Consider the following 67,892-nt stretch of genomic DNA (forward strand, 5'->3'; position numbering starts at 1 on the left):
AGCCTTCACCAAAGGTGATATTGATCCATGTTCAATTCGATCAAGGGTGTCAAAGTGTGTAAAGATGGGTATATAGAGTTTTTTTTTATATATTTTATTTTATTATTTTATTTTTTTTGAGAATAGAAAGCGAATGAGGTAGAGAAATGTACACTGGGATCGGAGGTGATTGCAGGACTAGGTTTTTGGGTTGACAACTTTTTTTATTAACTATTAAATTACTAAGCCTATTTGTAACTTTTTAAATTTAATTAGACTTGTATGACCCATTTATGTGTCCCATTAAACACATACAGAATTTTTGACAAAAGTGTGGCGGAATGACTACATTGATCAATTTTCAATTTTAAGAACTATTTTGATGTCGTGGGTCAATTTCATAAACCATTTTGATGTCTCGAGTCAATTTCAGGAACCCTTTGTAAGAAAAAATGACTTATGGGGCCCATTTATATGCCACATCAGTACCTAACAGAATTTTTAACAAAATTGTGACAAAAGGATCACATTAATTTGCAACATCTATTTTCAGGAACTACATTGATTGATTTTCAATTTTAAGGACCGTTTTGATTGTGAAGGTCAATTTTAGAGATCCATAAAAATCCAAAAAAAAAAAAAGTAAAAAAATAATAACAAATAAGATTAGGAAAGTTAAATAAAAACGAAGAGTCTTTTTGATAACCAATTTATTTTTTGTTTTTATTTTTGTATCTGTGATATGAGAAAAGTGTGAAGAAGGGGTAGCGAGAATGTTATGGTGCGCGAGGTACAGAGGGAAATAGGCAAAAAACTATTACGATGATCCTAAATACAACTGAAAGTTATGGTGCGCGAGTGCAATTCCCTAGTAACTGTATTTCCCTACTTCTATAAACGTTTTGTATCACAAAGTCCCTGCTTTCTCCAATCCTACCCGTACCAAAGAACTTCAATATCTTTGAGAAGAATTATCTGTACCGAGATTCGACCCCCACGCAAAACGGTTTCCTGTTCCATCGAGAAATCGATCGGTATGCCACCCCTTGGCCTGCAGTTCCAATACAAATGGACCAAATACGTCATTCATCTTCTCGTAAGCCTCTTCCAGTGCACTCGGACTCGGCACATGAAAAGACTTCTCTATATCTGCAGTGTATCCAGCAACAAGCCACCCTCTCAATGCGTCTTCGCCGGTAGCATTTTGCTCCAACATCATGTCAACCCCTTTGTTTCCACGATTTAAAAGAAACTTCTCTTCAGGGAACATTTCTTTCAATTCACCAAGTTTTGAAGGCTTAATGACCTTGTGGAATGACCTTCCCACTCTTACATTTCCGGCATCCTTTATGAGTCGCCCAGGGAATAGGAGGTCTTCCCGATACCTCAGGTCAGCCGGGCTTGATACTTTTCCTGTCTTCAGAAAATCAGCCACAATCATTGCAGTCCTCTGTGGATTCAATGTGTTGATAGGAGTTGCCCGCATTTCTTCAATGACACAGTATACATGTACCATTGAAAGAAGAGGCCCAACAACCATCTGCAACAAGTTAAAGATCATTCGAATCTATTTCCTTCAAAAGGAATATCAGAAATTCACAACCACCATACGAAATGAATTCAGAATAACAAACTATGCAATATTGACTGCAGTCATAGCACACGAGTGATGCAAACCTGTTTTTAACTCAGTTTGAAAATGGACGTTTCGTGCAATTACGAACAAAATAGAAATAATAGATGAGGCTGAATGGTATAATTGAGAGTTAGACAGTGAATCATATCCACTACCTTTCCTTGCATAGACGAACAGACAGTAGATGCTAATTGGATCCCGGCTCCCATTCCAATGACATTGAACACAGTTGATATTGCCTCCCCTTTGGCAAACAGATCACTAAGATTGCCCTCTTTTGCAAAGGCCGAATAAATTGGTAACCTTGTTGCTCTCGCAGCAACAACTGCCATCCCCTGTTAACTTCAAAGGTAAAAATCTTAAGGAACAATCAACAAAATTATATTTTAGGATTGGAGAAGGGACTCAAAACTTTACACGGACATGGTATTAAATACAAGACAATAAAATAAATTTCAACGACAAGTTTACCTATTACTTTAAATAAAACATTAAATCAGAAAAAGGACAAAAAAAAACCTAATGTTTACCAGCAATAAATAAATTATAATAAAAATGAAAAAAGTGAGGAGGACTTGAGAAGAAATTAATATGCACATGTATGCATCTCTATGAAAACTATACCTTTGCAAAATTGCCTAAACCTGCAACTTGAAGAAAAAGCTGTGGACACAAAGGAGAAAGAACTTCCAAGCCAGTGCCAAAGTCATAGAGCACATCAGCTGCAAGGCAAAAAGCTTAATCTAATTAAAAATCTTCTAAAAGCATTAAAGTCACTTCCTACCAAAAACATATAGTTAGATAAGAATTAAAGCTACCAAACAGACCCAAAATTCTCCAACATTTAGGCTCGGAATCCATTCTTGCGCCCAGATTGCTACATATAAGCTTTCCCATGTGCTGCATCCCATCCTTTAGAACCTGCATGTCAACAATATGGAATTGATAATATTTGAAATGAAAGTGATCAGAGTCGTGATTTGGTCGCAAGTCATCTTATACTCTTCAAAAATTGAGAACTTACCCAACTTACAACAGTTGCTTGTGCAGGGGTTGGTCGCAAGCCTGCAGCAAATAGGAGTGACTGTAAAGGAGTAAGAATGCAGCCAATGACCCAAATCATAGTTGTCTTGAAGATTTCTTATTTTAGGGTGGGGGTGTGGGGAAGAGAGAGAATAAGAGAATCTGTAGCTTATATGATGAATTGTCACTCAAGAATTGTAGCAAATAAATAGATAGTATATACTAAATAAGCATACGTATAAATGTGAGCACAAAAAGCAACATATAAAAGGTCCAAGGTGCAATATCGACCAGAATTCATAGGGTTAAATTTCCACGCAAGAAATATAAATGACGATTTTAAATGCATTGAAGGCATCGGAAAAAAGACCTGACTTGAAAGCACTGACAGGGCTGCACTGGTTAAGTGCTGCAGTGCCCGGAATTGTGTGTATCTGAGATATCCTTCATTTACACTGCACAAGTAAAAGGTACATGAGTAATTGAACCAGTCTATGGGTTCTCAAAAGGAATAAACCAATACTTTACCTATATGGATATCCCGAGGGGAAAAATTTGTTGACGAATGAGTCAGCGACCTTAAGGAACACTGGCCTCGAGTCATCAAGAATCTTCACCTGCAGAAAACTCAATGCAGTTAAAGTAGTTCAACAAAAGCAAGAACAAAATCAACCTGGCACGCAAAAAACACACCGGACCGCAGCCACTTCAACTAATCCTCTTTCCATTCCCCAAAACCCGAATTCCCACGGGGTCCCCAGTTCCCATTTTTGCAATGGCTATGTATTTTATTTTGCCGAAAATTCTAAGACATTGTTGGACCAAAAGCATCCTCATTTCATTTCCCACAAAAAAACTACACCTTCGAGTACAATTAACCATTTCAAATCCCCTTCTTTCATTTCCACACCATGTTTATTTCAAAACAACTCTCTCTCTCTCTACCCATACATTAAAATCAAACCCAGCAACCCGACACTCAGTGACCGACTTGCATTGCCATTTGACCACAAAGTCCCCAACTTTTCACCAAATCAACAAGAACCCATAGCTCAAATCAGACCCAAATTGGGAATGGGTGCATCAGCAGCTAAAACTACCGCTTACCCAGCAGAACCCAGAAGTGAATACGCAATTTAAACATGGGGAAGTAGATGAAGAACTTACAGAGAGTTGACCGCTGGGGTCAAACTCGTAGCGGTAGGAGACCGACTCGGAGGTTTCGATCCAGTACGCCGGCACCTCAGGAGGGGCTGGAGCTTTATCTGGCTCCTTCTTCTGCATCATTATCTTCTCCTATTGAATCACGAATGAAAACAAATGTATGATAAAATATATACATGTATATGTGTATGTACAGGTGTAGGTGTAGGGACATACCAACAATTTCATGGGAGGGGGAAGGAGGTGGAGTGAAATGGGCGACACTACTAAGGGAAAGGGGATAAGAATTTCGGCGGCAGAATAGGGTGGGCCAAACCGCCCGGAAATAAATTCAAGGATAATGCGGCACTAGCTTAACGGTTTTGGTATTTGGATTCCGAGTCCAAGAAACAAGTGAAACGACATCGTGCTATGCAATGACAATTTGAGTCCCACAAGCAAAAGGACGTCATTCAATTACTCAACTCTAAGTCTATCGTGTGGCACCACGTGTTTTAACTTGAAAATATATCAGCATTAATTGTGTGTCATTACATGTTTTAACTCGAAAATACACCAGCATTAATCACAAGTTAACGATACCATACTTGACGTTCATTTGCATGTACGTTCGTTTGCTCAACTTCATTTAATTATTTTGTCAATTCACTTCACTGAGATGTTAGTTCGTACTGAGAAAATGACGCATTAAGGTAAGAAGCCAAATTTTATGTGGAAACGAGTATTTACAAATGCACTTAGCCGACTCTGTGCTTAATGAATCACAATCCTCTCGTATCTTTAACCGCTTGAGCTACAAGCCTTTTATTATCGCTTTCTCGAGTCCAATATTTATTTTAACGAATTTGATAGCAACCCAATTTCACAAGTAAATACTTGATGGCACGATGCAACCTTGTGAGATGGAAAACAAGTCAAACAACGTTGCAAGATTGACAACTACATTTCTCATGAAAGTTGTTTCCCAATTGAAGTTTCACATTTGGTCGAGTAACAAGATCCATGCAGAAATAACCAAATCTTAAATACTATCAGGACTCGGGAGTAATACTTACAGCCTGAGATAAGATTAATTACACAAGTGAAAAAGGGGGCTTTGCTCGCCTGAGGGGCATGTGGCTTTTGACAGTCGAAAGATTTCTTAAACGAAAGCTCTCGGTCCCAGCTCTTGCTTGCGCATGGAAAGGTAAAACCATAATTTCCCCATTTCACTATGACATCTCGGCATCATCTTCATAGTCGTAATCTTGTTCGCTTGGCCTGATTCTCTTCACGTCCCTCGGTGCAGGTCTTCCCTTCTTCGGTTTTCCTCTGTGACATAAATTATATATTTCAGACAGTGATGCCAGGAGATAGAGCCTCAAAGATAAATGGCGGCAATTGATACAAACTGTTTTCCATCAAAGATAGATAGTGGAGTGCTTACTGCCCATTTGCATATATACCGCCTTTGGACCGACCTGGACCAAAGTCTGATCTCCCATCTACAATAAACACAAGGGGACAAAACAATGAATAAGAATTGCGCAGGCTGTTGTTGTATATTTGGCAACATAAGCTTTACCATCTCGTGCAGCCGCAAGTTCCTCAGCCTGAGAAAAGAGAAGAGAACCTATGAACATCGGTTTCATGTTTCAAACAATTATTTATCAATGTAAACCTATACATGCAAATAAAAGTGGTTTGAAATTTTAAGTCCACATTCACTTGCATGAATGTACTGATAATGCGAAAATGACATTAAATTAGAACAATAAAAGATGAGGACAACCGGTACAGCCACCATAACGGGACTTTTAATGTTTAGAATACTTACTGCTGGTGATGTAACAGAAGATAATGAAAACATTCTATCTTCAGGCTGAAATTTCCTAGATCGCTTCAAGCTGCAGCCAAAAGGTATGAAGAATTCCATTCCATTAATCCGTATACAGCAGACTCCAAAATCCAAACATGAAAGTTTCGTGCATATAATGCAGAAAATATCAGTGCTACGTGTTTGATTTAATATAATTTGCATGTGCCATGTGGAATCTTTTGTATGGAAAAATAGATTATTCAGGGGAAATGTGCTGTAAGAACATTCAATTCAGATGCCATCAGAGCAATGAGTAACGGCCAATCATCTCCCAGCTAAAGCACGTCTCCGACATAAAAAAGGCTTGCCCGAGTAATAATTCAAGAATATAATTTATTCAAAACTGCCAAATATCATATATAGAGATAATCATTCCATGAATTTAGACTCAACCTGCGAAACCAAAGGTCATTTCGTGAGTTTTTGTCTATAGTTAATGGGGATCACTAGATGAGCTAATACTACCAGTTTTAGTTAGCTGCAAAAGTGGTCAGTGAAAGAACCCTGCTAGCAAAGAAAAAGACTGCTTGGAGAAATAACACAACAGGTTAGATCAAAAAGGAAGAGAACCAGAGGGAAAATTGAATAATCAGAGCATTCAATCTAACTAGCCAGAATACTAAAGAACCAGTTCTTCATGGGAAAAAGAGTAGTTTGTTTAAGACTATCGCGCAAACACAGAAGCCTCATGGGCAAGAGTTAACTAAGGAGGATAACCCTACATAGGAGTACAAAGAAAAAAAGTGAAGCCAAAGGATATCTTAGCTAGTTCTCACAGGTTAGTGTTCTTGGATGACGATAGAAACCCTTCAAAACCTTTTAGTACATTTCCACATTGAGTTGGATCCTGCAGATAACTAGTCTCCAAATCATAGACCTGCATTATAAGAAGACATTAGTTCCAGTAAAGAGGCGTATCAAATACGCAGCTCAGCTGCAACTACAACAAGACATAAAAAAACTTTTCAATCCCATAGCATTGCTGCATTTCAATTCTAAACGGTGGACCAAACCAAAACGACAAAGAAAACAATTACAACCAAATATCCGTGGCAACATAACCAAGAAAAACTTACCTATCACGGGCGTATACACTCTCTCTCTATCTCTCTCATTGAGTGCTTATATACTCATTTCATGTAAGTTTGCCTCCATTAAGACACGAAAGAAAAATGCTTTATTCTTTAAACATACTATACAAAACCAAGTAATTTTTTCTCCACTAACTTGCATACATTTCTATTCATATCTTCTGCTACATGTCGGTTCTAAACTGTGGACCAAACCAAAACGAGAAAGAACAAATTTCCATAGAAAGATCATTAAGACGAGAAACGCTTACCTATCGCGGGCTAACTTACATGTTATGTGATAAGGGAGATGGACACAAAAAAGGGTTAACACCCATTTCATGGAAGTTTAGAACATGTAAGTTTAGAACAAAAAAGGGTTAACACCCATTTCATGTAAGTTTAATAACACGACAAAGAAAAAAACTCAATTTTTTTTACATACATTTCTGATTTTCTATACATGACCAATTAAAATCATTTGTGTAACCAAAAAAAAAAGGCACAAAAGAAAAAGGTCTTCCATTTCAGCTATATCCCCAGAAATGAACTCTAACTAATAAACCCAGTAGCCAAAAAAACTCATTCTCCAACCCTAAGTGAAAGAACAACGAAAAATGTAATTAAATTATTTAAGAAATAAATAAAAATTGAACCTGTTTTTCAATGCCTCGGAGTTCATCTTGAAGCTTGGCTCTCCTACTCAGAAGAGAAGCGAGCATTACCGACGGATTATTGCTCGACGCCTTTTGCGCTGCTAAATATTTAACACAAATAAAAAATAATCAATTTTTCATTGATAATAAAATTAAGATCGATTTTTTTCAATTATTTTGTGAAAGAACACAATCCCGACGCGTACCTTCTGAATCCATTTTCATCAGGGAATCGTTTAGCAGCTGCCCAGGAACCAAATTTCGAAAAACCCAAAAACCCCGAATTTTAGGGCACAAAATTTCGATCCAGGAAAGCAGTCGATGTTTCGGGTTTGGGTTGCGGATGCTCCGGCTCTTTGTTGGTGGAGAGCTCGTGACAATCACGTGACCTTTTCACTTTTTTTATTTTTATTATTTTATAACAAAAATTGTTATCTACATAGAAAGAGGGGTGGAAGAGTAAGTTAAGTCTCATAATAGACTAGCAATAATGTGGTTCAAATTAGTCTTTTGTGAAAATCAAACTTAAGGCCTTAAGAAAAATACTACTAGACCGTAATACTAAGTGGCGTAACATTTTCACATTTGAGTGCAATAGAAACATAGTCAAAATAGGGTTTTTTTTTATTTTTATTTTTTTATTCTTTAACCATTTTTCGACATTAAATTGGATCAACAAGGAAATGAATAAGAATACTAGCTGAACCAAATTTCATCAGTCAAAACATCTCTAATTGTAAGTAAGCACTCATAGTTTTTCTAGGAAACACAATCAGAAATGTATTAGTGCGTCAAAAAATGATTTTTGCCATTCAAGAAACACTTGGAAGTATTTCATACATACTCTACGTTTAAATGTTTTTTTGGATCAGATCATTGTTTGAATTACTCTTATTTTTTTTGGACAGGGTAATTATCTAAATTGCTTAAATATGTGACCCCGATTGCAAATAGTTATATGAAATTAATTTTTATTAACGTAAGTTTGGTTTCTCCTATACAATGAAACATTACTATAACTAATTGACCCAACTTACATCTTCTTACTTTAATCAAAAGATTGATCGTTAGTTGCATGATAACACCCAACAAGATCATCTCCAGATATTTTTTGTGAAGATCCTGAAAATTCGTGAATTATGTTCGTTTATCGTATATTGTGTGGTTATTTTTTGTTAACTGTTTGTGTTTAATGTTAAATAAAAATATTTAAGATAATTTCTAACCACATAATAATGTACGATGAACAAATAAAATTGGAAGATAATCCGGCAAGGATCTGGATTCTGATAACATATTTGTCTTGGCAGTAGCAAAAGTAGAGTCTGTCTTCTGTACGTGGCGAGTGGATAAAAATTAATATATAGCGCGTCAGCGCGGACGGTGGTGGAGAGTGGTCCCTCCCCGAAACTCTGGTCCCCAAAGTCAACGTCGGCCATTGCAATTTGCTTGCAAGCAAAGCGTTAGTCCCACGCAGCATCATCGCCATGTGTACGTATCTTTCGTCACCAGAGAGCCTCACAGCAAAAAGGGTAATACCAGAAAGCATAGGCGCACTGCAGACTGCACCGCTCTCCTTTAGAATCCGAATCTTTCCACCTTTCTATTTTTCTTTCCATTTCCTTATCTTTTTCTAAACCTTTTAGTTTGATAAGTTGATTTTCTTTTTTTGTGGTTTTGATTGGTATAGTTCGATTCGTTTCAGATTTCCCATTTCTTTATCTTTTCTTCTGCATGCGTCATTTGTTCAAATCTCTCTTTAGCTGCTAGCCTTCGCTGAAAAATCTGTTCTTTCTGGTTCTTGATCAAGCTTTCTCTTGGGATATTTGGGATTTTTACGGCTGCAATGTCTTTCAGAGGGCTCGGTCGGGTACTCTTTCTCTCTCTGTCTCTCTATATATATATATATATGTGTGTGTGTGTGTGTGTGTGTGTGTGTGTGTGTGGGTTTTTGAAGCTTCTATATGGTTTGGTTTAACTGTGGGTTTTGTTTAGTGACTTAATTTTATTTAAGAGCTCATGATTTTGTATTAAATCCCATGTTTCCGTAAAGATAATTCAGTCTGATGTAGCTTTGGATGAACGCAATAAATTGTATTTAGTATCCACTCGGTTCTCGAGGAATTTTTTGCATACGTGAGTTGAGCTAGTTAATCAGTGCGGTGTTTCCCGCACCATATTCGGAATCCTTCCTTATATTATATTAGAGTAGTTTGAAATATTGCTGTGTGATCGTTGTATTAGACTTCCAAATTTTTCGTGGTCCTGATGGCCAAACAGAGGATAGATGTCTAAGCAAAGTTGTTACTAAGTTTTCCTTAGTATTGGGTTAAATTATATAACAGCATTGGATGTTTTTTTTGATTTTCCAGCCAAATGCTTCATGTGCCATGGGGGTTTCTGATGAGAGCAAGAACACTTTCATGGAGCTGCAGAGGAAGAAGGTTCACCGCTATGTGATATTCAAGGTTGATGAGAAGAAGAGGGAGGTTGTAGTTGAAAAGATTGGTGGTCCGGCCGAGAGCTATGATGATTTTGTGGCAGCTTTGCCTGATAATGATTGTCGATATGCCGTATATGACTTTGATTTCGTAACTTCTGAGAACTGTCAAAAGTGCAAGATCTTCTTCATCGCATGGTTAGTTTTTCCCTTTAATCTCTTCACCATATGATTTATCACTATGAACTCACTATTAGTCCTGTTAAACTATCATTATCAAATCCAGACGCAGATTAGGCTAGTTGGCCAGATCATTATGTCTCCTCCTTGCACTCAAGTTCGGAATCCTGCTCCCCATAGATTAGTCACATTGTCGAAAAAAGAAAAACTATCACTACCAGGATGTTTTCTTTTGGTGATCCACACATGTATGAATTGAAAGGTCTGAATGATCAACTCTACAATCAGTTGTTAGAACCAAGAGGTCTTCAAATCGTTCATTTGAAAAAATTGAAACTCTTCTTTGTTAGATGTTCATTATACTTATCAAAAATATAAATTCTTGATCAATGAAGGAACAATCACAAATTTTGATCCCAATTCCGAAGTCGCAATATTTCAATCCCGTGCAGTTATTTGCAAATACAAACCTCCTTTTTTTTTTTACAATAAATCATCCATAAAGTTGCACTTGCTCCCTTGATTTGGTATCCAGTGTTATGATCCTTTCATATAAACTCAGTGGTGCAGAATACTATTGATGCAAGTTTTGGTCTTAATAAACCAGAACATTGTGTGCGTTTGCAAATTCAAATACTTGTTCTATCTTGTGCTAATTCATGATTATTTACATAATAATGCTCAGGTCCCCTTCGACCGCTCGAATCCGTGCAAAGATGCTCTACGCCACATCTAAAGACAGGTTTAGGAGGGAGCTAGACGGTATCCACTACGAGATTCAGGCTACTGACCCGACAGAGATGGATCTTGAGGTGCTCAGAGACCGTGCCCATTGAACTCTCTGCAGTACTAAAACACATCTTCCTTGGTCAATCAAAATCTCTAGGGTTCTGTAAGTTTGTTCTGCTGGCTTCACTATGTTAGAACCCATCACCGGCACAAAACTGCATTACTGTTGCTTGAATAAACTGGCAGATCGGTTAGCTGGTACAAAAAGTATGGTTTGATGTTATCTTCTTGTTTCAGGATTTAATTACCTTTAGGTGATTAAAACCCGAAAATTGTTGCTATATACATTTGCTCACTTATGGATTTATGTTTGCGGAGCAAGAAATGCACCACGTCATTGATCTTTTGTTCTTGAGCAAATTGATAACCCGAAATATATGCTGAATAGGCAATGTAGATGGAAAGATCACCGAAGATCAACCAGGTACTTTAATACAAGGATAAACAACATAAAAATACAGAGATGAGTATCCGGTTTCTACTTTAATGTATTAAATAGTTATATAAAGACCGAAACAGAGAAAAATGAAAACACATCCTAAAATATTGCTCCACTTGATGAACAGAATGCACCCACCATTGCCTCTAACTTTCCGGCTGCAGCAGATATGCCATGGCAAGTAGACCGCAGTCTAGCTGGGAAAATTCCAGGCGGCACCAGAAATGTAGTAGGCATTAGGTCCGAAATTTGCAAAGAAGAAAGTGAGTAGAATACCACAAACCCTATCAAGTGATCCTGGTGTGTCCAATATTTGTAGAGAAATGCCAATATAAACATGAACACTGTCATGAAGAAGAATCCCATCACTTGAATTGTGAATCTTCCGATTTTTTCGATTAAGGCTGCAGTGAACAAGTATCCGGGTACCATACTGCATAGGGCGATAAGCGTTTGTGCCCCAGCAATCCTATAAACCTCTGAAACGGCATTCAAAATTTTCGCATTAGGAATCCATCCGATGGTGCTGACAATGTCTTTCTGAAACAGATTTTGGCTATAAAATGCAATGTCAGGCAAGAACCATGTGCTTGCGGTTCCAAGCAAGTGGAGTGCATGACGGTGTATAACTTCCTTAGAGAATAAACCGAAAGATTTCACAGTCTCCTTAGGCAGCCTGACGGGTTCAGCTTCGATATCAACCTGCAAAACTTTTGCCATATCAGCATTAGCCTGGTTGACATTTTTCGCAACAAGCGCCGTGTAACGAACAGTTTCTGGCATCTTCGAGCGTCAGTAGTAAGTTAGAGCGGCCGGAAGTGCTCCAACCATTAGAATGATTCTCCAAGGGTTGTCTGCTTCTGGGACAGTTGAACCAACTGGATCAACTTCATAAGCTGGAGCGTTGAACTTGGCCTCGAAAATTGCAGAGATGAGCATTGCAAACTACCCCCCTGCTAGAATTCCAAACCCCTGCATGGCAAACACCGCGGCAACCAAGGCACCACGAGTCTTTTTATTTGCGTATTCAGACATTATGGTGGCGGAAAGAGGGTAGTCATCACCAATGCCAAACCCTAGCCAGAAATGGAAGAAACAAACCCTGGTCATTGCCGCCTTCGCGTTGGTCATTGCAGCCTTCGCGTTGTGCCCAAAGGAGAGCGCAGAACCAATGGAGCATATGATCATGAGCATAAGAGTCATGCCATACACTTTTTTTCTCCCATTTTGTCACCAAGCCAGCCGAAGACCACTTGCCCTGCCAATTTGCCAACAAGCGCCACGCCATTGACAGCCGCTGTCACATTTGGAGGCAATGTGCCCGGTTTTGGTGAGCCTTCAACGTGGTAGTATGTGCTGCCAAGCAATTTGGTGACGAGGGATATGCAGAAGAGGTCGTATGCGTCGGTGAAGAATCCCATTCCGGCGATTACAATTGCGGTGAAATGGTTCCATTGTGTTTTTTGCAGTGTCAAGTGCATTGAGCACATGCAGTTGTTCTTTGGCCATGGATTTGCTTTGCTTGGTTTGATCTCTCTCTTGCAAACTCTATTTCTCTGGTTCTCAATATGCAAGAACACAAACGGTAAGATTACATTTACATAACAATGTATGAATAAAAAATGATTTAAATGTGAAGTTGATTGATATAAACACAGAAAATTAAACCACAAGAGTTTCACATTTCTTGAAGAAACTTATAAGAAGTCGGTAAAATTCACAGAGGATATAACTAATAGTTCCCTGAAACTATATGTGCAATACGTTGGTTCTTATTAAACAACGGATGTGCATCGATAATGTTGAAAATACATGCTAATAACACATTTGTACATTTTATTACGGACAATGATATTGACATATTATCGATGACATAACGACATTTTGTTGATTAATAAAGAACGGGCATCAGCTCCATAGCCGGACAAATCATGTTTCATATATAATTTGAAAGATCGCATGTTGTAATATATAGGATGGGATTAAAATAATGCCTAGAATTAATTTATAAAAATTAAAAAAAGGTAAATAAAATATGAAAAACATGCAGCTTCATCAAGAAGAAACAAGAACATGCATGCATAGAGCTGTAGCTTTTTTTCTAACCTGGATCTTCTCTCTCAACCTACAGAGACTCCCACTCCGCGAGAGATCTAGAGGGGGGGGGGGGGTTAGGTAATGGTGTAGGGCAAGCCGGGCATGAGAATTTATAAGGGAAGGGCGTTTCGCCGAGCAACCGGAATATTACAGTGGTGCATTCTTCCCCTCCATTTTAGCTAGCTGTTGTTTCTCTGTAGACCCTTCTGTTCAACGAACTTAAGACATCCTTCAGTGGTATGTTCCAAATGTCAGGGAGTTTCTAGTAGTAAATAAAAAGTAGCCAAAACCGAAAACAGAAGCAGGTGAAGAGAGTTTCAGTGGTATATTCCAAATATCAGTGGTATATTCCCGTCCATTTATGCAGTTCAAATTTACGTCTTTAAATTGGATCGGTCCATTGGGGTAAGAGGTGAGAAATACTGAACGAGGTAGGGAGCCTTGAGGAGATGGCTACCATGGTTGAAGAGGCTAGGCTTGCAGGGGTTTGAGAAATAGTAGAAGCAGATGAAGAGAGGGAAGAAGATTGGGTGTTTGCCATTGGGTTGTGTTCGGGCGAAGATTTTTCCGGAGAGGGCTCCTCGGCTCTCAGCACAGCTCCCCAAGGGATTGGCACTTTGGATGTATAGTCGGTCTCTTGCTTGCTGATGTGCTACAAGAAGATGACATAGTTAGTTCTGAAAGGTGCCTTTGTGAGGCCTTAGGTGTAGGCCTTGAGGCTCGCAATCAAACTAACTAAGTGCTAGGCGTGCCACTGCTATCTCAGTATGGCAGATGTAGAACAAGATTGTGTTCAGTTGATTACTTGCGCCCCAAGATACTCAGACTTCTTGTTATCAAAGGATTGTCGTGGATGGATTAAGTCCACATTAAGTTCTTTTTCTTACCTTGTGACCAAGGACTTTCAGTTCATAGTCTTGTATATAGTAGATGTAGGACAAGATTGTGTTTAGTCGATTACTTGCGCCCCAAGTTACTCGGACTTCTTGTTATCAAAGGATTGTCATGGATGGGTTAAATCCATATTAAGTTCTTTTTCTTGCCTTGTGACCAAGGACTTTCAATTTATAATCTTGTTTATTCGAATAAGGGGAGTCTAGATCCCTTAAGTCATCTATTTGGTTCTTGATTGGTTTTAAATGAAAGCATATCCGTTAAGCTGACCAGATCCAGATACAAATAAGACTTTTAAAGTAGGAAAACATGCGGAAATGACTTGAATACATGCTAGACAATGCAGTAGATCTATTATCTTAGAAAACACACAAAGAACTTTAAGCAAGATTTCAGGTAAGGTTGAACTTCTTGCAATCACTTCTCTTTGAGTTTAAAGAGGTTTCTATGCTAAAAAGGGATGGATGGTAAACCAGTATACATAAAGGAATCGATACCACGCCACTAGGGGTGATAGCAGAGCATTTAAACAAGACCAAAAAAAAAAAAAACCTTTTGTAAGGGAGATATCCTAAAAAGGATTGAGATCTGGGCTAATTACAGCTTTTAGATGCAAATCTGGCTTGAGAGCAGAGTTTGTATGTTTGTTTGTTTAATTGGTTGAGTGTCCTTGTCTCTGGGGCCTCTTCCTCCTTTTATAGGCAAATTAGCTTGATTGCAGTGACTTTGCTCTTGCCCGAAAGCATTTGGAGGGTAGTGAGTCATCAGCTTTTTACTTGTATTGCCACTGAAATGTGCTTTTTGGCTGATTGTGAGTTAGTTCCCATCACTTGACATTTAAATCATAGGCACATGGCCTATGCATTAAAGAAAGGCGCCAATTTGCCTCTGGGCTTGATGCTTGGGCTTTGGCTAAGTCTCCTTTTAGTTGGTATTTCTAGGCTTCCACACACTTGCAGCCCAATGTTCAAATATTAACCCAAACAGGTTGAGTTTAGGACATTAGCTGTTTAAACTCTCGATAATCGAGACCATATAAGAAAAATAGACAGAAGAAGAATATGACTGAAGGACAAGATTACTCGATGGTCTTGCCTGTTGATATTGATACGTACATGTTATACATGAAAAACGTACCCTTTGTCTGGCTTTGTAAAAGCCAGGACCTAGACTCAAGTGAATACAACAAAGTAGGAAATCGAAAAGTAGGCTTTCTCCCTCCCCAAAATTAACAACAGGCTTACATTACAACATTATTTCCTGCACACTGCTAACAGATCCAACCTACACAACTGGAACTGTCCTGTTGTTATAGCCTGAGTGCTCCAACTCCACTGCCACGCTTTCGCTTTCTTCTTCGTTCTCACCCGACATCTCCTCCAACGACCTCCCATTCGATTCGGGCACCAAGAAAGTGAACAATATCCCCAAGAAGTTGACCACACCCAACACGATGAGCGAGTTTTTAATCCCGATGCCTGCAGGGTACCCTGCATCTGCCTTGGCCTTATCTTTGTTCTGAGCCAAGTACAAGAAACCGAATGCACCAACTATGGCGCCAAGCTTCCCGGATGCAGCTGAGATTCCATGACAAGTAGACCGGAACCTAGCTGGGAAGATCTCAGCCGGCACAACAAATGTTGTTGCATTAGGACCAAAGTTTGCAAAAAAGAAGGTCAATGAGTAGATCGCCACGAACCCAATTCGGTTGTCCTTGTGAGTCCAGTGATCATAGGGAATAGCCAGTGCAAACATGAACACTGTCATGAAGAAGAATCCCATCAACTGAATTGCAAATCTTCCAATCCTGTCAATAAGAGCTACCGTAAACCAGTAGCCCGGGACGGTACTGCACAATGCAATAAGAGTTTGCGCCCTTGCGATTCTGTAAACTTCTTCAATAGCATTCATAGTCTTTGCAGGAGGAATCCATCCGATCGCACTGAAAATATCCTTTTGGAACAGATTTTGGCTGTAGAATGCAATGTCAAGCAAGAACCAAGTGCTTGTTGTTCCAAGCAAGTGAAGTCCATGGCGGCGCATAAACTCCTTGGAGAACAAAGCAAATGTATTAGCAGTCGGCTCAGCCTTCTGCGGCTCTGCTTCAATTTCAACCTGCAGAACCTTTGACATGTCGGATGCAGCCTGTTGCGCATTCTTTGCAACCAGGGCGGTGTAACGGGCAGTTTCAGGCATCTTCATGCGCCAGTAGTAAGTCATTGCGGCTGGAATTGCTCCTACCATCACAATAATCCTCCACAGATAGTCCGCTTGTGGAACGGTTGAGGCAAGTGCATTGACCTCATATGTTGGAGCATCAAACAACGCTTTAAATGCGGCCGCAGAGATGATAGCAAATATTCCACCAGCTAAAATTCCAAACCCCTGCATGGCAAAGACAGCGGCAATGAAAGCGCCTCGAGTCTTCTTGTTAGCATACTCAGACATGATTGTGGCAGAGAGAGGGTAGTCACCGCCAATACCAAACCCTAGCCAGAACCGGAAGAAACAAAGCGTTGACATAACCGATTTTGGGGTATGCCCAAATGAGAGACCTGAAGCAACAGAACATATGACCATAAGCATAAGAGTCATTCCATAAACTTTCTTCCTTCCCATCTTGTCACCAAGCCAGCCAAAGAAGAGCTGGCCTGCCAGGGTTCCACAAAATGCCACACCATTTACGGCAGCTGACACATTCGGAGGCAATATCCCAGGCTTCGCTGCGCCTTCAACGTGGTAGTATATGCGGCCGAGCAACTTGGTCACCAAAGATATGCAGAAGAGATCATATGCATCTGTGAAGAATCCCATTCCAGCAATGATAATTGCAGTGAAATGGTACCATTGTGTTTTTGCTACATCAAGCGCATTAAGCACCTGTAATTGCTCTCTAGCCATGGCTAAGCTAGCTTTTACAAATTCTCCTTCTCTTCTCTTTCTTTCTCACCAGCTTTTTTTATCTGCACAAATTGAATAAGAGTGAGAAAATGAAAAAAATACTTCTTCTGCGGAAACGGCAAGTATAATGTAAAATATTCGAACAATAATTTGAAGAGAATAATACAACAATTTATACTGGTTTGGCTTTCGTTACATCTAATTTGAAGACAGAAAAAAGTTTTACTAATAACAAAATTAGTATTTAAACTCTCACAAACCTCAAATCGCAAATACATCTAAATCATGATTAACACAGATTTGCTATGAGTGATAATTAATCTGTCAATCTTCAACAAAGGCGGAAAATCTAACAATTGTTCAACATCAACAAGGGAGTTTGAAAATTGGACTCTCAACTCTGACGGGTCACAAGTAAGACTACAAGACCCGTTGGTTTTGGTCGTATGTTGAAAATATATTCAACCACTTCACTTTATGATTTTTGACTTTCAAATATTCTTATTGTTGCTAATTTATGTTGCTAATTCATCACGTGTCAAGATGCTAGTGAAAATTAACAAAAGAATAATAAAAGATATTATAATAACTAATCACACACACTGAAGAAATTTTATTTGCCACCCAAAACAAAAAGTGGACCTTTTTATTTGAGCATGAAAAGTGAAATGATCTTCCGGAAACTAAAAAGGCATAAACCTCGATGACTACCGGGAAAGTAGAAGAAAAGGCAAAAACAACAATGAACTCTGCCTCATTCTGTCGCTGAAGAAATATTTGTCTTTTATTCAGATTTTTCTCAAGTGAAAAAAAACTCTTGTAGGGGAAAACCCTCTCAAAACACGGGATCCGTGATATTTTGTTTCACACGATGCCATACTAATTTTTCTTTTGTTTTGTTTTTATTTTTGGGAGAACGATGTCAAACTAATTTAAAAGAAAACTAATAAAAATGTCTTGAAAAATTTAAGTTTTAACGATAAAGACAAAATAAAGGGTAAAATGAATAGTATCAGGATTGACATTTTAATGTAAAAATATGATTTTTGTTAAAGTGATTAACAGTACCGTGAACTTTTCATTAAAACTCCCTATTTTAAATCGACGTAAGAGTTGTCGAACACAAATCCTTGAGGAACTACCTACACAAGCAGACAAACAGATGCCAATTTTTTATCTCTAAAAATAATTCAAAAACATAAATTATATTAAAATTTTCAACCTTTGTCTCTCCAACAATATCGAACCACAGAATTAAATTAAGTTTTTTAATCTTTGCTCTCCAAAGACACTGACTCGTTGACCTGTAAACCTTAAGCACTTTACATTACCCTTCAAACAGAGTGGCCACTATTTTTCCAGGGATGTTGAACCAGATTTCTTGGGATTAAAATTATCAAAATAGTAATTTAATTGGCTTAAACTAATATTTACAGCTATTTACAGATGTAGATTATGAATGTGATTAATTAGTTTGGACGGCTACAAATCTTTGATAGTCTAAATTCAGAAGAAGATAATGGTAAATCCAAAACTCAGATTTAATACTACTTTTAACTTATTTTTCTAACTTAGTTGCATCTGATGCACAATGGGTTTCTAAAAATTCTCTCTTTCCTACATCTCTGCTAAGACCCCAAAAAAGAAAGAAAATTACAATGAAAGGGGGAGTTTTTAGAGTGAAACACAGAAAACTAAACTCTGATCTGGTACCTGGCAAGGCTGTAAAAAAGAGGGGATTTTGAACTTAGACACAAGGGGCGGGCAAACCGTCTTGATTAACTAACTGATCAAACTCACGTTTCTAAGGTTTTTAAATCAGAAGTGGGACAACCCATGTGGAAATTACAGAAGGGAAGAGAACCCATGAATGATATGTATGAAAAAGCTATAAATTGTATTTATTCCCAATGACAGAGAAAACCGTACTTTGCACTTTGCACTTTGCACTTTGCACTTTGCACTTTGCACTGAGCTTGCAATTTGCATGCGTGATAGAGAATTATGCATGGAGAGATTAATGGGCTAATTACAAGAGCAACAACAATGGAAGAAAATATTAAGCACAAACGAAGAAGTTTAATCTCTAATTAGCTAAATTACTTCATTTAATTTGCAGACTAACCTGTTGGGATTTTTGTTTGTTGAGAGAGAGAGAGAGAGAGAGAGAGAGAGAGATGAAGAGATTTGGTGGTGACAAAAGGAAAAGGTCGAATGTGAATATTTATAGGCAACGGCAGCAGCCAATGCGTTCACACAAAGAGTAAAGTATGAACTTCTACAGGCATATTAGTGGTGTTATTCACACAGTCATTCCGATCTGTCATACATTTATATGAATTTTTAATCGTCGGATTAAATGAATGAAATAAGATCAAACGACAAAAATTAACAAGAAATGTAAAAATAAAAATAAGTGTTTAGATAGCTATCTTTCTTTCAAGATTCTCCCCCTGTCCAGTTTTATTTATTAAGTCAACCGTCTCACCCTGTCTAAAGTCTCACCTTCTACGTCGTTATTACGACTATTGGTTTGGCACTTGTCATTTGGTTTCACACAGACCCATTGTTTTGCTTATTCCTTTTTTTATTTTATTTTTATTTTATTTTTATTTTTATAGTAATGCTTGCGAATTGGAAAATGCTAGAATCAACCGCCAAACGTTTAATAATATCTAGCCATTAATGCAAGTAAATTCTGTTAATAATTTTTAGCCATTGATGCATTTTTTCTCATAAAAACGATGGGTCATATTCGGATTTTTCATTTATATTGGTTCGTGTTCGGTAATTAATTGTAGTGAGTCCTATTGTTTCATTATGTAGCATATGGACCTAAGCCAAGGGAATGTTTTGGTTGTGTTGTATCTTATGCGAAACTGTAAATTAGTCGAGTCAGAATAAATATCACTCAACTCAAGTTTGGATTGTTTAACTGTTTTTAAGTTGGGTTTAAGCTTGGTTTGCTTCTAATACAAATCGAGCTTGAGCCAGCTTAAAATTTTCAAGCTTGATACCGAACACAAATTGTTTCAAGCTATTTACTACAAAAAGTTGATCTGTTTTTATAACAAAAATTTGCAATTTACAATTTCAAACATGATCTTCCATTGCAAGCCAATTAACTTCTTGAACATAATCTAGTTTGAATTCTCCCTAAAAAGTATGAGTTACTCAAGTTTTACGGGCAGAACATATCAATGTATAAGCTTGACTTGTTTTTTATCGAATCAAAGATAAATTTGACTAATCTCTTTCACGAGCAGAACACAAATCTCTATATGTGTACAAGTTCAAATTGTTTTTAAATCGATTTACAGTCTTACATGAAGGTATCATAACATATCTCAATTGCATGCTAATTGCTCCTCAGAAAATTGTTTCTTATTATATATATATCCAACAACGAGTCACATTCCGTGGATTATAATAAAGCAGTCGACGACTCAACGCGTATGGAATGAATCAGTTGTTACTTAAGACTTCTGAACACCATGTCATTTTCATGAGTCCCGCCGTAATAGGGAATAGATTTGAAAGCTCTCTTTTTAATACTTTTTCCACACTTTTAATATTATAGTATCTATTCCATCAAAAATAAAAAATATTCATAGTATTTTTTTATTTGTGTCTGTATAATCTGGCATAGCTTGTATTGGTTGAAAGAACAGAGATAAATATTATAAAGGTCAGAGACATTTTGTTAGTAGTAGATTGTCATGATGATTAATGTTATTATTTTTCATTTGCTATATCACAATTCATATTTTTTCCGTTTTTCAACTCACAGTTTGGTAGTATTCATTAGGTGTTTGATTTGAATATCATGAATAATTGTTAGATACCAATTGATTCTCTTTAATTAATGAAAATATATCAGTGTACAAAAATAAAATGGTAAAACTATTTGTAATAAATAAAAATTAAAATACAAATGAATTAGTGAGAGGGGAAGTTTCTGGTCACATGCTAGGAGTCAAATATTGGTTCCAATTATTGTGAAATCTTTGTATTTTCTAAAGATATTCAACTTCTAGATTAGAGAAAATAAGAGGTCTACGTTTCCTATAAAAACCACTAGCATTTGTCTCCTTCCAATACTTCAGTCCAAATTTCAACTTCTCCATGTTGGATAGAAAACGGCAAATTTCAACATCTCCAATCGTCAATCATAGTCCTCATCCTGGATATTAACAACAAGATATTTGTGTTCATGGAAACCCTCAAGTATAGTTTTCTTTAATTTGTTTTTCGTTCCGTAGATTGTTGAAAACTGATTGCAATAAACAAACCATATATAATCAATATTTTACTTAGGTGTTCTTTTATTTTTAGTACTTTGTTTTTGTACTTTGTAATAGATTGAATTCTAAGAAGTAAATCTATTATTCGGTCAAATCATTTTGGAGTTTAATAATTTAAGGATCCAATCTATTCTGTTAAATTATCAAAATCAATGAGAATTGGACTTGATTTGTCTTCTTAGATGCACTAGATTAAATTTTAAACAGAATTTTTTTTAAACAAATTATATTATCTGCATTAAGAATTGAATTTCTATTTAATTTTTTAATGAATATGGTTCATTATTTTCTCTACCATAACCATAGTTGTTGAAAAGTGTGAGCTGCCTAAATTGTTGCTTGTTTATATCACATGGAAAATAGAGTGAATCATTTTTGCAAACTACAACTTTTTGGTTGCCCATTGTGTAATATGTCATGCTTTGAAAATTGCCTTTAGACTTTTGAGTCCCTTATTGTGGCTGTCCTCTATTGCCGAAAATGAGTAGCTTAATTCGCTAAAGTTTATTTTTGCGATCAATGCGATTCATTGCGTTTGATGTTGTCCATTGACTTCCCAAGTCTCCAATATCCTGATGGTCCTTGTTAGTGTTAGCTGGCTTTACTGCATTGACTTCAACGCTTATCCGCAAACATAATGCTCTCGTGATCGCACCATCATGCATGATGGAACAATTATTATTTTTTTCTTTTCGTTTCTTATAGGGCCGCTCAAGGAACTATATAAACCCAAGGTTCTAAAAAAAAAAGTTAGGCGCTAGTCGGGCGGTGGGCTGACGTCTAAGCGGATTTAGGTAAATTTCTTGTATATCTTGTAAATAAGTGCATATTGACACTTACAAAAAATTATACTTGTATGAAATCTATAGATAAGATAATAAAAAAATGATAAAATGCAAAAAGAGTATCCAATAAGTCCATAATTTAAAAACACATAAAGCATATATGCCATACAACCATGGTGATGAGTATTGTAAGATGACACATGTACAACAAGTTCACAATTTTAAACCACTTAGACTTAGATATGATATTTTTTTTTTTTTTTTTGAGATTTCATTTAAAAAAAAAAAAAAAGGCCTAGCTCCGTCTAGCATCATAAAACCAATTAGCAATATAAAAAATAGCCCAACTTATTTATAAGACTATGCAAAATCTCTTTTCCCACCAATATGAGATTCAACACTTTTCCTCTTCTACTCTTACACTTCTTCTCGGAAGCGCACAACACCCTTTGTACAAGAGTGTAGGAATGGTTACAGAGCATAAACAACTCACACTCCTAGTATTCTTTTTTCTTTTCCTATATTTTGTTGGTTTGAACCATAAATAATTCCTCACTCGATTACCTGACTCCAAAGTTATTTTATATGTGTATTTTTAACCGTTGATTATTCTTTTGCTCCAAATAAATTAAAAAGAGCTTGGCCTTCTTTTGTGAGTATTTTTCTCCCTTCGATAGCGGGTGGGTGACTATTTTATCGAAATTCCGAGCACATAGCTGTGGAGGAAACACGTTTGATCCTAGGAAGTAGTTTTTGCTTTTGAAGGTTCAAAGGTCAAGGGATTTAGGGTTTTTTAGCCAGATTATTGAGATTAGCATAACTATTCACTTTGATCATCATTGACGATGAAAATTAATAAAAGTGATCTCTGAGTTTGTCTATCGTAAATTATTTTGATTCTTCCATAAAAAATCTGTCGGTATCCTCATTAAATTGTTTTGTGAACGGCAACGTGACCACTTTTAAAGGGTATTTTTGTCAAACCAACTCCTTCACTTAGTGAGTATATTGACAGATTTGTCACGAAATGATCAAAATGATTTATAGTGAACAAACTCAAGAACCATTTCTATAGATTTTCATTGTTAGAAACCAAAATAAAGAGTAATTATGCTAATTTCAGGAATTATTTTGATTAAAAAGTCAAAAATTTGACAGTAGATTGCTCTAATCAATTTAGCTAAATTAATGTTTGCTTAAGAGTTTGCTTACTTAGAAACTTTGTGCAGGAAGAACATGATGAATTCATAACGCTTTCTGAGTTGACGTGAGCACTAATGTGTGCGTAACTCTCATTGTGATACATGCTCGATCTACGTGATTGAAGACCTCTAGGGTTGTGATCAGTTTGGCAATTCGCATTTTACTAATTAGTGAGGTAGGTAGGTCAACCCAAAAAAAAAAAACCGAAAAACACCTGCCAACCCCAAGTGACCACTCTAATCGGAGACGAAATCTTCTGGCTCAAAGTTTTATGTGTCCTCTGTGTTATCTATCTCATTTATTGATATTTGGCTATTTATTTAAGTTTCACTTAATAATGTTAACTCTTCAATTTATATTTTTAATTAAAAAAAAATAAAAACTAAAGATAAATTAAGTTAAAAAGACAAGTGTCACTCAAGTACATAGGTCACAAAAAAGCCACAACGGGTTTTAGCCTTTAGGTGCATAAGATTTGAACTCCTCTGGAGCTAGTCTTAAAAGCCAACCGGCTAGTTCATCCTTATTGGTTGTTAATGGTTAGATTTATTAATTGTTTGATGATTTGAAAAAAAAAAAAAAAAAAAACTATTAAACACACAAAATATGTTTCAAATAAATAATCTCATGTCATCTTTTATGTTAAATCTATGTATTTGAATCAACCCTAATCCGTGGGGCTTTGTTCGTCACTTTCAAATCTTGTATTTGTCCACTAATCCTCAAACAAAAAAAAAAAAAAAAAAAAAAAAAAAAAAAAAAAAAGAAGGAAAAAAAGAAAAAAAATATAAAAAAAAGAAAAGTAGGAAAATAGACCCTACCAGTCACTAATCACGCAACCATACATACATGCTTTCACATGCACTACATGATATGAGTGGAGAATACACATTAAATAAAGAGTCATAAACTTTAGAGGGCAATAATAGAGGAGGTTTTCGTCACAAAAATTAATACAAAAAGATAAGTCAGGGTTAGGCTAATATTTTATGTACATAACTATATATTACAGGATATGACGCTTTAATCTAAAGTCAAAGCACATATTAAATTGCTCATCTAAAGATAACACTTCATTATCTATAAGGCTGTAATATAAAGTCAAAGCACATATTAAATTGCTCATCTAAAGATAACACTTAATTATCACATGGGCTCAGTGTTTATTTACGGATGAAACATGAAATCAAATAAATCTTAAAAAAAAAAAAAAAAAAAAAAAAAAAAAAGATAATATTTCAAGAGGCATGTAAAGTTTGGAGCAAATCTGCTAACGCAAAGCGTGCATAAAACTGTTATCAACTTATCTCATAACATGAGAGAGTCAATGAACTCATTTGCCCTTTCATTAAACCTAAGAGTGTAACAATAAAATAGAATAGAATTAAAGTCTAACAATCAGCCTACAAAGTCTACGCATGATAACTTTGGTTTTGAAAGTGAAAACAAATTTAAAATAATTTTCAGTTTTGAGGTCTAATTTTTATTGTATGTTTCTTTATATATTTTTTTCGTAATCTGTTTTCCACGTATCTCTCTTTTTTTTTAAAAAAAATTTAATATCTATCTAATACAAACGTGATTTTTTTTTTTTTTAAACAAACAATATATATATATATATATATATATACATGCATGTATGAGCATTGGAGCCCTCAATTTTGAGACTTAATTTACAAACTAATAATTATAAGCCAATAAGAAATGTATACATCGACATAATGGACCTATTCATTACGCAAAGTGTGCAAATTGCATAGTGATAAGCAGCTTCAAAGAATGAGAACATTTCTTTTGCTCTTGCTTTCTTCTGTTTATGAACCACTAGTTTTGATTCTTTTGATGATCGAATTACAACGTCTCTTGAAATGAAAATTAAAAGGTCTTTACTCTTTACGAAAAGAATACTTTATTTTAACGATTCATTTAAGTTACTTGAACATAATCTTTATTTTTGTTCTCCTTTTGCTTATAAAAAGATAAATTTGCGATTGCAAATTGTTTGGGATGTCTAGAGACTTCAAAAGGATTACGCAGTGGCAAGGATCCATCCTGCTTCGCAATCAGTAGCATCTAAACCTAATTTTGCCCTTGCTGGTAAGTTGTGATCATGATGATAAAAAAAGTTGTTGATCATGATGATCGTACTCCCAACTTTGGACACTACTTGGTACTTGATGTGGTCATATACAATAACAGATTTATATAATTTTCCTTCGCATATTTAGTTAATAACTGACCAGTGGAAAGTTTGAATGACAATTTGACGAATTATCCTTTTAACCTATTATGTCTGAACCACTTTCAGGCATTTGTCAAACATCTTGTCTCCCCAATAACTATGCTTAAGAAGAGGATATCCAAAAAGCATTGCAAAATCTTAATTAGCAAAATGGGTAACGACAGAAAAATTAAATTTGTAAATAAAATTTTAAAAATTAAATAATATGAAAGTTGATAATTAAATTCTTACTTAAGTTTTGAGAAATGTGCGCATTTCTATTAATGATACATTATTTAGTTTGTAAACTTTGTTTTCTTAGCATTAACATTTGAAAAATAATTGGAGGCCGGGGCCATGGGCAGAGGCATCATATGTCTATTAGTGTCCTTCACTTAACTCCTTATGTGATGGAAAATTGATCTAATTATAAATAAAAATTCTCCATTTTTTCTATCATCTCACAGTTTCTAGTCATGTAACTTTTTTCATTAGCTAATGGTTTACAATTTTAACGTTCTAAATATCAATTACTAAAAATTATGTTGTTGGACAATAAATGGATAACATTGTATATTATACTAGACGAGTTGTTAATTGTATTTTTTTAATACATGGGAATATCTTTTATATATAAAGCCAAATGCCAATTTTGGTGTCACTGGTTTCGACAAATTTTTTTGAACACAAATGCCCTCAAGACTAAAAACTTAGTAAGAAGTTCAAAATAATACATCAAATAATTCAGACATATTTTGGTCATATAAACAGTATTTTTAAATAATTATTATTTTGTCATAGAAAAATACCAAACAAGTCACCTTCCTTCCTGCGTGCAGATCAGCAGCTGCACTGCTGTTCTTATCCTCCTCCCTCCTGCATTCTTCCACTCCAAAACTTAATTTCATCGTAACTTTTTCATACGGTAACGAAATCACGCAAGGTTGGAGCCTATAGATTCGTATCAGAACTCTCTTCCATCTGATGTGATACCCACACCTCATAATCAACAGTGTTCAAAAATTGGAGCCTAGAACAGTGACTGGCGGAGTTTTGCTGATTCCGGCCAATCCCACCGAAATTTGGACTCGGCCCAAGAGAGAAAGTTGATCCTCTCCTGACAATCTTTCTACCTATCTCTTCAATTTTCTCTCCAGTTTTCTCTGTCATTAATCAAACATTCAAACCGCGTAAAGATTTCCGAAAAATAAAAGTTATTTCCCACCAAGAATAAAAAACCCAGAAAAACCCATTTGCCCAAAATCCAGAAAAACTGGGAACAATCACTGATTTGATGAAATCCCAATGAAGCAAATGAAGAATCCACCTCGATCTGGCCGTTAGCGGCGGCGATATGAAGAGCAGAGTGGCGGTCGTAGACGGTGGAGTGGCCGAGGAGAGTTGTGTCACTCTCTAACACAGCTTCCACAGTGTCCAGCTCCCCAAAGTGTACGGCTCGGAACAGCTTCGTCACTCTCTCTGCAACTCAACCCCTGACCAATCTCTCTCTCTCTCTCCCCTCCTCCTCTCTGTTTCTCTCTTATCAATGGAGTCAATGGGAACACTTCATTCAGCAATATCTTTGAGCCACCTTCACCTGAAGGCAGAAGGTGGCGGCCTCCATTGCTCGCCGAAGGAAAGGTTTCACATTTATGTATTTCCAAGTGTAGGGAGAGAAAGAGAAGAGGGAGGAGAGAGAGAGAGAGCTTTGGAGTTTGGAGCTGCCCGGAGCGAGACTGGGTGCTGACGAGTCAGTGTTCGGGCAGTCACTGGGACTGACTACGGGCAGCAGTCAGATATTTCTGGGGAAGTTGGATTAGATTCCGAAACAGTCCGATGGGCCAACCAGCCACACCCCAGTTGACTAAATCAATCGCAGCCGTTGGGATTTTAACTCGATTCTTTGGCCGTTGGATTGGTAATAATTAGGCTGCTAATTTTGAAATTATGGATGGTAATTTGATGTTAATTGTGTTTTACTAGGACAATGATTTGCCGTGTTTGAAGTTTGACTGTAGGCTTCGACAAAAATATTAGGAAAAAAATTGCCCCTCAATCAAAAAAATCCAAAACCAGTCCAATATAATATATCAAATAATATAAGGGTAATTTGGTAATTTAATCATCATAAAATATAATATAAATATAAGTGGGAAAAGAGAAAAGGATAAAAAATAGAAGGATGAGTGAAAGTTGATGATGCTCACGTAAAGGGAAAAGAAAAATATAATAAAGAATAAGAAAAATTATGAATATTATGTTCAAAACATCTTAAGAGGCGTGTAATGTTGTTTATAATAAATGTCTTTCACACTTAAATAATAATGTAATTAAATAAGTTGTCAGATAATTGTTTTTTTTTTTTTTAACAAACAATATTATCTACACTAAGGAAAAATGATGGGCTTAGCCTCACAATGTGCTAACAATAATGTGATTCAATCAGTTGTTTATTAAATATTATTTTCTTTATAAAAAAAGGCCTTAGACATGTGAATAATAATGTGATTAAATTAATTATCAAATGATTGTTTTTTTTTTTTTTTTTTTTTTAAATAAACGATGTTATCTACACTAAGGGAGAGGGGATGTGCTTAGTTCCACAATGAGCTAGCAATAATGTGATTCAATCAATTATTTATTAAATATTATTTTCTCTATTCTTAATGTAAATTCAATAGAAACCGATTTTATTATATAAATTTAGCTGCTTTAATTGGTTTATGAGGGGTTTCTTCTAGCATGATCTAAAATTATTCATTTACTTCAAATATTTGACTTTTCTTTTGTCAATTTACGCATATAAATATATTTAAAACGTGCAAATCGTGCGCAGTACGTTGTAATTTAAAAAATGTCTTTTGCACGCGCTCATTTTTTGTCAATTTACACATATAAATATATTTAAAACGTGCAAATCGCGCGCAATACGTTGTAATTTAAAAAATGAGCGTGTGCATGAAGGCTAGTGGGATATTAAGGGAAGAAAAATCAAGGCTAAAACTTTAGGTGTGGAGATAAATATCTTAACCACTATACCTGAAATCCTTGTAATTATGAAATGATTACTAGTACAAAAAGAAAATCAAGGGAAGGCTGCAATAAAGCAGATGAATTATGTGATAGTTGTGAGTGCCACATTCATTTCATATGATCCTCACCTTCCCCACTAACATATTTTTCATCCTTGTGCTATAGACTTCTTAAACAAATTTGGTATCCATGCATAAAAGTCATCCTTGAGGGCTATAGTTTAAAGTTGAGCCTCCTTCCTAAATCTTTCTTATCATCATTCTTCACCTTGAATCAAAACCCTACACGGTGAAAAAGTTTCCCACTTTCGCCTTAAAAATTCCATTTCTCCAATTTGGAGTTGTCATTTCTTCTTTGAAAGTCTAATTTCTTTCAGTGTGTTGAGTGCCCACGCCCAGAGGATTTAGTGGGGAACATAATGAAAAGTGGTGAACCCAACACTGTCACGCCCAACACTGCCAATATTGCTATGATGCTTAGATCCATTCATCCTTATCGTTCGTTAATTTTGCCCTTTTAATCAACCCTAGCCAGTCGGCACTTGATATCGCTTGTGGTTCCTGGAAAGTGCCAGACCTGACTTATGTTTGGTAATATTAGGAATTTATATTAGTGATGCAATGGATTTTGCTCCTTGATTTATGTTTATTCCACCTGGGTTGGCTGATGCACATTCTTCTGGCTTGAGAAAGGCAAATGCACTGAATTATGATCTTAAAAGAGATGAAATTGAGGTTCCACCATAAAACCAATTGGCAATATGAGGAGTAGCCCAAGACCATATAAGCACATAACAAACCTTGTCCCTCGCCAATGTGGGACAATTCTCAACACGCCCCTGCACGTATGACGGATTTTCAAGCTTACACGTGGACAACAACTGGGTGACGCGGCGCGCGTGTGGCCGTTGGGCTTCACACGTGGACAACCTTACTCTGATACTATGATGAAATTGAGGTTCCACCATAAAACCAATTGGCAATATGAGGAGTAGCCCAAGACCATATAAGCACATAGCAAACCTTGTCCCTCACCGATGTGGGACAACACTCAACATGCCCCCGCACGTGTGGTGGATTTTCAAGCCTACACATGGACAACAACTGGGTGACGTGGCGCGCTGATAGGAGCATATTTATGCGACTTAAATGGCTTGTTCTCGTACATTTACGTTATGTTTCTTTAGTTATTTTAGTACTTTAAGCTATTTTCGTGTGTTTGTAGTTCCAAAGGGCTAAAGGAGCAAAAAGATGCATTTTGGAGACTTTTGGAGCACTTTTGGGCTAAGGACGGATAGCTTATGCTTGAAGCCAAAGTGTTGGACGAAATTGAAGACCTAATTGGAGCCAAAGTGTTGGAACCTTGTTCTCTTTAGTTTTAGGACATTTAAACCTTTCCTAATCCCAATCATGCCATGCATAACACACATCCATTCTAACACATTGTCATTGCACATGCATTTCCTTCATTAGTTAACCCACATGCACTTATCACTTATCATCACCACATATCATATCACTTAATCACTTATCACTTATCATCACCACTTAACCACTTATCATATCATAACCACATATCATATCACTTATCACTTATCACTTAACATAACATCCACCTACTTCACCTACAACATCCACTTCACCTACAACATCCACCTACTTCACCTACAACATCCACCCACTTCACCTACAACATCCTTTTTTTGAAACGATGTGTCGAAACTAGCCTTGTCTTGAATTGGGAGAAATGTCACTTTATGGTGAAACAAGGTATAGTTTTAGGACATATTGTTTCAGAAAAAGGAATTGAAGTAGATAAATCGAAAATAGACCTTGTACGTCACTTACCCTCTCCTACTTCGGTTAGAGAGGTACGTTCGTTTCTTGGCCATGCAGGGTTCTATAGGCGTTTTATCAAGGACTTCTCCAAGATGTCCAACCCTCTTTGCCGATTGCTTCAAAAAGATGTGCCATTCAAGTTTGATGAAGAGTGTAATTCGGCATTTAACCAACTCAAGGAGAAGCTAGTCTCGGCCCCCATTATTGTACCTCCAGATTGGAGCCTTCCGTTCGAGCTCATGTGCGATGCATCCGACTATGCATTAGGAGCTGTTCTAGGACAAAGAAGAGACAAGCGGCCGCATGTCATATACTATGCCTCTCGGACTCTCAATGATGCCCAATTGAACTACTCCACGACGGAAAAAGAACTTCTAGCTGTGGTTTTTGCTTTAGATAAATTCCGTTCATATTTAATTGGTACTAAAGTAATCGTTTATTCTGATCATGCAGCTTTGAGGTACTTGCTCACGAAAAAGGAAGCAAAGCCGAGGCTTATCCGTTGGATTCTTCTTCTTCAAGAATTTGATATTGAAATCCGGGATAAGAAAGGAAGTGAGAATGTAGTGGCTGACCATTTAAGCCGAATGATCCACGAGGAGCATGAACATGCCGTACCTATCCCTGAAACTTTTCCCGATGAGCAGCTGCTATCCATTGAGGTAAGTGAACCATGGTATGCAGATTTAGTGAATTACTTGGTGGCTAAACAAATTCCCAATGAACTAAACAAGCACCAACGTGATAAGCTTAAAAATGATGCACGTTTCTATGTTTGGGATGACCCTTATTTGTGGAAGTATTGCTCAGATCAAATTGTACGTAGATGTGTGCATGATTCTGAATTTCACTCAATTCTAAGCTTTTGTCACACATATGCATGTGGTGGTCATTTTGGCACACAACGCACTGCCCTTAAGGTTCTAGAATGTGGTTTTTATTGGCCGACTATATTTAGGGATGCTAGAACCTTTTGTATGTCTTGTGATCGTTGCCAACGAATGGGTAACATAGGTACCAAGGACCAAATGCCGCAAACCCCTGTCTTTAATGTTGAAATTTTTGATGTTTGGGGCATTGATTTCATGGGCCCTTTCCCTCCATCTTATGGTTTCACTTATATCTTGTTAGCCGTTGATTATGTTTCTAAATGGGTGGAAGCAAAAGCCACCCGTACTAATGATTCTAAGGTGGTTGCAGATTTCGTAAAAACTAACATTTTTGCTAGGTTTGGAATGCCGAGAGTAATCATAAGCGATGGAGGGTCTCACTTTTGCAATCGGACCATTGAGGCGTTGCTAAGAAAGTACCATGTCAACCATAAGGTCTCCACACCTTACCATCCTCAAACAAATGGCCAAGCCGAGGTGTCTAACCGAGAAATCAAACAAATTTTGGAGAAGACCGTTGGACCAACAAGGAGGGATTGGAGCTTACGTTTAGATGATGCACTGTGGGCATATCGTACGGCATACAAAACACCCATTGGGATGTCACCTTTTCGGCTCGTCTATGGTAAGCCATGTCATTTGCCTGTAGAGTTAGAGCACAAGGCACATTGGGCCGTGAAAATTTTCAACATGGACATAGATGCAGCGGGAGTTCATAGGAAGCTCCAATTGAATGAACTTGAGGAGATTCGGAATGAAGCCTATGAGAATGCCCGGATGTACAAAGCCAAGACCAAAGCATTCCATGATAAAATGATTCGAACCAAGACCTTCACAGTTGGGCAGAAAGTGTTACTTTTTAACTCTCGCCTACGTTTGTTTCCTGGTAAGTTGCGTTCCAAATGGATTGGCCCGTTTGTTGTTACTAATGTTTTCCCTCATGGTGCAGTGCAAATCAAAAGTTCAAGGACGCAGCAAGAATTCAAAGTGAATGGGCATCGATTGAAGCCCTATTACGAGACATTTGAGGAGCATGTTGTGGAGGAGGTACCCCTCCATGCCGTGGAACCTAGTCAAGCTTAAACGGAGGTACCGTCCGGCTGCAAGACGTAAAAGAAAGCGCTTAGTGGGAGGCAACCCATGCATCCGAATAGAGAAGAACTTGGAAACCCCTTTAAGAAACTTATTTTTATTCCTTTCTTTTTCTTTACGGACTTTACTTTGCTTTCTTTCTCGTATTTGTTTATTTGCTTGCTCTGTTGTGACTTTCTGCTTAAAACATTGAGGACAAAGTTTGATTTAAGTGTGGGGGGGTAAACAATTTGTATTTGCATGAATTTCGTGGGATTTATTCACCTATCACTTAGAATGTTGTTTCTTGCTGTTTTAAGCATTTTTAGAGTGTTTTAGTGTGTTTTATAGTGTCTTGGTATAAAACTCCGAAAATTTTAAAAAAAATATAAATAAAAAAAAAAAAAAAAAAAAAAAAAAATTATTAAAATTCTTTTCTTTGTTGCTATTTCGTTTTTGACTTGTTAGGTTGTTTAGTTGTTATTGTTTGTTTGTTTATTAATTCTGTGAGTCTATGATTGTAACATTAAGAAAATGTTTTGTTTATTGATAGGCACTGCTAAACAAAGAAAGATGGAGCCTTCACAAAGGGCGTTTACTTGAAGCCCCACTACTGGGCAAAACTCTCGGAGCAGGAGGCATCGGAGCAGAAGACATCGGAGCAGAAGGCATCGGAGCAGAAGGCATCGGAGCGGGAGCATTCCAGGCCCCAATACTTGGCCAAACGCTGGACGAGCCAGGAAAAATGTGCCTCTGGAAGTAAGCCGAAAGCCTTTGACGGTCACTTTGACGGTCACTTTGCATTCGAACATTGGATTCTTGCAGCTCATCAAGCTTCCTCTTCATGCCCGTTGAATAGTTGTTTGCAAGCACATGCAAACTTCTATTCTCATACTTCAGCTGCTTGATCTCTTGCTTGAGACTTTCCACCTCTGCCATCAATGATTCCACCTGACGGGAGCGGGCAAGCAGGCGTTGGCCCATATTGGACACAGAGCTCGCACACTGAACACTAAGTGCGAGGGACTCTTGAACGGCCAACTCATCGGATCGTCCTGACAGCAGCCTACTATCTTTTGGAGTGAGGAGGTTCTTAGCTACTATTGTAGCTGTTGTGGCGTCCTGCATCACGGAGTCTTCACCTGTGAGAGGACCGTTAGAAGAAAAGAAAGAAGGGCGCCATACGTTACCTTGACGCGGCGCGCCCGTATCACTGCTAAGGCTCAATTCCAAGCTAAGGTTCGATGAGTTTGCCATTTTTCAAAAGTGTTCAAGGGGTGGATGGAATTAATTCTCAAAGGGCCGGAGTCGATTTTTCAAGAATGGGATTTCTTCAGAGTGTATTTGTTGGGGTGATCGATAGCTCCATAAAAAGCCATGGCGACGCGTCCACCGATTCAGAGATCCGGATTTTCCTCCGCAAATTTCGACGACGCATTCGCGGCTTTTCAGAAAACGCGCTCAGCTTTGTCAAAAGATATCTGACAAAGCTGATAACACGTGGAGGCCATCATCTCAATTACACGTCTTTAGCCGACAAGCGCAAAGTTCGGCGACGCTTTCTCTGCTTTTCAGAAAACGCGTGCAGCTTTGTCAAAAGAGCCGCACCCGTGACTACTTTTGCCATGCAGAAATCGAAGAGCCGTTCGTTCAGAAATCGAAGAGACGTCTGTCGACAAAGGGTAAAAGAGCAGTACCACCACTTTCTATTCAGAAAATCCCTATATTTGTCGACCTTCATCTCTTATGGCAAGGCAGACTTGAAGAAAATGCCCACCAACTCTCTCTCACCTCTGAGGGCGCACTCCCAGCAAAGCCTTTTGAATTACTCAAAATTTTCTTCTTCCCCAAAGATGATACCAGACGCCTGGAGTAAAGATGACCCAGGAGGAAATGCATGTGCTGATTCATGCACCGCTTCTTCAAAAGCAAAGGTATCTCATATCATAAAGGTCAAAAGCAAAAGTATCTCATATCATGCTCTTTCCCTGTCTTTTTCTTTGTCCTTGTTCTTACTCGCATGGCAAAGTGAAAGAAGCAATCAGCCGGCACTTGGAGTCAGTCTTCCGATCTGGAGCCAACTGCCTGGAACCTATTCCTGATTGCTTACCTAGCGTTGCTCTCGAGTAGTCATCTTCAACGGTTGATACACTTCCAGAGAAGGGACCACTCCTGCAAAGATTGAACAAAGAAACAGATAAAGGGGGAAAGCTCAGACCTTCGGGGAAGACCAAAAGAACCATCATGCTGCCCAGTTCAAGAAGTAGCACAAAGGAAAATCAACGATGGGCAGAAACCAGTTCAAGAGTAAGCCTGTGGAATCACCAAGATAAAGCCTCAATGCAATTATCAAGGAGAAGTTGGAATTTACACTCTATAACCAGATTTGCGTCCCTAAACTCTTCTCTTTGTTAATCATATTATGCCATGTTTAGTATGTTTAAATGCTTTTTGTGTGTTTACTTATGCTTTGTATGATTTTAAGCTTAAAACATTGAGGACAATATTTGATTTAAATGTGGGGGGGTAACTAATGTTGTTAATGCAAATTCGTGGGATTTTATCGCCCATAACTTCAAATGTTGTTCCTTACTGTTTTAAGGTGTTTTAAGTTGTTTTAGAGTGTTTTAGTATGTTTTGTTTTTATAACTCCGAAAATACCATAAAAATTTGAAAAAATTGTTTTGAAAAGCCTAAAAAGAGTGTTTTGAGTCGTTTTTGTATGTTTGTGTCTTAGGGTACCTTCCAACACAATAATGAGGATTTGGTTTGTAATTGCATGACTGTTAAAAAGAGTTATAAACATGGATGAAAGTTTGATTTACTCTTGGTATATGCTTGGTTATGGTTATAATGTATGACTTCACATGCAATCATAAAAGAAAAATTCGTTTTTGTAACATGCTTGAAGGAAGGAACTCAAACAAACGCTACAACCCTGAGAGACTTGAGCCTATAACGTTCTTTGGAGAGTATAATCTGTGATTTCTTGTTTTCTAAAGTCGTTGCATGATCTCATTATTCTTTGTTTGGTTACTACTTAGAAGGCGTTTCATCATATAGTTCCAAATGCTAGAACTCATGCCCATTTCATTCAAAGCATGTTATTGATTTGCATAACACATATTCAAGAAGAAGTTGTGTAGTGACCACCACCATAGCCAAATAGCCTTACTTCCCATACTTCGTATATGTTGTAAGTTTTAACCCCGTTGAGCCTCGTTTTGCCTTTATTCCTTGTTTACCCACATCACCCCTTACCTAGCTTAGAGTAGGACTTTCCTATACCCTTGTTCTTAAAGTTTAGTGAGCATGACTTAAATGAATTCCTTTTGAGTTACATTATGCAAGAAAATGAGTGTGGGGGAGTAAAAGTTTGTTCTTACGTTTATATGTATGTTTTGAGATTCAAAAGAAAAAGAAGAAAAAAAAAAAGAAAAAAAAAAAAAAAGAAAAAAAAAAAAAAAAAAAAAAGGAGTGAAAATAAGTAAGAATGAACTCACGAGCGTTGATGGTTGAAGAAAGGGTCCAAAAAGTTGAATATGGCCCTAAGTTTTGTGTGATTTTCCCTTGGGTGTTCAAAGTTGACTTCTGCGTTCTTAAGGGAATTCTAAGTGTCTAATTCAATACTTTGCTCACTATTGCTTTAAGAATGTTTGTTTATCCTTCACCTTTCATTGTTAGCCAATACCCTAGCCCCGTTACTACCCTTTGACTTCTATATTGAGTGTTATGTATTTCAATTGTGGAGTTTGAACTTGGTATGAGCTTATGGTGTCACTGGTTCTCGCGTCTAAGTAGTAGCATTCCATTCATGAGATCATATCTAAACATGCTTATTAACTCCAGAAAATGCTTTCCTTATTATAACATATGTGAGTGTTCGTCTACATGTTTACATCAATCTTCTCACATATACCTAGTGTAGGGTGTGTAGTCAGAAAATCTGTGTGAAAAACGAGAGTACATCTAGTAAGAAATTGAGGGAATTCTCTAAAGGCATGTTACTACATTTGAAATGTGTTTTAATTGCTTAATTGTGAACTAGTATGTGGTGACTATGATTAAGAATGTACTTAAGTGTAAAGATGGCTCAAATCTGTGAGAATAATGATTTTTAACTTGTCATGTGCATTGGAAGTCCCTGATACGATTGTTGGAAGGTGTAGGTTGTGTTTTGTTCTTTTTGTTTTGTTTTTCTGTTTTGCTCGAGGACTAGCAAAAGCTAAGTGTGGGGGTATTTGATAGGAGCATATTTATGCGACTTAAATGGCTTGTTCTCGTACATTTACGTTATGTTTCTTTAGTTATTTTAGTACTTTAAGCTATTTTCTTGTGTTTGTAGTTCCAAAGGGCTAAAGGAGCAAAAAGATGCATTTTGGAGACTTTTGGAGCACTTTTGGGCTAAGGACGGATAGCTTATGCTTGAAGCCAAAGTGTTGGACGAAATTGAAGACCTAATTGGAGCCAAAGTGTTGGAACCTTGTTCTCTTTAGTTTTAGGACATTTAAACCTTTCCTAATCCCAATCATGCCATGCATAACACACATCCATTCTAACACATTGTCATTGCACATGCATTTCCTTCATTAGTTAACCCACATGCACTTATCACTTATCATCACCACATATCATATCACTTAATCACTTATCACTTATCATCACCACTTAACCACTTATCATATCATAACCACATATCATATCACTTATCACTTATCACTTAACATAACATCCACCTACTTCACCTACAACATCCACTTCACCTACAACATCCACCTACTTCACCTACAACATCCACCCACTTCACCTACAACATCCACCTATTTCACCTACAACATCCACCTACTTCACCTACAACATCCACTTCACCTACAACATCCACCTACTTCACCTACAACATCCACCTACTTCACCTACAAATGACATAGCCATATGTTCCCTCCACTACTCCTATAAATACCCTTGCATTCATTCATTCAATTAGCATCTCATTTCATACACAACACACCACAAACACTTCCATTCCTTCCCTAGCCGTGAGTTTCTTTCCATTTTGCATCTTTTCTTCCATCTCCAACCACTTCCCATCCCTCCAAAACACTTCACATAATCCCCAAAGCTCCCCTTAGACCTTGTGCTACAACAACGAGGAAGAGAAGAGTGCCTAAACGTTCATACAATTCAAGTTAGAGTTGTTGGAATGTTTAGGTGTTTCTTTGATTTCAAAGTTTAAATTTAATTCTCTTTGTTTTGTACGTATGAGAGTGGAAGAGAAGAGTGCCTAAACGTTCATACAATTCAAGTTTGAGTTGTTGGAATGTTTAGGGGTTTCTTTGATTTCAAACTTATGAGGAACTAAACCCCCTTTAGCTAGGGGGTGATTCAAAACTATGTTTATATTTGCAATATGAATTGATTAACTTTCGTTGGAATTTCATAAGTTGTGGATTCAATTTGTTTAACCGTTTGATTGATAATTTATTTATGAATGTTTATTAAGAATGCGCGCTTAATTTTCATGCATGAATATGACGCTAGAATATAAGTGAATTTCATCTAATCGTTATGAACTTATATTCACAAGTAGTGGAGGTTGCTTATAAACAATCGCGTTAAACGAATTCTTGGCATAAGTTTCATGCGTATTCCATAGTAACGAATGCCTCGTCAATGTTTATGATTTCCGTTGAACTTAATGATCTTTGTTGAATGTCTCTATCATGCGTATTCCATAGTTAGGGACTTTGATTAAGAATAATTTGGTTGTAATGCGTATTCCATTCAATCCAACGAATCTAGGGAAATCTGAAAGTTAATTTAAGCGGACCTAATTAACTTGGAGCATTGAGTTTCACAACTTATCGAAAGACCAACTGAGAATCAATTTTGTATGCAAGTGTAACATGTGTGGAGAAGAACCCCTTGGCTATTCCATCATCCATATTTTTATTCATATTTACATTTTGCCTTTAATTATATTCTGTCTTTTTAATTTAATATCGTCCAACCACAATTCCCCCCCCTATTTTGTTAAGTCTTAATCATTCGTTTATGTTTTATTTTTGTATCTTTAAGCTTTTGGAGTCATAAATAAATGCAAATTCATCTAAATCAAGTTCTAGCTTCCATTTGAGTCAATTTGATTGTTTTAGACAATTTGAGTTTTTCAAAGCCATTCTGAGTCATAGTAGTCTTGTTAAGAGTATTTTAATTTAGTTTTTATGTTTTTAAGTCACTTTAGAAGGTTTTAGCAAGCCCTCCTAATCCCCGGTCTAGAACGATCCCTCACTTATCCATTCTACTACAATTGTCAAACGAGGGTTTAATTTGAGTGTCAAGTAATTCTCGCATCACGCGCATGTGGCCGTTGGACTTCACACGTGAACAATCTTGCTTTGATACCATGATGAAATTGCAGTTCCACTATAAAACCAACTGGCAATATAGGGAGTAGCCCAAGATCATATAAGCACATAGCAAACATTGTCTCTCATCGATGTGGGACAACTCTGAACAAAAAGTAGTAAAGTGCATCCACTACTTAATATATGTTCAACCGTCTAGTGATAATTCTGTCTAAGAAATAGATTATGCCAGAGATTTGTGCAGAAAATTATATTTGGCTAGAGTAATCCTTTCATTAATACCTAAATACAATATAAACAATTACATTCTTTGTACACCAAAAATTTCTTCTCCAAGTCAAGAGTGCAATTGCAATTATAATTTAATTTTAACTAATTTATCATATTTGTTTAACACTCCCTTTCATATTGGAGAATGGATGCAACTTGTGTAGCATAGTTGAAAACTTCTCATTTCCAAGCGGCCTCATAAACAAGTCTACTAGTAGCTATGTTGTACCAACATGTCTAGTAGCCATCGTGCCATTAACCCTATCACGTATAAAATGACAATCAATCTCAATATGGTGAGTTCGCTCATGGAAAATAGGATGGCCACTAAACAATGCCGCTTGATTATCACAAAATAAAAGAGATGAATCAGTTAAAGGAATGCACAAATCCTCCAATAGAAAATGTAACCAAATTACCTCACAACTAGCACCAACCAAAACCCTACATTCTACTTCAGCATAAGAGAGAGAGAGAGAGAGAGAGAGAGAGAGAGAGGTTTTATGTCTTTTTATTCACCATGTAATCAAGGAATTCCACCCAAAACACATAGTAGCCAATAGTCAAGCGATGAGTAATAAGACAACCTGCTTAATCAGAATCACAATAAGTTGTTAACTGGGTTTGATTGTTAGAACGAAATAATAAGCCTTGACCTGGAGTGGACTTTAAGTAACAAACAACATGAAGTGCAACATCCATATGAGGGATCCGTAACTCATGCATGAAACGACTCAGAACATGTAAATGGTAGGTAATATCTGGACGGATTGTTGTGAGATAAACTAACCTTCCTACTAGACGTCGATACTTTTCTAGATCTTGAGAAGTTCTCCTTTATTGCATAGTTTTGTATCTTCCATAGGAAGCAACATGCTGTGCTCCTAGAAAACCATAATCTTGACAATCTCTAATGCATATATACACTGAGAAATATGAATGCCACTTTTGAATCAAGAGACCTCAATACTAAAAAAACACTTCAAATCACCTAGATCCTTAATTTGAAAACGGTTACAGAGAAAAGATTTTAAGGAATCAATAGCAGCCATATCATTGCCTGTAATCACAATATATCCATATAAATGAGCAAGGCCTAGAAGGAAAAATGAAAATGTTACTTCTGGATGAAGGTTAATAAATAAAATCGAAACAAGATAAGATCGTAAGAATAGTCAACTTTGAATTGTTTAAATCCAACAAAAAGAATGGCATCGTAAAATCTAGCAAACCATTGCCGAGAAGCTTGCTTGAGACCATAAAGTGATTTGTTGAGGCGACACATAAGGTTCTTCCTTGTCTCCGTAGACCAGGAGGAGACATAGAGAAGGCAAGTAGGTAAGCGATTGATGCTATATGCAACGGTGGGAACACATTCACCCCAAATTTGAGAAGATGAAATTGAAAACGAAGGGCTCGAGCGGTTTTGAGAAGGTGCCTATGTTTGCGCTTAACAACGCCATTTTGTTGGGCGTGTAAACACAAGAAGTTTGGAAAAGAACTCCATGTTAAAAAAATCTCAAAGAGAATTAAATTTTCTTTCATTATCGATGCTTTGAATTTTATTATTAAATTGGGTAGTACTAGGTAAATTTTCTTTTAAGGATTTGTTGTATCATATTTATTTCCCTCATGTAAAATTTCTCCACAATAGTTAAAAAGTAATGAGCTTCGGTAAGAGAAGGGTTAAGACTTGGACCCTAAATATCACAATGAATTAAAGAAAAGGGTAAAGTTCTTGAGGTAGAACTTAAACCAAAAGGTTGATGAGTTTGTTTCGCCAATGGACAAATATCACAAACATGACGAAAATCCAAAGAACAATTAAGAAACTTAGGAGCTAAGACTTGCAAGCAGGCAGAAGAAGGGTGTCCTAGACGGCTGTGCCAAAGAGAGGATGAAATCGTGATGATGTTGCAGAGAGATTAACAGGTTCGAATGGAAGATGCAAGGGCCACATGGTAGTAAAGGTCACCATATCACTTTTTCACACCAATCATCGCCTTCGAAACTAAGTCCTGCAAAACATACTAAGAAGAAAAGAAAAAAAATAAAAAATAAAGGTCACGAAACAGTAGAGCCCGTCTGTAAGCTTACTAACCGATCAAAGATCAACTTTAAAATTAGGAACACACAAAATCATTTTTCAAATCAATGGAGTAATTGAAATGAAAAGTACCTGTCATTGTGATTGGAGCCTTTGCTCTACTCAGCAAAGACACAAACGGCAATTAAAGGTTGATGTATTCATCAAACAAGAAGGAGATGAGGTGGCATGGTTCGTGGCTTTGCTGTCAATGATCTATTGACCATGAGATGAATCAATCGTTAACAGCAAAATCATCGGTGGAAATGACATGGGCTTGAGCAGAAGAGGATGAAGCAATTGGTTCATATATGATAGCTAGAATGTGACTGTATTGAGCATCAAATAGACTCCACATAGCGACATAAATCCTGAAGGTTGAGAGAGCCCTGCACATTGTGTGCAGATGGAGAAGAACTAGTGCGAGCACACTGGTTGATGTTGGGCTGTGAGTTAGCAGAGGGGTTGTGAGCGAAACCGGTGGAGGAAGGTGAACAATGAAGATGCCTTCGCGGTTGGCCATGAAAAATATGGCCAATGGGATAACCCTGAAGCTTGTGTCTTACGAGTGTGGAAATCATAGTAACAATAGGTGCATTGAAGAAGAGGTCGATCCAAAGAAGATCAAGAGGAACTCTGAATAACCATGGTAGCATGAGGGTATGCATGGCGCTGATAGTACACTGTTTCTCGGATTGAAAAATGAGGAACACGTTTGATAGATAGTGGGAAAGGGATTCATTGAAGGATTTGGTCTTGAACGGCAGCAAACAACTTGTTAAGGCCCATAAGAAATTACATGAGCTATTGGCGGTCATTCTAAGTGCCAGAAGAGCAGGAGCATGCATTGCTATAAGAGGTGAATTCATCCTAGAGCTCTTTGAGGCGAGTAAAGTAGGCAAAGACAGGGGAAGAGCCTTGGAAAATAGTGGCAAGGTGACAATTAAGTTGGAAAATACGGGATGCGTTGCTTTGTGAAAATCTCTCGCAAAGATTGTCCCATATGGCTTTAGCACAGGTGAAAAAAAGACGGATTCCTTAAAATCAAGCTCTATTGAATGAAGGATCCAAGAAAGGATCATGTCGTTGTAGCGCTGCCAGGTAGCTTGGGCATCGGGATCCTCAGAGGAAGACGGTTCCTTGGCATTGCCTTCGATAAATCCAAGCTTATTCTTGGCACTCAAAGAGATCTGCATACCATGCGCACATGCCATGTAGTTGTTGATAAACCTACTAATCTTACATTTCCTCCAGGTTAGTAATCCGCGTCAACTCATTAACCAACGTTCGAATTATATGGTTCTCGCTCATCTACTCTAAATCACAGTTTGGATAACACACGAAGCCTTCAACAGATTGAGAAGAACCAGAGTTCTCATTCAACATGACTTTATCATCATTGTGTACCTTAGCTTTCGGTTTATGTATTTTGTAATTTGAATCCCATTGTAATCTTGATAATAGATACACTGTAACCACCTAATCTTGAAAACCTATATAATGAAGTACATAACTCACTCATAATTAATTGAGTTGAGCTTATGCAATCAATCTTTACAATCCTTGCTTAAGTTTTTTCATGGTATCGTAGAGATAAAGTTAAATGACATTCCCTTAGCAAATGTCTCAAATTTCCTCACAATCAAACTTGATCGTACCAACTACCTATTTTGGCAAGCCTAGATGCTTCCTCTCATTCATAGTCGAAACCTTGTTTCATTTGTAGATGGAACTATTTAGTGTCCTTCAGCGTTTCTGAAAGATGAAAATGGTAACATCACTGATACAGTTAACCCCGACTTTGACACCTGTATACAACATGATGCTACTGAGATGTCCTGGATCAACTTTTTAGTTCATCCCACCGTCCTTGCTGCTTTAATTGGGAAAACTAGCCCTCATTTTGCCTGGACAACATTATGTGACCGATATGCTTCTCAATTAACTGGTCGTCTTCTTCAACTTCAAAGTGAGTTGATGAATACTCACGAAGGTGATTTGTCTATTTCTGAATTCTTGGATAAAATTAATTGTCTAGCCAATACTCTCTCTCTATGGTGCTCCTGTTTTAAACTTCGACATTGTTGCATTATCCTTAATAATGTTGGCCTTGCTTATGAAAGCACGGTTGGCTCCGCCCAAGCCCATGACGAGGCATCACCTATAGTGTTTTGAAAGTACTTATTCTTGGTGCTGAACGATGATAGAAAATGAATTTTGCATCACTGCTGACATCTGACCTACTGCCTTTGCTGCAGTTCACAATGGCGGTCGTTTACATGCTATTTTTCGAGGACACAAATCCTCTTTTGGGTTTTGAGGTCTTGGCAGTCCAAATGGTGGTCGTGGCTCTTCATCTTGACCATGCAACTCATTAGGTTCTCTTCATAGGCCTCATCAAGGATCTCACTCTCGCCAACCTGATGGTATCCTCGGTAATGCTCCTTCTCTGAGTCCCTTTCCTACTGGTAGGATTCAATGCCAAATCTGTAGTAGACATGGTCACTCGAAAATCGACTGTTTCAACCGTCTCAACATGTTCTATGAAAGGCGTGTTCCAGTGCCAAAACTTTAAGCCTATGCTGATGGTGTTCCACCTGCATCTACCAGTGCTCCAGCTATCTAGAATTGGCTTTTCAATTCTGGTGCCAATGCTCACATAACAAATGATCCAACCCAGGTGTCTAACCCGCGTCCTTACCATGGTACTAACCAAGTGAATGGTGTAGTAGGTGGAACAGGTTTGCACATCTCTCATATTGGAAACTTTTGCTTTCGCACACCTAAAGCCACTTTTAAATTAACCAACACATTATTTTTCCCCAACGCATCCACCAATGTTATATCCATTCATAAGTTTACCACTGATAACAATTGTTCCCTAACCTTATATCCAAATTCCTATGGTGTTCAGGACCTTCACACCGGGAAGACGCTTTCTAAGGCCCAAGTAGGGATGGTTTCTACCCTTTTTCCAGTGTCTCATAATGCAATAAAGGAGTATTTGCATTCCTAGGTGCTAGGGTGTCCAATTCTGTTTGGCACTTTGGATTAAGTCATCCATCACCCTATGTTTTGAATTCTTTAATTTCTAGGAATAAATTACCAGTCAATGATGTTGTAACTAGTGACTTTTGTCACTCATGTCCACTCGGCAAGAGTCATAAGTTACCCTTCGTTTGTATAGTTCTAGGTCAAGTTTTCCTTTACAATTGATTCATTCGGATGTATGGACTTCTCCTTCTGTTTCTATCAATGGATTTAAGTATTATGTAGTGTTTATTGATGATTTTTCTAGATACTCATGGTTGTATCCATTAAAACTAAAATCTGATGTTTTTTTTTTCCACCTTTGTACATTTAAAAAAATTAGTTGAAAACATATTTAGCACCACAATCAAATCCTTTCAAATAGATGGTGGAGGAGAATATATTAATAACACTTTTAAAACCTTATTGACTCATCATGGTATACATCATCGCTTCACATGTCATCATCTCAAACAAAATGGTGTTTCAGAACGTAAACACCGTCATATTGTTGAAACTAGTCTTACTCTTCTCGCTCACTCATCCCTACCCACTTCTTTTTTGGGACAAGGCTTTTCACATTGCCATTTATTTAATCAATCGTTTGCCCACTAAGATCTTGAATGATGAGTCCCTATTTCAAAAACTCTTTCTCAAAACTCCTCAGTATGATATTCTTAAAGTATTTGGTTGTGCATGTTTCCCATATCTTAAGCCATACAACTCTAATAAATTACAGTTTTAATCCAAACGTTGTGTTTTTCTTGGCTACTCATTAAATCATCAAGGTTATATGAGTCCAGATTTGTCTACAGGTCGAGTCTTTTTGTCCTGTCATGTTGTCTTTGATGAAACTACATTTCCCTACAAAGAAATCAACTATACTCAGTCTTATTCTTCTAATTTCTCACCTAACACCATCATAAATATTGAACCCCACATGCCACCTTTTTAGCCAATTTCTGCTTCACCACCTACTTCTTCCATCATTCCTGCTACCCCACATCCTATTAGTACCAACCCTTCTACCAACCTCACTCCCTAATCTTTATCTCTTCTAGTCAATAATCTACCCTTAGATCTCATAGTTTCTCCCCACCCTGAGAATGCAAGTACATGCACTATCACCTCTTCATCTTAGAGGTCTACTCTACCTACACATCCCATGATTACTCATGCCAAGGGATTCACAAACCTAATCCCAAATATGCATTTATTTCCTATACAACTAATGATGTAGTTGAGCCTACTTGTTTTACACAGGCAAACAAATATGCAGAATGGAGACAGGCTATGGCGGAAGAGTTTAATGCCCTCCAACGAACCGGTATGTGGTCATTGGTTCCATTTCAATCATCTATGAATGTTTTCCTTAATAAATAAGTGTACAAAATTAAGAGGCATTTTGATGGTTCCATACAATGATTCAAAATACGTCTTGTGGCAAATGGTTTTCATCAATAAGCCGGAATTAACTACAGTGAAACCTTCAGCCCCGTTGTCATTCATGCCACGAGCAAACTTCTTCTTTCCATTGCCCTGCACTATAACTGGCCCATTCGCTAACTCAACGTCCGAAATGCATTTTTACATGGCTTTTTGACAGAGGAAATGTATATGCACCAGCCTTCCGGCTTTGTTGATCCTTAGTACCCTTCACATGTTTGTCATTTGCATAAATCTTTATATGGTTTGAAACATGCTCCGCGCACCTGGTTTCACTGTTTTTCTTAACATCTTGAGCACTTGGGTTTTCAGGCATCTATGGTAGATTCATTACTCTTTACTTTCTTCAATGGCACCACCATTATTTATTTGTTGATTTATGTCGACGATATCCTTGTTATGGGCAACAATGCAAGTCACATATCCCATCTTATTGCCCAACTCGGTCAAATGTTTTCCATGAAGGACCTCAACCTTTACATTACTTTCTAGGCGTGGAAATCAAGAGGAATCCCATTGCAAGGTATCTTTTTCAGTCAAAGTATATCATGGACTTCCTCAACAAGACAAAAATGGTTTATGCCAAAACACTCACCACTCATGCTGCCACTGGCCGAAAATTGAGTTTATATGGGGGCGAACCATTGTTGGATGACATTGATTTTCGAAGGGTAGTTGGGGCACTTCAATATCTCTTTTTTACACGACCTGACATTACCTTTACTGTCAACCAGGTCTGCCAATATATACATTCACCCACCACTGCTCACTGAGTTGTTGTCAAACGTATATTACATTATTTAAAAGCAACACATGATCATGGAATTATATACAAACCCAGTCATCTTATCCTCATTGCGTTTGCTGATGCTGACTATGCTGGCGACCTCGATGACCGTTACTCGACAAGGGGCTATTGTATCTTTCTTGGGGATAACGTAGTATCTTGAGGCTCCAAGAAACGACAAGGTGTTTCCCGCTTCAGCAATGAGGCTGAATATCAACAGTTGGCATATACTGCAGCTACCTTGTCTTGGTTCCGTCACATTTTTCATGACCTTCATCTTTCTCTTACATCACCACGGTTATGGTGTGACAATATCAGCGTCTTGCCATTGCTTCTAATCCTGTTTATCAAGCTCGCATGCGACACGTTAAAGTTGACTACCACTATGTTAGAGAGAAAGTGGTGCGCAAAGAGTTAGTTGCTGGCTATGTTGCTACTACTGACTAACTTACTGATCTTCTCACAAAAGGATTGTCTCCCACTCGTTTTCATTATCTTTTTTCCAAGTTTCCCGTTCGACAACGATCGTTTAACTTGCGGGGGAAGTGATAAACCTACTAATCCTACATGTCCTCCAGGTCAGCAATCCGTGTTAACTCATTAACCAAAGTTCGAATTATATGGTTCCCGCTCATCTACTCCAAATCATAGTTTGGATAACACATGAAATCTTCAACAGATTGAGAAGAACCAGAGTCTTCATTCAACATGACTCTATCCTCACCGTGTACCTTAGCTTTTGGTTTATGTATTTTGTAATTTGAATCCCATTGTAATCTTGATAATAGATACACTGTAACTACCTAATCCTGAAAAGCCTATATAATGAAGTACATAACCCACTCATAATTAATTGAGCTGAACAATGCAATCAGTCTTTACAATCCTTGCTTAAGTTCTTTCAGTTGTCTCCTCTCAACTTCTTGGAGACATAGTGGAGACAAAAATAAGATTTGGGTGATCAAAATGGTGTAGATAAAAAGGATTGGTGCCGTCAGAAGAAGAATTACCCAAGTGAGAAGAAAACAACGGCAAGGATGGCTGCCAAAATAAAAAAGAAAAGCTAGGTTTGAAACCTGTTGTGATACTATGTAGAAAAATATATTTGGCTGAAATAAACTTTTCATTGATACGGGAATACAATATATACAATTACATTTCTTGTACACTAAAAATTCTTTCTACCAATCAGAAGTACAATTATAATTCAATTTCAACAAATTCACTACATTTGTCTAACAATGTGTGATTCAAGTTTTTAAGGCTATTCAATTATGCGCTCGAGTTCTATGTTCGAATTCATTCTCATTAGAAACTGACATTAGGTACTTAATAATCAATCCACACATGTATTGGGGGTTGGGGGGTCGAAATCTCAGGTCTTCTATGTAGTTTTATGGACCTGTATATGGTTCTATTTCTTGGTCAAAACATATGTGAAAATTGGTGGTCAATTGTAAACTTTAGATATTTTTATCTGGAGATAAAAGGCCCAACTTTTTGCAATAGATGACCATAACACCTATGGATGTGCATAAAAACCGCCGAACCGGTAAATTGAATCGAACCGTGACAAATAAAAAGAAACTCGTAAAAACCCGCGTTGACCAAAAAAATTTAAACCGGAAAAAAACCAAATCGAACCGTCTCAAAACGGTTTTGATTCCGATTTGGAAATATTAAGAACCAGAAGAATCGGACCAAACTGCTTTTAATATACATTATTGTTTTATTATTATTATTTTTATATAAATAAGATATTTTTCCAAGAAAGTTATATGCTTAAACCCAATATTTCTTTTTAGTTCTCTTGCCCTCCTTCATTGTTTTATCACTTTTCTTCCCTACTCTATTTTTCTTCATTCTTTTTTAGTATATTATGCATTATGTACACTTTAATTTTAGTTTAGGGTGTACACTTTGGTCTTGATCTGAGGCTTTCTATCTTTTGATTTATATTTATATGTACACTTTTTATCTTCCAATCACAAATCTTGTAGATCTAGTAGTGGGAACTCAAAATTGCTTGAATTTGTGGTTGAAGTATGTGTTTGGCATTGAAAATAGAAAATTCGAAAAAATATACAAATAATTTTGGTTAAAACCGTAAATTGGCATGAACTGAACTGGAACCAACATGAGTCGAACCATAAGATTTTAGTAATAAATTTAAGCAAAACTGCACCGAACAAAACCGTTAAAATTTTTCAATTTGAGAGTGAAATAGAGCCAAACCGGACTGTGCCTATCCCTAATAGCACCAAAGTTGAGGCGAAGATCAAATAGTATTGTACTGTTGCAACCATATCATCAAAGAGGGAGGCAAGATGATATATAATGATGTAGAATTGTTGACGTAGTAGATCAAAGAACAATATGACATGTGCAAAATGATAGCAAGTGTTGTAAACATTCCTAGTTTAAGTATGATTGTGTAAGTCCTAGATTTGATTTGATTCTAGTTATCCTTTCCTATTGTATCTTGTATTCCTTGGGGATAAAAGAATATCTTCTCTCCTTTTACTACTATAAATAAAGGCACAAAGTATGAGTGATAACAACACACATTCCCCTATAATTCTACAAACACATCTCTCTTTCTCTCTCTCTTCTCCTTGTCGCCGACCTTTTTTAACCTTGTTAGATAAAATAGACCACAACACATTATCAGCACGCTCTTACCGTTGCGCTTAGGAATATGATGTTAGAGAATTTTTCTACATCAAACCAGTTCATCCATATCATCACGCAATCAAGTTCTTTCAAAACAACAACTTTTATCTCGATATTTCTGCAACCCTGATAGCATGAGCATTCACCATGATGCATGACCCAACTTTACATTTTACGAATTTTAGATTCTACATAAATTGTGTATGCCTCATAATCATAATTGTTGAATTATGTGAATGTAATATTTGCCATGAATTGCATCAAATATATTTGTACATACATCAAATTGAATTAAATTGACATATTATTGCTTTGAATTGAATTATATATGAATTGAACTGAAAAAAAAAAAAAAAAAAAAAAACGAAATTGGGAATCATGGTCTGGGTTCTTCAAACCCATGACCTTGTGCCTTCAACCAAGCCTAAAGCTTGGATGGCCACATCGAGTCCCAAAGCTGGAGCCGAGGGCTCCAGGACTGAAAACCCAGCGACCCTGATGTTTTTCATAGAGTCTTCCCCCATCGCATGATGGCTTGCAGCCCATCTTCACACCTTGGGTCACCATGTTTAATGGCTTGAAGCTCGTCACCGACACCAATTTACCGAGATTCTCGAATTTTGTCATAATTTATCTAAAAATCCGATTCAATTTTCTTGGGTTTTACAAAGAATGTTGAGATTTTTTTTCAAATCTCCGTTCATATTTAAGGTCTTTGAAGGCCCACGAGCTTGCCCCAAGCATCTTTGTCCCAACGATGACCGCCTAACGTAGCACCATCGACCAAACCTGACGTTCTTCCCCAGCAATGCACACCCAACACGCGTTGGGCTGCTTTTTTGGGTCAACAACATAGCCCTATAGACTTTGATTGGTCTCAGACCAATCTAAACCCCTTTGGCCCGACTCCTGTTTTTCTGAGGGAGCCCATTCACCCCTTTGGACTTAACGGCCCAATTTTCCCCGGCCTATAAAAAGAAAAAAAAAAAAATTTTTTTTGTTTAAGGCTCGCCTGAAACGGCCCGTATGAATATTTTCTTGGGCTTGCTTGCAACAACCCACCTCCCTGCTCCTATCCCTCTCCGTAGGCCTGCAGCCTACACCCGAGACCCCTAGCCCAATTTTAGGGTCTAGGAAGCATGACACCAATTTTCTTAAGCCACCAGTGGGCTTATTTTTTCTTGTGGGCCCCGAGTTTTATTCGCCGCATTATTTTAGGCCCAATGAGTTATATATTTTTCCACCCACACTTTAATTTGGCCAGAAGTCCAAATAATTAAATTCAATTATAATTATAGACCTAAAGTTCTATTCTTGCATATTTTTGTTGCATTTTTATGTGTCTATATTTGTGTTGGCTTGCAGGAATATATGAACCTGAAGTTCATAATTATTTCGAAACCTGAAGTTTCTTACAAACATGCCTTGTTTGAAAACCTGAAGTTTGCACTTAAAAACATCACCCATGAAAATCTGAAATTTTTCATGCAAAATTAAACCAATACACGTCTATTAGAACTTGTATGTTCTACTCCTATGTGAATGGATTGATTTTTCTCCATTACACTAACCACATCTTATCCATCTATTTTGTGATAGAAACATGTCGAATTTGAACAAACTCGACTTCACCGCTTTGGAGGCCTCTGGAAGGAACTACCTTAAGTGGGTCTAAGATGTGAAACTCCACCTCACTGCCAAGAACTTATGTCCCGCTATTGAAAAAGAGACGGATAACCTTGTTGGTGAAGCTGAAAAAGCCACTGCTATGATCTTCATCCGAAGACATATCCATGACGCTCTGCAAACTGAGTATCTTGCTAAGGAGGATCCACGTGCACTATGGGTTGCTTTGGCTGATCGTTTTGATCATTAAAAGGACATAGTCTTGCTTGAAGCAAGACGCGACTGGCAGCATTTGCACTTCCAAGACTTTAAGTCTGTGAATGAATATAATTATGAAGTTTGTAGAATCCGATCACTTCTCAAGTTTTTCAACGAAACTTTGACCAAAGAGGATCTCTTGGAGAAGACTTATTCGACCTTCTCTGCTTCTAATATTGTCCTACAACAACAATATAAAGCTAAGAAGTTCACTAAGTTCTCGGATTTGATCTTTGTTTTACTTCTCGTTGAAAAGCAGAACCAACTGTTGATGAAGAATCATCAAGCTCGACCTACTGGGGCGACTGATATGCCTAAAGCACATTATAGCACTAACTAACGCCCAAAACGCCAAAAGAGGTGTGGCAGGGGCGTCCAGAAGCCATCTTACCAAGGTCAACAGAGTCAAGGCCCATCTAAGGGAGGAAACAAAGCCCCGAAGTGCCCAAACCTCGCTCCCAAGGCCCCAAATTTCAAGAATAAAGGCAAAGCACCTGAAACCATGGACGCAGATATGTGCAATCGCTGTGGCTCAAAGGATCATTGGTCCCGTGTTTGCCGAGTGCCCAAGAAGGTTGTAGATGAATATCATTCTCGTCGTAAGAAATTTGAATCAAATTTTGTGCAAGTGGATGAACCAGAGACTACAAAGATGGAGGTTTCTGACTTTCAATAGGATACGACCCTTATGAAAGATTAGAATCTTAGACATAGACTTATTTTTTAGTTGAAATACCCAAAGTCCACCTAGTGGCTGAACCCCTTCTTTATTTTTGGTTGATTTTTGAACAATTTTCCTTTATGTTTGAATTATTTGTTGGTGATTTGTTTTTTGGATATTAAGTTTTAATTAATTACCATCCTTGAATAAATGAAATTATTTTGAATTGATATTTGTTTTTAAAACTTTTATGCATGTGACCGATTCAAATTAATTTTTCATTCTAGGTATGACTAGTGGGAAAGTAAGTTGTCTGGCAGATAGTGCAACCATGCATACAGTTTTGCATAAACGCATCTATTTCACTAACTTCATACCTAAGAATACACCTCTAACAATCCTCTCAGGTCCATCTAACCTCATAGAAGGATACGGTACGTATAATGTTGTCTAATGGTACAACCTTGACCATTTCTGAGGAACTCTATTGTCCATGTTCCGGAAGAACATTGTTGAATTTCTTAGACATTAGAGATAACAATTACCACGCTGAAACCCACGTAGAAAATGGAGTTGAATTTTTGTGCATAACTTCCTACGAATATGGCCAGAAGAGTATTCTAGAGAAGATGAAGCGTATCCTGAGTGGTTTGTATACTACGGCCATACACCCCATATAATGCCCCTATGTGATCGGCCCTACTACTGGGACCGTGCACAAAATTACACTTTGGCATGATTGTTTGGGACGTCCTGGACGAATAATGATATGCCATATCCTCAAATCATCACATGAGCATCCACTAACCTAAAGCTTAGGTTCGATCCAAGGAATCACATATCAAACATGTTCAATGGGAAAGCTTATTACTAAGCATTCTTATGAAAAGATTTGTTCGAATCCTCCCATTTTTCTACAATGGATTCAAGGGGACATTTGTGGACCGATTCACCCTCCTTGCGGACCATTTAAATACTTTATGGTTTTGGTTGACGCTTCCACACGTTGGTCACACGTGTGCTGGTTGTCTATAAAGAACGCTGCATTCTCCAAACTGTTGGCTCAGGTTATCAAGCTAAGGGCTCACCACCCTGATTATCCGATCAAATTTATTCGATTGGGTAATGTTAGAGAATTCACATATAAACTTTTGATGACTATTGTATATCGGTTGGGGTTGACGTTGAACATCTTATACCCCATATTCACACCCAGAACAGCTTGGCAGAGGCTTTCATTAAGTGCTTACAAATGATTGCTCGATTGTTGGTCATACGTACCAAGCTCCCAATCGCTGCTTGGGGTCATGGAATATTGCATGCAGCAAAGTTGGTCCACCTGAGGCTTGTTGCGACACAACCATTTAGTGCCTTTCAGTTGGTTACCAAATACGAACCCAACATATTGCATCTGCGCGTTTTTGGTTGTGCGGTATATGTCAGATATGATTCTTCTTTGATTATTCGTTACTTAGAACCTTTGACAGTCGATCTGTTTACCGCTCATTTCGTGGATTGTCATTTCTATGAGATAGTCTTCTCGTCGTTCGGGGGAAATAAGAACGTTAACATTCCTGAAGAACAACGTGAATTATCATGGACGACTCCCACTTTGTCTCATTTAGATCCCTGCATCACTCAATCTAAAACTGAGGTGCATCGTATATTAGATTTCCAAAGCATAGGTCAGAGCATGCCATATGCTTTCATTGATCTAGCGCGTATGACAAGATCACATATTCCAGCTGCGAATACGCCTGCAAAGATGGGTGTACCAAATGTACGACAAACTTCCCTCCTGGAGGCCTGGGACACCAATTATAATGATCCACGTAAGTGGCTAGCCAATCATTTGCCCCTGCATAAAAGTATGACAGACCTCTTGGTTCAAAGGATTCACATCTCCGGAAGAGGAAACCCACAACACAAGGCCTTGAAGAGCCTACCATGAATCCAACTATCGCTTACTCATTCTATCCAACTCATGTGGAAATTATAGATTATGGAAGTGTCCTTGAAGAGACGAATCATCCTCTCGTGAATCATGAAATTTTGTTCTATTATGCTAGCTTAGACTATGTGTGGTGTAGAAATGAGATGATTGTCGATGATGCATTAGCATATGTAGTAGCTACTGAGATTATGTTGAGCGATGACATTGAACCGCGTTCCGTTGATGAATGTCGACGTAGAACTGATTGGTCAAACTAGAAACAAGCAATCCAAGTCGAACTCGATTCACTTGCAAAACCTAAGGTGTATGGACCTGTGGCTCCTACTTCTCCATATGTGAAGCCCGTTAGCTACAAGTGGGTTTTTCGTTCGAAAACGTAATGAAAAGATTGAAATTATGCGTTACAAAGCGCGTCTTGTTGCACAAGGCTTTTCACAACGCCCCGGGATTGACTATGATGAAACTTACTCACCCGTTATGGATGTGATTACTTTTCGCTACCTTATCAGTTTGGTAGTTTCCGAAAAACTGGATATGCAGCTGATAGACGTAGTAACCGCATATCTCTATGGGGATCTTGATACAGAAATCTATATGAAAGTTCCTGAAGGACTTCATTGATTGGTTCAAATATTTCCAAACCCCGGAACACGCTTTCAATTCAGCTGAGGCGTTCACTCTACGGTTTGAAACAATCTGGAAGAATGTGGTATAACTACATGAGTGAGTATTTGACTAGTTAGGGATATGTGAACAATGAGATAGAACATTGTTGAAAGATCTAGGTAAAACTTGATACTGTCTCGGTCTCGAGATAGAGCATTGTTCGGATAGAATCTTAGTACATCAATCAAATTACACCCAGAAGGTGTTGCGCCATTTTAATGAGGATAAAGTGAAGCCTTCGAGTACTCCTATGGTCGTCCGAAAGAGGATGATGAAGAGATTTTGGAGCCTGGAGTTCCTTATCTAAGTGCGATAGGTATTTATTGTACTTAGCTCAATGCACTGGACCTGACATCTCCTTCGTTGTTAATCTTTTGGCAATATATAATAATGCACCTACACGCAAACACTTGACTGGCATGAAAGATGTGACATCCCACATCGCCCAGGGGAGTGATCCTTAAGTGTATATTCTCATCTCTACCTAGCTCGAGGCCTTTTGGGAGCTCACTGGCTTCGGGTTCCGTAGGAACTCCGAAGTTAAGCGAGAAGGAGGCTAGAGCAATCCCATGATGGGTGACCCACTGGGAAGTTGTTCGTGAGTTCCCAAAAACAAAACCGTGAGGGAATGGTAAGCCCAAAGTGGACAATATCGTGCTACGGTGGTGGAGCGGGCCCGGGAAGTGGTCCGTCCCGGGCAGGGATGTGACAAAAGACATCTTTATCCCTCCTCGAGTTGATTCTCGCCTTGTTGGTTATGCCGATGCAGGATACTTGTCTGATCCGCACAAGGCGAGTTCTCAAATGAGTTATATCTTTATCGTTGGAGGTACCACAATCTCGTGAAGGTCAACTAAACAGACCTTAGTTGCCATTTCGCCTAACCATGCTGAAATTTTCGCCTTACATGAAGCAACTCGAGAATGCTTTTGGTTGAGAGCAGTAATGGGCCATATTCGAAGCTCCTACAATCTTTATCCTGCCGTTGATGTCCCGACGACGATCTTTGAAGACAACGTAGCATGCATTGAACAGCTCAAGAAAGGTTGTATCAAAGGAGACAACACCAAGCACATTACGCCGAAGTTCTTCTTTTCACATCAATAACAAGAGCATCAAAAGATTGAAGTCACGCAAATTCGTTCACAAGACAATCTGGCCAACCTCTTCACCAAATCACTGCCAAAGATGACGTTTCAGAAGCTTGTTCATGGAATTGGTATGCGTAAACTTTTTGAGTTGTAACTTTGCTATTTTAGTTTGGAATTATGTCAAACTCAAGGGGAGTATCTTGTAGATACTTGCTTGATCTTAATGTACTCTTTTTCCCTATGATTAGGAGCGTTTTTCCCACTGGCTGGTCATATCCCTGATAACGTCCTGTAGATGTTTCTTTTGACTTTGCATATCTCACACATTTTTCTTTAGACTATGGATTTGGTCCCTCCTCGGGTTTTTGTCATAGCCATAGGGTTTTGTAGTGAGACATACTACTTATGCAAGTTCCTATCTTATTGAGAATAAACGTTGTTCCTTAGAATCAGTGCCGACGAGTCGACTTCCTCAACTCCTGCATGATGTTAAATCTACCTTGAGTATTTACACACTCAAGGGGGAGTGTTGCAAACATTCTTAGTTTAAGTACGATTGTGTAAATCCTAGATTAGATTTGATTCTAGTTATCATTTCCTATTGTATCTTGTATTCCTTGGGGATGAAGAAATATCTTCTCTCATTTTACTACTATAAATAAAGGCACAATGTAGAAGGGATAACAACACACATTTCCCTACAATTCTACAAACACATCTCTCTCTCTCTCTCTCTTCTCCTTGCCGTCGGCCCTCTTTAACTTTGTCGGATAAAATAGACTACAACAAGAAGTTCATAGCATTGTAAATTTTGGCTCTATGAGCCTTTTAAGCAAAATTCCTTCGTTTACTAGGTTAGGGATAACACGGGATTTTAAGTTTTAAAGATATTTCGAAACTTAATTATTATAAGGTTGTTAAATTTTATATTTGTTTAGAAACTTTGAGATTTTCTCATGCTTCAGAAGTAGATTCTAATATTTAAGGTTATTGTTTAATTTATTTACTTTGTTTATGATACTATGTCATATAAAACATATGAGGAACTCTAGTGAAATCCAGATTAACATCGATCTTTTGTTAGTTTTGCTACAACAAACTTTGATGCTTATGAATGGAAGAAAATGTAAGCGATGAGGCTATTGGCGGGACTCTTGAGGCTATTGGCGAGACTCTTGGTGGCGCTATTGGTGATGATCTTGCACGGTTAATATAAAGAAGATTTTGCCACTTAGTATTACGGTCTAATGATATTTCTCTTTACTTGAGACGTCTTAGATTCGATTTTCGCCAAACCTGAATTTGAACCATATTATTGTTAACTTATTATGAGGCTAAGCCCACCCTCTCTCCCTTAATGTAGATAATATCATTTGTTTAAAAATTAAAAAATAAAGAAGATTTTCCACCTGGTCTGGAGAAGTGGTTCTAGTGGGTTGTATAACAATATAAGGAAATCAGGGTGGGCCTTAATTGCATGAGTTTCATAGTCCAAACAAAACATCCTAATTAATTATGTACTAAGCTAGGGCATCGTCCTGGCTGACTTATTAAGTTATTTGCTTCACAGTTGGAACTGGGCTTTCTTTTTATTGATTGGGATTTTTTGGTCACGTGCACCTTCCCACACAGAGCATTAGATAGTCAGAGCGTACCCAAAAATCCCAAAAATTGATAACCCAATTAGCACATAAAATGAAAGTGAAAGAAAGTTCATCGGCCCATAACATGGAATTCGTGTATAAACAAACTTGATGTATGTTTAAAGATCATTTTGCATACAAATTTTCTCTATGTACACAAATTCTCCATATTATGGAGAAAAACTTAGTTATCCCATCGCATACAAAATCTCTTTTTAACATGTTATGATCAAGATAAACACAAAAATAAGCTGTATTGCAATGATTTCATGTAAGCTTTTCTCCTACCATTTGTGAAAGGAAGAAATAACAGTTAGTATTGGACGGATAGCCTCTCTTTCTTTTTTAATTAGAATGATGGAGGGAATGCTAGTCTCTTTGCTAATGTGGCTTGTGATATGTAGTTGGGAAATGATAAACACGCCCTTTATGTCTTCCATACACTTTTGTTTAATCATATCGATTGTTTTCGTTTGATTTTTTCAATTCGATAGCCAAAAATAAAAGGAATTTGTAAATTTTGATATTGGCTGAATGGTTTCATTTAATGGTTACAAAGGGGTTTTATAGAATACAGAGAGTAAATACGATCTTAAATTAAAGCATATACAAATTGTTTTCTGGTTTACATATTTGTACAGAATTGAAGATGAGTCGATATGGTAGGCTCTTCATGATATAAGGATAACACCATAATAGAGAATCAACTGATTTTATTTTCCTTAACGCTCCTCCTTAAGTTGGAAGTATGTCAATGATTTCCAACTTTCCAAGTAAAGTCATGAATTGCCTAGAGCACAATGATTTTGTGAAAATGTTGGTTGACTGTTGTGATGTGGATATGTGATTCATCATGATCATTTTGTTTTGAATCTTGTCTCGTACAAAATAATAGTCAATCTCTATATGCTTTGTTCGCTCATGAAAGACTGAATTTGAGATAATGTGCAGAGCTGCTTAATTATCACAATATAACTTGTAAGGATGAGAATGTTTGACGCCCATAAATAACTTGTTATCAAAATATATTCCAACCAAGTAATTTCGCTAGTACTGTAAACATTAGTATATCTTTTGTAGGTATACCCTTGCACTGATGGCAAGCGCAAATTACATCTTTCATTGGTGGCAAGCAAATATGACATCTATAACTTTTTGACATGATTATATAGATTGCATGTTGAATTACAGGACCTCAATTTTTTTTTCATTTTATAGAAACATTTCGAACTAAAAGACAGCATGTGTTCGAATTTTATGAATTTTTTTCCTTCTTGTACATACTATTTCTTTACCATGTAGCAATAGCCGTTCACTACAGAGCTTTCTCCTTGGATTGGGACGTTGTCTTTCCTATTTGCTGCTTGGCCCATTATGTGTTCGAGTTCGAAAAGAAATAGTGGGGATTGGGACATGGTCACGTATTCCGAATGCAAAGCATCAAAACTAGAAAACACAAATTGTCGAGTGTTGAGGATAACGGTCAACACCCAAAAGTAGGGTGCTTTTAAAATTCTTTACTTCTTTGGTTTGGTGGTGTCACCATGAAGTTTTAATATTGAAGGTAGAACCAAATTCATATACAAATACGATGGAGAACAATATATCACTCAGGTGTCACATGCTAATTATAACTACTAAATTTATGAAAAATATCAAGCTAAGCTGTCAGCTGTGATCTCTAAAACCAATGATGAAGTGACTTTTTGGATTTTGGAGGCCAGTAGATATGATCATTCACGCCCTTGCTTCCTAATCCATTAACTTAGAAAAGGGACAAAATTAATATATTTTGGGGCCACTATGTATATGTTTGTAATTTTAAAGAATATATAGGCTTTCATGTAATTTTATAGACTGCAATAATTGAGACAGAAAAATAATTTTGATCCACATGTGTACATTCCATCTCTTTCAACATTACAAAGAAGTGGGAATTAATTAACAGAATTCACAAACGCCCTAGATCCAAGCTGCACCATTACCCCTCAACTCTCAACTAGAACCTTTGATCCATAGGTCAACTGACGAGGTAAAAAAAAGAAGGTTAAAGGTGAAGGAAAGAAAAGTTAACTTAATATTTAATTAAACAAAACATAAAAATAGATATCTGAAAGATGAACATTATGATTTATCTTTTACTGCGGACTCCAATGATTACTTCCACACGAGCTTATGTCCAAAAGTTCTTCCAAATACTCAACGCCCAAATCCTCTAATACCATCACATTTTGTGGCAAAACCTCCTGTACTTTTCTTTGATCCGTACATTGGCTTGGTTTATTACCCTTTTTGTGCATCGACTTTCTTTTCATGGAGTGCCTCCTCTTGAGTGCGATAACAGGTGAGCACGCTTCATCGTGTCTATACTTGATTTCTTGAAGAGAGTCTTGGACAACTTGTGCTGGAAAATTAAGCACAGCCAAAGAACCTCTCAGTGTAAATGCAGCTTGGTCATAAGCTAAAGCAGCTGCCTCAGCACTATCGAATGTGCCGAGCCAAACCCTAATCCCATGCCTTGTGGAGTCTCTTATTTCTGCTGCATATTTTCCCCAAGGCCTTCTCCTCACCCCTCTATAAGCCTTTTCTTTTGTGAATTTTTCTTCTAGGGTTTGGTTGTTGGCTGAAGTCACCTCTTGTTCTTTAACCCCATTGAAGCTATTCGCCTCGTTCTGTGCAACTAATGTCTGTTTTGCGCCTCTAGCCACCACATCGTAGAGCAACATGTCTTGGGAGTCGTTGATATTAAATGGTGGAAAATTCATTAACTCATGGCTATTGAAAGGAAGTAGTAGTGATTCATCACCCCATGAAAAGGATTGTAGTGAACCAAAGGAGGAATCTGATGAGAAGTCTGGACTTGAAAAATGGAAGAAAGCAGACTCCATTTCCATGTGGGTTGGTATTGAAAGGGTGTTTAAATTTGTGATTTTTTTTCTTCTTCTTTTCCTTGAGGTGTGGTTGTTTCTTTGTTATGGTACCAAAAAGGCCCTATATATACTAGAAGAAAAACAAGAAGGTTTTTTGAATTTTGGACTAAAAGACAAGGCAGATATTAGAATAATATAAATGATTAGATTAAGCAATGAAAGGTACTGGTTACGGTCAAGGAGGATGTTTTAGGATTGTCCACCAAAATCCAGTGAAGCTTAATGTTCCTTGTTTATAACAAGGACTGTGCTTTTAGGCACGTGGGTCAAATAAGGCCCGGCGGCGGGGTTTGACCTAAATTAACAAATTACAGATAATTTATATAATATAAGATTGTATGTTGCCGTGGCATCTTGGTAATCCGCAATTGTTTGTAATTGGTTCGGTTTTGCATAACGAATTGAATAAACAGTTTGTCTCAGATCTAAGGAATTTAGGCTATCTCCAACCAAAGTCTGGTGAGAGCGCTTGTTTTAGCTCTCTAGTCATCCAAAAAATTAATATTTTAATGAACAATATAAAACCTTTCTTACCATCTCCAACCGAGGGCCAAAGGGTCATATGGCTCGTTTTAGCCTTGTCACAAAAAAACGTCTCCAACCGAGGGCAAAGGGTTATAGTATGGAATGTGAAGAATTGAAATAAAATGAGGTAAGATAGTATGGAATGATGAAAAATATGTGAGAAATGGTGTAGGAAAAAAATTAAAAAAAAAAAAAAAAACGTCCAAAAAAAAAAAAACTTAATCCCTAAAGTGGGCTAGGCAAATGGAAAAGAACGAAAAAAAAAAAACAGAAAAAAGAAAAAAAGAAATTGGGCTGGCTGGTTGAAAATGGCCAGCCGATTGGCCCTTCGACCCTTTTTTTTTCTAGTGGAGCTCACGAGGCCTTTGGCTGGGCCCTCGATTGGAGACGGTTTTCAAGCTATTTTCGGCTCTCTGACCCTCTGAACCCTTCCATTGGAGATGACCTTAGTGTGGAGTGCTGCAGCTGATCGGTGGGGGTCAGTTACTGCCTAGCTGGCTAAACAAACAACAAACATTATCAAGGTTAAGGAAAGAGAAATGCTAAAAGACACTCTCACAAAGAGAGTCTCCGTCATCTTATATTTTTGGCATACTGTTTTATAATGTTGACATGAAAACTTTGTTAAAAACATGAGGTGATGGAGAGTTTATAGAGACTTTCACTCTTAAGAGAGTCTTCTTAATTAGCATTTCTCGTAAAGAAATTATTAATCATCTATCACCTAACAACATAAGAAAATGATATTTATGATTTTTTCTACTTGCATAACTCAAATAATTAAAAGCGTTCTCGTAAAAAAAACATTAATCATCTATTACCCAAAAAATAAGGAAATGATATTTATGATTTCTTCTACTTACATAACTCAAATAATTAAGTGTTTTCTCTGTACTTAGAAGCGTTCTCGTAAAAAAATCATTAATCATCTATTACCCAAAAAATAAGGAAATGATATTTATGATTTCTTCTACTTACATAACTCAAATAATTAAGTGCTTTCTCTGCATTTAGAATCTTGAATACTTGTTGCCCCCCTATCATTTGAATCTGAGGCATATTTCGCTCCTCCTGTCGGCTCTAAAACCGTTGTTGTAGATTGTTTTGGTGGACAAAGTATTGCTTGAAGCCACATATAAAAAGAGAATTGTTTTATAGATGAACTAAATAAATTATCTAACTACTCTCCGAAAAAAAAATTATATAACTACTAGATTGGGGTTTTGTGTGAACAAGAAATCAAAATATGCATACATATAAGATCCTTTGACATCATTTACTATTTAAAAAGCTTCATGAGGAAACAACGATGGTATTTTTTATTATCAGATTTTGTCTTTTCTCAACACTTAAGTTTAAATACTAAGTTTATAAAAAATTGTCGTTTTATGGCAATGACAGAAAATAATTATGTATATGCATTCTTGTGCTGCTCGACCTTTAGTGTACTTCTCTCTCTTAACAACTAACAATTTAACTCATTAACGCTATCATTTGTTAAAAAATAATAAATAAGTTTGTAACTATTTTCTCCAAATATGCATATAAGGTGAGGAAACATTTGTGTATTGTTTTATCTGTTATGTGGTTTTGTAACACTTGTTATAATATTATCAGGGTAGTGTTGTACATACATCATTTTTAACTTATCACACACCCTTATTAATTATAGTTTATTGATTTTCTTCAATTCATTCAATGATCGAAATCAAAAACATGTAAGAAGTAAAAATATGTGAGTGGATAGCGCCACCCTATTATTAACTCTCTCTCTCTCTCTAAAAAAATTTCATGATTCACAATATGGTTTTTGAGTTACAAGTAAGTCCTCCAAGTTATTAAGTTGACTTATTTTATTCAGTTTTTGATACAAATAAAGCTTCAAATTTTTATCAAAATAGAGAAGAAATCAAGTGTTGAGGGATTTTTCAGGCGTACAATACATGAAACATCAACCGATCCAGGCTATTCACAGAAAACTTCTTCCCTTAAGAGTGCCTCTAAACAAAATATATATATATATATATATATATATATATGTATATATATAGTAAACCTTTAAGGGAAAGGATCCTTATTTTTATTTTTTTATTTATAAAAATAAGGATTAGTTATGGGGTCCACATCACATTGAATTTTAATGATCCAAATCATCTATTTTTCAAGTTTCACCTAATAGATCATCAACCTGCCCACTCGCCTCAATGACTTTCTTACCTCTCTGAGAATGGAGGTACTCGATCATTTTGGGAACATCAATGGGGAGGATGTGACAGCCCGTTCCGAAAATTTTTAAAACGTACGCATGAAAAGACGATTTTGCCCCTAGCGTGATTTTTACGTTGTATAGTTGTTTTGAGCTTGGTGTGGCTGGTTTTGCACCACACATTTTCTTCACCCTTTCCCTGTCCCGTGCCAATTCCCTTCCCCATTTCCTATCCCATATGTACGGACATACCCCAAAACCCTTGTAATCTTCACAGATCGAAGGAACAAAGTACATATCCATGCTCGTGAGGTCCGTAGAAGTCCAACCATACCCATTTCAGGTAAGGATACCTTCGTTTTCACGTCGAACTCGGGATACCCCGATTTTATCACTGTTCATGCACACGTTAATTCTTGTGTTTTTGAGAATTTCAAGCTTGTAGGAAGCTTGGTGAGGTCCTTAGGAAGCTCGGGGTGGTTCGTTTGAAGGTTTTGGACGTCGGGATCGTGAGTTTCGAGGTTGGCCAGAGTTGGTGGTGTTTTCCCGGCGAGATTTCGTGTGTTTTAGCACTTGAAAGTGGTATGGATTTGTTCCTCTCGTTGTAAGCTTCATTTTGGTACCAATTTTGTGAAATTTGGTTGAAAAACGAAGAAGATATCACGATTTGAAGTTTTCCCGATTTTCCGACGCCGGCGACGGAGCCTCGCCGGAGAAGACGACGGAATATTCCGTCAGTTTGGACAGAATATTCCTAACGGCGTTAACGGAATCCGTTAAAGTTAACGGAATATTCCTGACGGCGTTAACTGACGCCATCAGTGTGCCAGGCACGTGCCTGCGCGTGGCCGGCGCGTGCAGCGGTGGAAAATTTTTCTAAAAATATGGGGATGCTCCTGAGGTTGAGTAGATCACGTTGGTGTATTCATACACCCCATTTGAGCATTGTATGAGAAGTTATTTCCTAAGGTTGGTTATGTGTTTTAAAATTAACGTTTTTATAGTTGTTTCACATATAGGTGATACATATCCCGAGGATGAGCGTGGTCACTCGAGGCAAGGGGGTTACGACCCTTCCACATACCAGTGAGTGGGCTTTTGGTTTTCCGTATATACCTATATACTTATACTTTTCCCAGAAAGTGAAATGAAATGTTTATTCGTTTATATGCCATGTTTATAGTTTGTCATTGATTTACGCATTATGAATCGCATATGTTTATATATGTTTGGTGCTACGGATGCACAGGTAAGTGCCAGGTGAGTCATGATCTATGTTTACATTCAGTAGTGATTTGAGATGCTTAGAGAGCTCATAACCTGCACCCCTGGTGTTAGTGCTCCCGCCCAGAGTTGGGCACAGTCCTTCACGTGATGTTCACCTCCCGCACGACACGCTTATCTTGGATCCAAGTTAGGTGCACAGTCGTGTCGTACAGACCACCTTAGGTGGTTTCGACTCGTAGGTGACCTGCGATTATTCGCCCAGCCTTCACGTAGCACTTGAGCGTACTTATATTACACCCAGGCTTGTCGTACAGACCACGTTAGGTGGTTCTGACTCGTGTGCAGGTATAGTTAGTTAGATGGAGATTGGAGCTCTAGATTCAGCCGTACAAGTCACATTAGGTGACTCCGGCTGACAGATTATATGGCATTGACTTGATATTCCTGAGCACTTGCATTCTATTTAGAGACATTTGACTTGGCATATTTCGGAGCATGATTTATATATATATATATATATATATATTATATTCTGGGAAGTATACAGGTTTTACGGCGAGGGGTTAGAACTTGTTTATGAAATGGTTTTTGAAAAGCTTTGTTTTTGCCCACTCACACTTTTGTTTTGCGCCCCTCCAGGTTCTAGTTGGCTAACACGTTGGGTGGTTTCCCTGAGGATTTCCCCGGCATATCTGACAGACGATCACCAGTGTAGGACCACCTTCGGGTGTGCTTTTGTTGTATCGTTTTCTCCCGGACTGCATTAGGTCTTCGTGCTCTGAACTTTGTGTTCACACTTACGCTTGCACATGTTTGTTATTACTTTGTGTAAAACTGGTTTGGTTTTCATTTATTCATACTATTTATTATTATTATTTTATTAGCTTTCGCACTGTGCACATGGTTACGTCACTTCCACGTGACGGCCAGCATGCCCTGATCTCAATCGGGGTGTGTCAAAGGACACTTTAGGAGAAGTGATTCGATGTACGTGGGGGAACGGCTCTATCTACCTGAAGCTAAACATAGAGCTTTCTATATTAACCAAATCGGAAATGTTTAGAACATCTAATTGGGTTCAAAGAAATTAACGAATACTTTGTTATATAAGAAACAATGAAATGAATTTTCGCAAGAATGATCTATGAATCGAGATTTACAAAATAGATGGTTTAGATCGTTAAGATTCGTTGTGGAGTGGGCCCCACACTTAATACCCATTTTTTGAAAAATATGGGGATCCCTTTGCATAAAGGGTTTGTGTGTGTGTGTGTGTATATAAATGGATTTTTTAACTAAGAGTGTAGCCTAACCAATATTGAAATTTGCACATAAAAAAAATAAATAAATAAATAAAGTTCGCCACCATGAGGAAAGGACAGGGAAACTGCATGTTTCAAATTTCATCTATAACTCAAAATTTTAGCTACGCTCGTTGGAATTCGATTCATTTTGCCTCCTATAATTCAAAAGTCATTATTTTACTTTCTAAAACTCAAAATTCATTTCACTTTACCATGTTTCCTTTCCTTCATTGTCAAATTCGCTCCATTTTAATCTCACTTTGTCCCCTATAATTCATTTTTTATCTCATTTTGCCCCATAAAGCTCAAAAATCGTCAATTTAATCCATGAAACTCAAAATTTGCTCTACATTACTTTAATTATGTTAATTCCATTCAAAAGCCATCAAACATCTTAACATGGATTAAAAAATGCATATGTGAAAAAAAGCAAGATTCAAAGCATACTTAGGTTGTTTTGAACTTCTCCCTCTCTCTTTCTCTAAGATTAATTTTGCTATCTGTAGAATTGGAACAAATTTCATTATGTGAATCCGCTTTGAGTGCAACAGGCTAATCAATTTCTTCTTTACTTTGCCTTTCAGATCTCTGCAACTCAAGCACAGCAACCCACAAAAATTTCAATCCTTAACTTTTTCTTTTAAACTTAATATTTTCTTACTGTTAAATGTTAACGTATAGAGGAGATTTATAATCAAACAAATCTACATTATGCATTAACTTTCAACAATTCGTTGTGGAGGTTTATAAAATGTTGATTTGGAGTTTCAGGGTGTAAAGTGGAATTTCAAAGGCAAATTGAGATCATAATCGAGTTCCAAGGGTAGTAGCTAAAAATAAGCTTATGATATTACATTTTTACTCATCCATATTGGCAACTTTAACGACTATTTGATAGAAGAAATAAAAAAAATAAAATAAAATGAAACGAATTTAAAATTTCAATAATGATTTTTAAATTATAGAAAATAAAATAAAATTAAAATTGAATTTTAAATAGCGTAACTAAAATAAGCCCATATTGTATTATTGAACAGAAAAACAAGATATCTGAATGAAAATGTGAAACCTCTTGCGCATGAAATTACTATTTCAATAGTGCTGGTAATTAAAGTTTTTGACCAATAATGCCTAAATATTACCGACACTTTAAAATTCTTTTCTTTAATTTCTTACAGAACTTGGAACGCTGTACATGCCGAATTTGTGGGCCTGTGGTTTTGTACTTTGTGCACTCAAGTAACTTTTGGTGAACTCGAACATGGCAGCCTAGTATAAATATTTTACTTAAATCATAAGACGAGAATTTATTTTTATGTTAAACAAAATTTACAATGAGACATTATTTTTTTCATTCACTTTTATTATAACGCGTAAAGTAATCTTCCAGGTAATTTATATTTCGTGTATAGATAAAAATTCCTCATCATGTGCATGATCTTTTTCTTTATAATAGCTAAATATAGATAGTTGTTGTAAACTTTCTTAGTTTAAGTGTGATTGTGTAAATCTTAGATTATATTTGATTCTAGTTATCATTTCCTATTACAACTTGTATTCCTTGGGGACGAAGGAATTTCTTCTCTCCTTTTTACTCCTATAAATAAAGGTACTATGTAGGAGGGATAACACACACATTCCCCTACAATTCTACAAACATATCTCTCTCAATCTCTCTACCATTGCCGCTGGCCCCCTTAACCTTGTCAGATAAAATAGGCTACAACACATTATTAGCACGCTCTTACCACTGTGCTTAGGAATTTGATGAGGATATTTTCTGCATTAAACCAGTTCATCCATATCATCACGCAATCAGGTTCTTTCAAAACAATGGTTTTTATCTCGATATTTTTTCAGCCCTGATAGCATGAACATTCACCATAATGCATGACACAACTTTACGTTTTTCAAATTTTAGATTCTACATAAATTGTGTATGCATTATATTCATAATTGTTGAATTATGTGAATTTGATATTTGCCATGAATTGCATCAAATATATGTACATGCATTAAAAATTATTGAATTGCATATGCATCAAATTGAATTATATATGAATTGAATTGAAAAAAAAAAAAAAAAATTGAAATCAAGAAATAATGGGGTTCTTCGAACCCTCGACCTTGCACCGTGCAAGCCGTTAGCACCAGGTTAGCAGCTTGTGATAGCCTGGCAAGCCAAGCCCAATATTGAAACCTAGGTTGCAAGCCTGAACCGAAATCGGTGTGTTTGAAGCACCTTGTCTCGGCCCACGGCTTAAAGCCCAGGTCATCCCCGTTGATTCTTCCAACAAAACACGACAGGCAGTCGTATAAACTGAACAAAACCCATCACTTTCACCAACGATTTCTCGAAATTCCAGAAGAATTTCATGGGTTTTTCATTCAAATTCGATTGAATTCCTTGGGTTTCCCTTCCCCGGATGTTGAGATTTCATCTCTGCCGACAAATAGTTGGTTCTCTAACGGACCATAACTTACATCGACCATGGAAACGTCACCTGAAGTGGCGCTGTCGACTGAATCCAGTGGATCTAGCCTAATTACCTTATGAGGCAAGGGCCTGAAATGCTTGCTTGACCCGAGACCAAACCCAGCCTATTCTTGGGCATGGGATGCACGACACCATTTTTATTAAGCCACCCATGGGCTTAAACCTTCTTTTGGGCC

At 37.3% G+C, this 67,892-nt stretch overlaps 3 protein-coding genes, 1 long non-coding RNA gene and 4 pseudogenes across 6 annotated transcripts; 2 read left to right on the forward strand and 6 right to left on the reverse strand.

The window, feature by feature from the left end:
* Positions 1–770: 770 nt before the first annotated feature.
* On the reverse strand, positions 771–4,215 carry LOC137727537 (protein root UVB sensitive 2, chloroplastic). Its single transcript, XM_068466385.2, has 9 exons — positions 4,019–4,215; positions 3,806–3,934; positions 3,167–3,255; positions 3,009–3,093; positions 2,640–2,699; positions 2,443–2,536; positions 2,240–2,337; positions 1,771–1,950; positions 771–1,519 (listed from the first exon to the last, which is right to left on the reverse strand). The coding sequence occupies exons 1-9, from the start codon at positions 4,028–4,030 to the stop codon at positions 932–934; spliced, it is 1,335 nt and encodes a 444-aa protein (XP_068322486.2). The 5' UTR covers positions 4,031–4,215; the 3' UTR covers positions 771–931.
* A 511-nt stretch (positions 4,216–4,726) lies between these two features.
* On the reverse strand, positions 4,727–7,751 carry LOC137727538 (chromatin modification-related protein eaf6). 2 transcript variants are annotated; one of them, XM_068466386.2, is made up of 7 exons: positions 7,593–7,751; positions 7,387–7,487; positions 6,437–6,537; positions 5,619–5,688; positions 5,367–5,394; positions 5,229–5,286; positions 4,727–5,113 (listed from the first exon to the last, which is right to left on the reverse strand). In XM_068466386.2, exons 1-7 carry the CDS (start codon positions 7,609–7,611, stop codon positions 5,014–5,016), a joined length of 477 nt encoding a protein of 158 aa, XP_068322487.1. In that variant the 5' UTR covers positions 7,612–7,751; the 3' UTR covers positions 4,727–5,013. The 2 variants fall into 2 exon arrangements, with proteins under 2 accessions (XP_068322487.1, XP_068322488.1); XM_068466387.2 differs by having other exon boundaries at positions 7,387–7,484; positions 7,593–7,732.
* Positions 7,752–8,713: 962 nt separating this feature from the next.
* On the forward strand, positions 8,714–11,141 carry LOC137727539 (actin-depolymerizing factor). Its single transcript, XM_068466388.2, has 3 exons — positions 8,714–9,256; positions 9,759–10,024; positions 10,692–11,141. The coding sequence occupies exons 1-3, from the start codon at positions 9,233–9,235 to the stop codon at positions 10,840–10,842; spliced, it is 441 nt and encodes a 146-aa protein (XP_068322489.2). The 5' UTR covers positions 8,714–9,232; the 3' UTR covers positions 10,843–11,141.
* Positions 11,142–11,333: 192 nt separating this feature from the next.
* On the reverse strand, positions 11,334–12,767 carry LOC137727536 (inorganic phosphate transporter 1-4 pseudogene; annotated as a pseudogene).
* Positions 12,768–15,285: 2,518 nt separating this feature from the next.
* Positions 15,286–19,567, reverse strand: LOC137727887 (inorganic phosphate transporter 1-4 pseudogene; annotated as a pseudogene). Its single transcript, XR_015952665.1, has 2 exons — positions 19,252–19,567; positions 15,286–17,188 (listed from the first exon to the last, which is right to left on the reverse strand). The product of XR_015952665.1 is annotated as an inorganic phosphate transporter 1-4 pseudogene (transcript).
* Positions 19,568–26,335: 6,768 nt separating this feature from the next.
* LOC137729985 (uncharacterized) lies at positions 26,336–27,583 on the reverse strand. The gene is made up of 2 exons (XR_011068069.2): positions 26,967–27,583; positions 26,336–26,802 (listed from the first exon to the last, which is right to left on the reverse strand). It is a non-coding gene; the product is annotated as an uncharacterized LOC137729985 (long non-coding RNA).
* A 23,148-nt stretch (positions 27,584–50,731) lies between these two features.
* On the forward strand, positions 50,732–51,712 carry LOC148693739 (uncharacterized; annotated as a pseudogene).
* A 7,177-nt stretch (positions 51,713–58,889) lies between these two features.
* LOC137727352 (ethylene-response factor C3 pseudogene) lies at positions 58,890–59,982 on the reverse strand (annotated as a pseudogene).
* Between the last annotated feature and the right edge of the window lie 7,910 nt (positions 59,983–67,892).

Source organism: Pyrus communis, chromosome 10, assembly GCF_041283825.1.
Source record: "Pyrus communis isolate YQ-2024b chromosome 10, ASM4128382v1, whole genome shotgun sequence".
In the NCBI taxonomy this organism is placed as follows: domain Eukaryota; kingdom Viridiplantae; phylum Streptophyta; class Magnoliopsida; order Rosales; family Rosaceae; genus Pyrus; species Pyrus communis.

What these genes read in the sequence shown, in the direction of transcription:
- LOC137727537 (XM_068466385.2), bottom strand. An exon ending in CCCTCGGGATATCCATATAG is followed by an intron (nt 3,094 to 3,166) that starts GTAAAGTATTGG and finishes TTACTTGTGCAG; the next exon opens with TGTAAATGAAGGATATCTCA. An exon ending in AAGCAACTGTTGTAAGTTGG is followed by an intron (nt 2,537 to 2,639) that starts GTAAGTTCTCAA and finishes GTTGACATGCAG; the next exon opens with GTTCTAAAGGATGGGATGCA.
- LOC137727538 (XM_068466386.2), bottom strand. An exon ending in TCCGAGGCATTGAAAAACAG is followed by an intron (nt 6,538 to 7,386) that starts GTTCAATTTTTA and finishes CTTATAATGCAG; the next exon opens with GTCTATGATTTGGAGACTAG. An exon ending in ACTTGCGGCTGCACGAGATG is followed by an intron (nt 5,287 to 5,366) that starts GTAAAGCTTATG and finishes TGTTTATTGTAG; the next exon opens with ATGGGAGATCAGACTTTGGT.
- LOC137727539 (XM_068466388.2), top strand. Translation starts at nt 9,233, where the DNA reads ATGTCTTTCAGAGGGCTCGGTCGG. An exon ending in CTTTCAGAGGGCTCGGTCGG is followed by an intron (nt 9,257 to 9,758) that starts GTACTCTTTCTC and finishes TTGATTTTCCAG; the next exon opens with CCAAATGCTTCATGTGCCAT. An exon ending in AAGATCTTCTTCATCGCATG is followed by an intron (nt 10,025 to 10,691) that starts GTTAGTTTTTCC and finishes AATAATGCTCAG; the next exon opens with GTCCCCTTCGACCGCTCGAA.